The sequence below is a fragment of the Chenopodium quinoa genome, unplaced genomic scaffold (genome assembly GCF_001683475.1).
Source record: "Chenopodium quinoa cultivar QQ74 unplaced genomic scaffold, ASM168347v1, whole genome shotgun sequence".
Classification (NCBI taxonomy): domain Eukaryota; kingdom Viridiplantae; phylum Streptophyta; class Magnoliopsida; order Caryophyllales; family Amaranthaceae; genus Chenopodium; species Chenopodium quinoa.
In genome coordinates, this window is record NW_018742359.1 from 1,242,257 (window position 1) to 1,314,345 (window position 72,089).

Below are 72,089 nucleotides of genomic sequence, written 5' to 3' on the forward strand. Positions count from 1 at the left end.
AATTTCTCCACTAAGGGATACCTCAACTCGGCATTTTTCAGTACATGACTGACAAAGTAGACCGGGAGCTGACAACCGTCTCTTTCAGCAAGAAGAACTGCGCTTAACGCATGATCAGAGACGGCCAGGTACATGTAAAGTACTTCTTTGGGTAAAGGACTGACCAGCCTCGGCAAGGAATGCAAGTGAACTTTCAATTTCTGGAAGGCCGCCTCAGCATCCGGCCCCCATTCAAACCTTGCCTTCTTCTTAATTGCCTGGAAAAAGTATAGGCATTTGTCGCCTGATCGGCTTAGAAATCTTCCCAAGGCCGCCAGACAACCTGTTAACTTCTGAACCTCTCGGATGGTACGAGGCGACTGCATGTCGATGATCTCCTGCACCTTCTCAGGGTTCGCCTCTATTCCTCTCTGATTGATAAGGAATCCGAGAAATTTCCCAGACTCAACTCTAAAGACACATTTCTTGGGATTGAGCATGACATGGTGCCGCCTGAGTGTGGCGAAAGTTTCTCGGAGGTCCGACATATGATCTTTTTGAAGTTTAGACTTGACAATCATATCATCAATATATGCCTCGACATTTCTCCCAATCTGATCAAAGAACACAGTGTTTATCATTCGCTGGAAAGTGGCCGGGGCATTCTTAAGACCAAACGGCATGACCGTGTGACAGTATAACCCTTGATTAGTGACGAAGGCCGTCTTCTCCTGATCTTTCTTCCATAAAGGAATTTGATGGAAACCAGAGTAAGCGTCCATAAAGCTCATCAAAGCATGGCCGGCTGTTGAGTCGACCAGGTTATCAATTTTAGGCAGAGGGTAACTGTCTTTGGGGCACGCCTTGTTTAAGTCTGTGTAGTCTACACACATTCGCCAGGTGTCATTCGGCTTTTTAACAAGCACCACATTTGCAACCCAGTCTGGGAAGTAACATTGCCGGATGAACCCTACATCAAGTAATTTTTTAACTTCGGCGGCTGCCGCCTGACTTCTTTCTTCGCCATAGTTCCGCTTCTTCTACCTTACCGGCTTCTTTTTCGGATCCACGGCCAGTTTATGTACCGCCAGATCAGGACTGATGCTTGGCATTTCATGGACTTCGAATGCAAAGATGTCCTTGTATTCTTTCAATAGTTTGTGAAAGTCGTCACCCAGGACCCTTAGAGCAGTCGTCCCAACTTTGACTGTTCTGTCAGGACGCGAGTCGTCTAAGATCAGGTCCGTATGCTCACCAGCCGGCTGAGGGCGAAATTCATCCGACCGCTCCTCTGCCAATGATTGCTATTTTCTGTCTTTTCTTGCGGCCCCCGTCTGGGATGCCTTTCTCTTCTTGCCGCCTGCTTCTTGAACAGGCGCCTTCTCCTTGACATTGTCAAGGTCTATTTTTCCACCACTCGACCCAGTGGCCATAACAGTGGGCTTGACATCCGAGAGATAGCACTCTCGGGCCATCCTCTGATCTACCCTTAGGGACCCGACTGTTCCATTATCCCTCTCAAACTTGAGCAACATAAGAGATGGTATTATAACAGCCTTGAAATTATTCACGGTTGGTCGTCCCAGAATCATGTTGTAGGCCGAGAGTTCTTCTACTACCAGGAACCGGACTACCATGTGTCGTCCTTCCCCTTTTTCACCCAGGCGGATGGGTAAATCCACTCGTCCCACTTGGTGGACGACTCCTCCTCCAAACCCTACTAAAGGGTGGGATGCCGGATGTATGCAATCAGTCTGATATTTTAGTTTTGACAGACATTTGCTACTGATGAGATCTGAGGAGCTTCCGCTATCTATGAGGATTCAGCCAACTCTCTGGTTGGCCACTTTACATTCACTAACGATAGGGTTGTCATGCGGCCCTCTTACCCCTCCTAGATCTTCTTCAGTGATGACAATCTCAGGAAATGAATATTAGGAGGGCCGTTCTTGGTGAACGAAATTTACATCTAGCCGTCTGATATTGTCTTTGTTGCCCCTAATAGTGGGGCTGCCTCCTGAGAAGCCGCCTGCAATGGTGTAGACGACTGCATCATCTGTATCGGAGCTTTCGGCCTGTTGATTCTTTTTGACCGACTGTTTTTTCGAGGAAGTGTTCCCCGTAGATTTCTTGACATAACTGTCAAGATCACCTTGCTCAGCCAGGCGGTCCAGATATCGCATGAGACTGATGCACTCATTGGTGTGATGACCAACATCTTCATGATAATCACAGAATTTTTCTTGGTTCAGGTTGTTTGCAGAACCCTTCATGGGGATCGACTTCTCAATTGAGATCCGTCCCTTGATTTCCTTTAGGATAAATTGGCTATCCTTGTTGAACGCATACTTTGGGGAGTATGGTTTGAATTCTTTTTTCTTCTTCTAGGCCGGCTGTTTAGAGGAATCAGCCGCCCAGACCTCTTTTCTCTTCTCATCTTTGTTTGACGGCAGTTTCTTTCGTCCTTCTCTTTTGTCGGACCTTTTCCCGTCTGACTGTTTTACCGTACTACAAAGATCAGTCGCCTGTATATAGGCTTCCGCTTCAATCAAGGCCTCTTGAAGAGTCGTCACCCTCTTTCGGACCAAACCAAATTTGAAGGTCGACCCGTCTTTGAGACCTCTAAAAAAGTCAGTATAGGCTACTTCATTCGGTAACCCTTGAATCTATATTCTCATCAGGTTAAACCGCCTGATGTAAGAACGAAGCCCCTCCTTCTCACCCTGCTGAATCGTTCCTAAATCAAGGGTCGTCTTCTTCGCAAGGATGTTCATGGCCAAGTTGGAGGTGAATAAGTAAGCAAGCGTCCTGAAGTTATTTACACAACCAGTCGGCAGGTTGCCGAACCATTGTTGTGCGATTCCTTTGAGAGTCGCTGGGAAACACTTGCACCAAGTGGGATCATCCAACCCTTGAAGGTACATCAGGTTGGTGAATGCCATCAGATGGTCTTCTGGGTTAGTAGTGCCATCATAGGCGCCTACTAATACATTTTTTCACTTTGGCCGGCTGAGCGGCTTCAGTAATTTCCTTGGAGAAGGCCGACGGCTGTTCGCCAAGTCTAAGCAACCGTAGCTGCCAGTCCATAGGTTGGACATTTTTTGCTGCATGTCCACCAAACGGAGGTGGCTGCAAAAAATACTGTTGTTGCGGTACAAACGGTAAGTTTGGTACCGCCTGGTCGCTATGAAAGCCGGACTGACGGGAGGTGCCGCCTGACTGACTCTCATGATACGATTGAGTATGCCTCATCAAGGTATTTCGCAGACTGTCTTGGAAGTTTGAAGTAGAGGCCGACTCTGACAATCGGTCACTCTTCTTCTGCTCTAGCAGTAGCCGAACATCTGTGTATGTTTTCCTCGACCCGTCCGCCTGAATATGACGAACATGTTTCCTCTTTCCTGGAGTAGGAAAACGGTATTTTGTGAAATCAAGGGCAGGCGGCTCCCACTTCCTAGATTTAGGATGAGGGGTCGCCTCTCGCCCTTGAACTGGCTTCCTCTTCCGTGAAGTGGAGGGTTTCTTAGCCGACTGCTCCTTGTCCAGAGCAGGCGGCTTCTTGTTGATCAACTCTTGAATTTCTCCCTTGAAGTCCCTCATGAAGGTCATGAGTTCGTTCCTTGTGATGGGAGCAGACCCATCAGTCGGCTGCTGCCGAACAGGCGGTGCGCCTGCTGGCTCACTTCCAGTTTGAAGATGTTCCCGTTCCCTCCTTTCGGTATGACGGGTACGTCGGGCCCTTAGGGTCCCGTCTGAAGCTGTGTGAGCTTCAACTTCAAATTCATTCTCAGTATCGTGGTCCGTCTGAACTAGAGGGTCGTCCAGGGGACGTCTCTCTTCAGGAGCCGGTACGAACGTGGATGCCATCTCAGACGGCGCCAAAATGTTTCGGGGTTTTCTGATGTCCTGCGGGAGAGTTACAATTCCGAGACTGGAACCGGACGCCTGTACCTGCAAAACAAACGGATGCTCCGGATGATTGGAGATCCGCCTCCGATGGTCAAGTTAGTACTTGATTAAGGAGTAATTAATGCGGAAATTAAAGTGATTGGGTCTCTCTAGGTGAGAGTGTTTAATGGGTGTAATCTGCATCATCCCCCTTAATGAGGATTAAGGGAGGTATTTATAACCTCGGGAAACGTGCCAATCCTAGGTTTAGGTTAACCTTGGGCTGATTGGGCTTCCCTCGGAAGTTGGGCCTAGGTGACCGACTTCTCCATTAGGCATTGAGTATGCTACGTGTCATGACATAATAGGTCCAGGGTGGACGAATAAGCGTGCGCCACGTGGCAAGCCCTGAGAGGTCCAACTGGGGGACACTTGGCAGGACCTGATTGGCCCACGTGGCGCATTCCTATTGGTGGGAGCAAAATCCCCTAATCACATAAGTCATAAAGGCCATCAGTAACAATTCTCCTCAAAGGGCTAGTCATGCCGAGCGCATCGCGCGCTTGAATCCCTAGTAAATACTAAAAGTTGTATAATTCTCATTTTATTACCACAATAAAAAAAAATTAAAAAAAAAATCAAAAAAAAAGGAAAGGAATTTTTGTGAAGAACTACCTTATACATTTTAGTTTTTGTGAAAAACTACCTTATTAAAAAAATGTTGTAAGAAACTACCTTATAAAACTTAGATGTTGTAAGAAATCATTATAAAACACTAAATGTAGTAAGAAGTTTCGTTTTGCCAGATTATTACATTGAATAAGGGATGTTTAATGCAATTTTCAATAATTTTTTCTCCTTTTCCCACCCAATTTCTCCATAGCCCCCGTATGACCCCTAATTCTCCTTCTCTTTCAGTGTTAAATCAAGCACATGGTAGCAACTTACAACATTTTGTTTTTATAAAGTAGATTCTTACAACAATTTTTTTATAAAGTAGTTTTTCACAAAATTTAAAGTATATAAGGTTGTTTTTCACAAAAAATATCCTAAAAAAATAAAAATAAAACGTAGCTTCTATCTCTCTTCTGATTATTTCTCCGTCTAAGCTCGTCAATGGCTTCTTTTCTTCCTGTCCATGATTTTTTGCTCCATAAACTTAAAATATAACAATAGGACCTTATAAGGAATTTAAAAAATCGTCTAAATTGAATTGATTTACCAAAGAACACTGCAAATTTATTTTCAATCACTAAACTGAAAAATATACATATATATACAGAGAAATAAAAGGAACACAAACGTACTACACGAGTTACGCCCAAAAAGGACATATAATATGCAGTTATGCACTAGATACACCCCTAAACACCAGTGTCAAATCGTAAAACGCTTATAGCACAAAGGGACAGATTAAACTAGCGTCCATACATAATTACATATGGATCAAATACGAAGTTATGACAATTAAGAAGTACATTCATTCTGGGATGCGACAGTAAAGAGAATAGCCATTAACGACGACAAGGAGCACGAGCACCACGGCAGCAAACAATGAAACAAAAATGGAGCCTCCAATGTGGCGGCAAAATTTGCCATAGAAGTTGCATATTTTCATCCATTTTACATGGGTGTTTCCCTTTAGACCAATGTATCCAACTCCACCAGCTGCACCTGTTGCTGCAGCTACTATTCCCAGTATCAACTGTAAGTCATTTTACAAAATGTTGTCAGCTATTTGATTAATTTCTCTGGTATACAATCAAAGATATATTAATTGCAATATTCTTCATTGACTAATCTAACAATCAAAATGATGTATTTATTTAAAAATAGAGAATGCATCTCAAAATTATCCCAGTTATGAAATTGTATTACGTAAAATATCATGAGATTCTATTATAAAAAAAATACAAGTATACATTATTATGTACACCGGTTTATCGGTGATTTTGTCATGTATCATAAGCTAATTCCGAAATACAAAAAATGATAAATGCATATTTGTAGCCCTTAAGGCTACATATATAACATTACCCTATGTTAAAAAAAGGCTTTCTTGTGAAACTACCTTATATATACTTCAAATTTTGTAAAAAACTACCTTATAAATTTTTTTTTATAAGAAACTACCTTATAAAAACTAAATGTTGTAAGTAGCTACCAAGTGCTTGATTTAACAATGAAAGATAATGAGTATTAGGGGTTATATGGGGGCTACGGAGAAATTTGGGTGGGAAAAGGAGAAAAAATGTTTATAAATGGGTCATTAAATGTCCCTTAATCAATGAAATAATCCGGATAAAAGTAGTTTCTTACAACATTTAGTGTTTTATAAGTTAGTTTCTTACAACATCTAAGTTTTATAAGATAGTTTTTTATAACATTTTTTTAAGGAAATTTTATATTTTAACACATAAAAAAAAAAAGACTGAAAACGAATTTAAAAAAAAAAAATAAATAAAAAAAAATATTTTAACACAAATTTTTTTTAAAAAAAATTGATTTTACCACGACTTAATTGATTTTGTCCAAGAATCCGTTAAGTAGGGCCATTACGCCATGTGTCGCTTTGTTATTAGCCAAAAAATGAAAAAATATTAAAAAAAAAACAAAAATATAAAAATATTTTTAAAAAATCTAAAACTACCCAGCCACCCCAGCTCCACCACCGCCCCTACCATTGCCACCTTGTTCTCCGCCTCTGCCAAGCGCAGTAGCTGCCCCCGCCCCACCGCCGACACATTCCCTCCCCCAGCCTAAACCTGACCCACCTAAACCCTCCCCCTCCCTTTCCCCCATCCCTAGACCGCCCCAAAACCACCAAATTGCAGTCGTCCTTCCCCAAAAACGGCTACGAATTCGGCCATTAATAGCCGAAATCAGCCGGTTAAGGCCACTCAGCCCCAAAATCGGCCGATTTCAGCCATCAGTGGTCGAATTCGTCGCCGTTTTTAGGGAAGGAGGGTTGCGGTTTGGGCGTTTGGCGGTGTTAGGGGCGGTTTAGGGCTGGGGAAAGGGAGGGGGAGGGTTCAGGTGGATCGGGTAAATAGAGGGAGAGTGGATGCGCCGGCAGCCACACTAGGTGAGGGTGGAGAAGAAAGTGGCGGCCATTCTTTTTTTTTTTCTTTTTCTTTTTTTTTAAACCACTAAAATGGTGAAGCGTGTTATTATGGACCCTACTTAACGGATTTTTTGGACGGAAGTGTTAAGTGGTGGTAAAATCCAAATTTATAAAAATTAGGTGGTGTTAAAATTTTTTTTATTTTTATTTTTTTTATTTTTTTTATGTTAAAAACCATTTTCAGCCTTTTTTTTGGTGTTAAAATACAAAATTTTTAAAAATTAGTTTACCCTACAATTTTTAATGATTTGAATAATAGGATAACCATCCAATGGAACTTGCATGTCCCTTTTTGTTTGTTTACTCTCAAGTTTTTTTTTTTTTTTTTTTTTTTTTTTTTTTTTTCATTACTTGTTTCTTGGCCGCAGCAATCTGTACTCTCTGTAGTTACCAAAGTGAATTTATACGAACTAGCTAAGTTCGTTAAATTGAATTGTGTTATATGCACCAAAACATTACATTGAAAAATATATTCCAAAAATGAAAATATCAGATTAAAGCATACCACATCATGAACGAGTAAAATCCAGAACAACTTAGGAGGGATGCTGGACTTCCTGAAGAAGGACAACGATGCAATTGCTGTGATGATGCTGTACAGACCAGCAACCGATAATGCTACCACAAAATATCTGTAAACATATTAATTGTTAGAAGTTGAATTTTTTAATGAATATTATACTACTTCCGTTTTAAATTATTTACAACGATTTGATACAAAGTGTGAATAAAATATGTTTAATCTATCGTTGCAAATAATTTGAAACGGATTAGAAGTAATATTGAAAAACGTGGTTATTATTGTAGTACCTTTCTTTTTCAAATTTATTGAATTAGGTTTCTTTTGTATTTTTTTTTAAATGCAAATACTATTTTTTTATTTTATACGGAGTATATAAAAATTGAAAAGTTATTGCAACTCTAACATATGCTAATATAGATAAAGTAGTAAGTGAAGGGTGAGTTATTTATTTATTTATTTTTTTAGGTAGGAGTGAAAAATTTATTTAGAAACATTAGTATTATTATATGTTCATAGCTTTATGTGGATCATAGGTAAGGAGTGAAAAAAGTGAAATTAATCTTTACCATAAAAGAAATAAATCAAAAAGAGATACGGAGCACGGGAGCAGACAAATAAAATATCTAAACATAAAATAGGAAGATTAAAAATAAAAATAAAAATATTTCCCAGGGATTAGACCCGATTCTGTTATAATTACAACGTATTATACTTTAAGGAGTTTATTTTAAAGCTTTCCCCCTTCAATTTTTTTAACTCCTAAATAATTACACCTATCCACACATCTATACTATTATTAATAACATGAACTTTTTTGTATTCTTATGCCATTTGTCATATTCTTATTGGTTAACAATTTTTAAGAATCTTTTACATTTAATTATCTCTTTTTTTTATGAAGGGTTGTGATAATATGTCATTTTTATTATTTTTTAGTTTTATAATTTTAATATTTAAATGATTTATTTTGCTTTTTTATTTAATTTTTTCCATGAAGGGTTGCATTAGTTTTATTTTTTTAATCAAAATCCCATGTTCGGTAACTATTTAATTTATAATGCATTTTACCTTCACTTATATTACGTCAATTTTCTTTGAAAGATATAAATAAAGTATTAGTTTAAATTATTAATAATTTGAAAAAGAATACCCTAATTTATAATAAGTATTTTAGCAAACAAAATTAAAATAAAATTATAATATTATTACTCATATGATTCAATAAAAAGTTCAACCCGTGCATTGAACGGGATAAATACTAATTTTCTTAAATTTATTCACCTTTTTTTTAAACCATCGTTTTTACATTCACTCTCTTTTAATTTATTATACTCCGTACTTTATTTGACATGTACTAAACTTTCAATTTTTATTTGTCAAAATCTTGCATCGCACGAGACTAATCTAGTAAAAAATATGACAAAGTCTTGCATAAATTAGTGTAATAATATTATATTTTTATGTATTTTTTTTTATTTTTCACTTATTATTATTATTATTATTATTATTATTTATTTTTCTTCTATTTTTAACCCCTTAACGAATTATGTATTGTATTTCAAAAAAAAAATAAAAAAAATACATGTTTCATACTTTTCACGATGAAAACAAAACTTAATCCTTTTGTTTTGTTTTACTCGAGATCATTAACTTGTCTTTTTCGGTTAGATCTTAAAATAAATGTAGTCTATATAGAGAACTGATAAATTTCATTTCATAGAGATCTTTATATTTCCTCCGTTCTTTTAATATCGCATCACTTGCATGTTAGAAAAGTTTCACAAATATTGCATCATTTCCATTTTAGGACAAAAAATATCTATGTTCACACTGCAAATACCCAACATTTTCTTACTTTTTATTTTATCTTTACATTACATGGACAATTTTATATTTTTACATTTCTCTCTCTTATTTTTTTCCACTACCAAATTTTACCTCCAAAACCCCTATGATGCAATAAAACAAGAACGGAGGAAGTTTTAAAAATCTAAATGACAATATCTTTTTTAAACAGTGGTAGAACTTTTTTTAATATTTTTAATTTGGTGATGTTGTGATGTACATGAAAACATGGTGTTTCACGTGAGAACATAATTCATGAACCTATTAATGAAGAGTCCAACAACTGGACAAAGCTTAAATAACAATAATTGCCAACTTGTAAGTAAAAAACAATGTCTCCTCTATCTTCAATTTTATTACAAAAACGTTAAAAACTGCTCGAGAGAACACTGGCCTAATTATAGCTTACCTTTCTTTAAACAATTTTGTATCGTATGTTTGATTAGCTCGACAAGGCCAATTACATGCTCTAGGAACTTTGTTTTGTATCTTTTCTTCTAAGGCGACTGGAAAAAGATTTAGAATAGAAGATTCCCAAATTACAGACAAAAATTTGTTTCTAATGGTGTTCTGAATTTTCTACACTAGCTTTCCAAAGAAAGGCAAGTTAATGATGTCGAAACAAGAATGGTGTCGAGTAAAACAACAACAAAAGGATTAAGTTTTGTTTTCATCGTGAAAAGTATGAAACATGTATTTTTTTTTAAATATAATACATAATCCATTAAGGAGTTAAAAATAGAATAATAATAATAATAATAATAATAATAATAATAATAATAATAATAATAATAATAATAATAATAATAATAAGTGAAAAATAAAAAAATACATAAAAATATAATATTAATTACACTAATTTATGCAGGACTTTGTCATATTTTTTACTAGATTAGTCTCGTGCGATGCAAGATTTAACAAATAAAAATTGGTATATTGTCACAGTTGCGAAGTTGTTCGACTAAGTTTAAATATTAACCTATATACTAAAATTTCAAATTACAAAGAAAAATAATGAAATTACATATATGCATTTAAAAAAAAGGGTAGTAATTGAAGTATTAATAACAAAAATAGAAAAATGAATTGAAATATCTAACCAAGATTTTATCATAAAACAAAAATATAAATAAAAATAAAAAATTGATGACATCATATATATTTTTTCGTAGGAAAAATTTTCTATGACAACTTGACATGTGTACACTTAGAAGAATAGATGATATAAGCGGTTGTTATTTTAATAATATTACAACTTGCTTTTTTTGGGATTTGACTTCGTGATTTGACCTTGGTGAGATATCGTGATATTATCAACTTAAATATGAACGAAAACTGTACTTGTATTTTTTAATGGTGGTTTTTTTTTTTTTTTTTTTTTTTTTTTTTTTTTTTTGGTGAATGTATTTTTGAATGGGTGAGGACTGAGGAGGGGGAAATGATTAGACAACCTTGAGTGGGTGCATTGACAAGGACAACTATTTTGTTGGGTGCAATAATATGTGACATAAATTATTATACTTGTACAAAGGACATACTGCTATTATAATAACTTTAATTATTATATCTGTTTTTTTATTATTTGTAATAAAAAAATATTTTATATTTCACAAATAATACTTGTTTAATGCAAATAGCAAGAACGAAGATAGTATATATTCTATTGATATTAATTATTTATATAAAGGAAATGTTACAACAACTTTAACTATATACTACATCTAACAACTTAATAAGTAGTTCATGTCATGCCTTACAACCCAACTATGTAATACTTTCGATTTAATTTATTTGCAGCGAGATTATATTTATCAACATCTAGGTAAAATTTGTTTGTGAGGATAAATTGAGAGAGAAAAAGAAAGTTGTATGTGATGAGGAGAGAGATAAAAAGAAATCACATGTGAAAAAAAAAGAAAATATTTGTGGTAAATAATTTGTAACATCCATTTATAGCATAGTAAATGCTGCAAATAAATTAAAATTAAGGTAGTAGTTTATTTGTAAAGCTGAGTGCACCCGCTTAAGTTTACGATTTTCTATAAATTTGTGTCCAATAAGCCATATATAGTTGGTTTTGTCATTTAGGTCAATTTTTTCTTTTTTGATCTATTTCTTATATTTGATTTATTTCTACATTAACTGTGAGTTCATTGTTAGATATAGTCGTACAAAGCTAGTTTACCAATATAAACCGTGATTGTCTAACAAAAAAGTCAAGGATACATTGGCGGAGCCACATTAGAACAAGGGGGGACAGTTGTCCCCCCATTTTCGAAAAAAAAGTTTTTTTTTTTTAAAAAAAAAATCAAGAAAATACAGTAAAAGGCTATAAATATCATATACTTACAGTAAATATCACAATATTGAATATGGTTTGGTGGTTGAGTCCTTAGTAAGGCTGTGCCTTGGTCTTAGGTTCGATTCCCCACTCTACTATTTTTCAGCTTTTTTGTTTTTTTTTTCCCCTACTTGTTTTTTGATTACTCTAATTTTCAATAGTCTTTTTAATTTTATTTTTCATTTCCTATTTCTTGTTTTAGGATTTTTAATTTTATTATGTGCTTAAACTCTATTTTTTTACATTTCTAATAAATAGATTACTATTAATTAATTGTTTGTAACTGTGTTTTAACTTTTATTAATACATACGAAATACATATGTAATAATATGATTGATTTGAGAAAGTTGAGTTTATTTTTTCGAATGTAACTCAAACCCAGACCCTTCATATCTACCATCAATTTGTTCTAACGATAATTATTTGACTTTATGATAAGGTAATTAATTCGTATATATCAATTATGTGATTACATAACGGGATTTACAAACATAAATTTATTCATTTTTGTTGGATAATTTTCTTAATATACAATAAAACTTTTTTATTCCTCTTTTGCCATATAGAAATAATTGGCATATGTGATTTCAAATAAATATTAAACAATTTAGGTGATCAATTTTTTTCTTGAGATTTTTGCCGAAACTTTAACCTCCAAAATTTGTCCCCCCGAATTATAAATCCTGGCTCCGCCACTGCAAGGATAGACCCAAAATTTAAAAAGCAATGAGAGCTACTAGTATATGTTTGCACTATACGTGATGTACCGTGCATGACATGGTTTTTCCAAACACTAAGTGCAAACATATACTAAGAAAATTTAACAAACTCTAAACTCCATAAAACTGCTTTGAACTTAAAGAGCTTACATGAAGGCAGGAGAATGCTCAAATTTCGCCGGAGCGCGGATGGGGCCACGAGGTGTAAGAACAGTCGCCGTTTGCTTACTAGTGACCATCACTACAATCGCCACAATTGACGCAGCCAACAACAAAACCCTTAGAATTACATCAATTCCACGACATTTTTTATCCATCGTCGTCGCCACTGCAGTCGGAGGAGCTTCGGGTGGTGGCACTGTTCCCTTTTCTGTCTCCATCTATATATGTATGACACTATCTTTTGGTATTATGGCTAGTTTTAGTGGTATATTTGGTGAACTATAAGGGTGATTATTGTACGAATATATAGAGAAAGGATGATGGATAGAGTGAGGAAGTTGAGAAAATGATGGGTGTGGAAAAATATTTCAAATTAATGTGGATAAAATTTAATAATTTTTTGGTTAGAATTGTCCACACGTTAAGTAACTGAATTCATAGGTTGGTTTGAAAATTCTAATTTTATTTCTTATTGTTTATGTATAAACTCAACTACCAATTCCTCTAAATGTATGAACATTAAGTTGCTTACAATTGTGGATGTTTTGACTTGGAATTTCTTACGGATATGTTTTGGATAAGGATTAAGTTCAGTTTATATACTCTATGAAATTAACTTCTATTTATTAGTTCAAAAAAGTTAGTTGCATTGATGCAATAGAGCGTGAAAGTCAAGTAAGCGCGACACATAAGATAATGCACCGTTTATATTTTCAGAGTATAACTCAAATTCTTGCTCGCATATTATTGGGAAATTCCTTGTTCTAAGAGTGATAAGTTTACAAAATTTATCAAGTGCTATTTTTGAACTAGCTAGTAAGAACTCATCTGTCACATCTCACAGCATACTCTAGCTGTATGCTTCCGTTTTTACCGTTTTTATTAAGTTGAACATTTTAATTTTTTTCATCTTTTCCACTTTGACTAATGTTAGTGATAAATAAAAAAAAATATAGTGTGGTGGGTACTTAATTGCGGAAATCATCTCAGTAATTAATTAATAGCTTATTAATACTCAATTGTTATATTTTTTACTTTTTAATAAGTAAAGATATTATTAGTCAAAATTTTTCATTACCATACATGTAAGAAAAACGTCTCACTTATAAAATAGAGGGAGTACTAGGTTACTAATTATTTGGTACCAAACTAAAGCTTACATGATACTCCCCCCCCCCTTTTTTATTTTTTTTTCCAGTTACATTTATGGGGAGTTGTAGGATAGTTTATTTGCTCTAATATTATATTGTGCGAGTGAGGGATAACTATAGCATTGAATTACTAGAGAGTAGTTTATTTTTATTTTATTTTATTTTTTTAATTTAAAAAAAAATTAAAATCATTTAACTAGGACTATGAAAGAAAGAAAAAAGATAAAATATTTTGGCTGGGGTTTTAGAAATGAGAGAGAAATAATAAAATATATTATAAAGTTACCAAAAGAAGTGATAATTTTTTTTTTCTTTTTTTTTTTTTACAAAAAAAAAAAAAACCACCTGAAAGGTAAGTGATAAACTAAAAATAAATAAAAAATTTCTATTAGTACTCAAGTCGGGTCAATATGGGTTCGCTTATATTCGTGTCATCGAAATTGTCAAGTGAGGTCAAGTATAAATTTGAGACTTCAGGTCAAGTTAAGTTTAGTTCAGGTCAGTTCATTTATTTTGAGTCTGGCTGTTATTTGGGTCATCAAAACTTCGAGACAGTTCAAACTAGATTGAGACTTTGGGTTAAGCTCAAGGCCATCACACTTACACATTATTACAAAACAATAGATATAAAAATTCGAGTTGATTTGGTTTTAGGCTACTTTCGATTCGAGTTTGTTTCGGTCACTTTGGGGCTAGTTCGGTTGAAATTGAGTCATGTCTTTATAGGTGTTGAGAAATTGTTGGGTAAGATCGAGTTGGGTCACTTCATTCTATTAGTGGGTCAAAAGCAGATAAACTCTACTTCGAGCCTGTCGACTTTTGAGTCGGGTTATTGTTTCGGATGCAGACGATAAGTGACATTATTCAGTTTCCAATAATTTTTCTCGTTTTAACCATTACCCAACAACACATGACATTTTATTCTCTTTATTAGTCTTGTAATATAAATAGTCCTTGAGGGTTAGAATACCAAAATTTCTCTTAATCACTCAATCAATTAGATTAGGCCTCTCTCTTTTATTTTCTGTTTCTGATTATGGATTAGGAATTAGTTTATGGTTTTTAGAGAGAGAAAATGAGGAAAATCACATCAAAGACTAAGCCAAGCTTGAACCGCGCGCGATTGGAAAGATTAGCCGCAATCTGAGCATGAAGTATCACCCACCAAGATTGGAGTTTTTGGATGATTGTTTGGTGACAAAATGAAATGACAAAAGATTCATCAGTGAGAATTTCTCACCTTCTCTCCTCTATATTATTGCTTAATTTATTGCTCTATTTTACTTGTTTTTTCTTAGCTTATACTATAATTTTGCTTGTTAATTGTTTTGCTAATTAGTTGTAAATCCTGGTTTAAATCTTGATAGTTCGTTAATCTTGCTTAGTTTTACTATGTTTATGATTATAAGTTTTTCTTTGATTATCATGTTTAATCTTCCATTTTTAGGCTAGGTTGTAAATAGGGGAGGAGGAGAAGATTATAGCATAGTGATGATTTATTTCAAATGTTGATGATTGATTTTTTTTATTATTTATGCCATGTGTTGTTGGGTAATGGGTTTAATTTCTTGAATTTTTTCTAGCTAATTAAACTTAAGTTGCGTATTGCTTCTAAGCTATGCTAGTTGTACGAGAGTGAACTAATTTAGAGCGTAATTTAGCCAACACCTAGCTCGATTAATTGCGCGGGAGTAAAATATTTGGGTTGAGAATTTGCATGTCTTTGTCTGCAGAAGTGACTTGGTTATGCTAGTTTCCCTTGGTGTGCTCATCATGTAAGTCGTTGTAGTTTAAGTGATTGAATTGCATGCTATGCTTGGATCTCTCAATTCCCCTAGTGCTTTCATTTCTTGTTTATTCCTCTTTTCAATTAGTTTATTTGTGCAATTTAATTTTATTATTATATATTTAATCAAAAAATACCAAAAATATCACCCTTAACTAGATTGTAATTGCGAATTTATTTGGATTTCTTGCTCGCTTTTCTGTGGAAGAATGACCTTACTTATTGCCATTATGCTCGATTTTTAGTAGGTAGGTTATTTGATAGGAAAATTTAACTAACAACGTATCTTACGTTTTAACACCAGATCAGGTCACTAATTGAATAATCGGGTATGGGTCTGCTTTGCAAGGTTTAGTCTCCATGAGCCAAGTTTGATGTTATCATACAAAAAGGACAATAACAATCAAAGAAACAATACATATCTATATTTTTTTTCTTTTGACAACAAAATTAAAACTAAAAGAAGACAACTACAAATTAGTAAGGCTAACTAACTTTGTTCGACATTCATTAGCCAAGACATGAGCCTTACGAACTTGCTCCCTAGTGACTTTCCAAACTACACATGTTGTAAAGGAAGACCCCGATCTAATATCTTGAGCAATCTGGTAATAAAATATAATCCTTTTGTCATTGAAGCACATTGACCACTCCAATTGAGTTAGTATAAAATATAATCCTTTGATACTCTTTCTACTTTGCCCACCTGATACCTCTTAAACAAGCTAGAAGCTCTGCTTGGAGGGCTGAAGAAGCCTTAAAAAATTCCCTACCCCCATCCTCTTGATCCGTGCCACTAATCATGAAAGCCCATCCTATTCCTGCGTTACCTATTTGTTTGTGCCAAGATCCATCGCACAAAATGATCACTTCTGGTTGTCGCCCCAAAGGCCAAATGGTATCAATTCTCTAAGCTCCCAAGGTGGCTCTAGCAAACCCCGGAGGGGAGTCATTACTCACTTCCCTAAACTGAAATGTGCCTAGGCTCTTTTCATCTGGTTTCAAGAAAGTATGTAATTCCTTCGTACTAGTGTCCAAGTGTCTAAAAAAGTCATCAACATAGCTCGTGTTAGTTCTAAAGACCATTTCATTTCTTGTAATCCACAACACACACAAAAATGTGAATTCTCTCACTTTGGATACCATCTGTTTAAGGGTATTTTTACCCCCTTTTATAGACAAATGAGAGGCCGACAAGTGGCCCAATTATAAGCCGACATGTGGCATCCTGCTTAGTTAATAAAGACCAATATGAGCATGACATGTGGCCTAAAGAGAGATATCAGATAATGAAGGGCTCAAAGCCTATTAAAGGATACATGCCTATCATAAAGGAAACCCTAATACACGTGTCAACCACGTATAGGGTAGCCGATCTTCCTAGATTATGAAACCCTAGGAGCATGATCTCCCACTTCCCTATAAATACCCCATAAATCCATGATGGGAAAAAAAAACACAATTCCCAAAGGCACTCTGGCCAAAAATATGCTCTCATTTCTCTTTACTTTCTCTCTTTAAAATTCCGTTGCCGGTCACTAATTAACTTGATCGTCGGAGGCGGATCTCCGGTAATCGGAGATTTGTTGTTTTGCAGGTGTCCAGGCCTTACGGGTGTTGCATTTCGCATCTGTCTCCCAAGGGAATTTTATACCCCCCTTTCAGGTTATTCCAAAAATCCTAGAAACATTTGGCACCGTCTGTGGGGAGACACGTCTGGAATGGCACTTAGCCATATCCAAACACCAAATCATGAAGTAGAGCTCTTTTTTACTTATGAAACCCAATGTGGGGGCAAAGTTGTAATTATCCCAGATGGGGTACTTTTGAGCAATTTCCCTAAAAAACTGCATCTTATGGACCCTCAGTCGGTCTTATAACGTCTGGGGTATCTTTGAGCAGTTTTCAAAACGGCACTCTATAGATACCGTCTGGGGTATCTTTGAGCCATCTTCATAAACTGCTTTCTATAGATATCTCCTGAGGTATCTTTCAGCAATTTTCTTTCAAAATGCATTACCGTCTGTTTTCTCTATAACTTTCTAAACAACCACAGCCGGACCCTTCCGTCTGTGGTATCTTTGAGTGATTTTCTTTGCAAACGTCTGACTGTTTTGTTTTGTATTTCAGCTTTCAAAACATACACAACTGGACTCTTCCGCTTGTGGCATCTGCAAGCCACATTTTGAGATAACGGTCAAGTCTTCTACAAACTTCTTCACAACTTCAAGGTACCGTCTCTGCCCTTTGCAACTTTTTGAGTTTTTCCCGGTTGTCTAGGTTAGAGAATAATGAACTATCCCAACACACACACGGCACAACCTAGGGCAGATGTTAACCGTTCACCGGATACGGCTGAGTCTATGATTGGGGATGCCGTCTGGGGGTGTTTGGACCATCCTTATTCTTCTACGAATCCGACCGTCTCTGTTCATGTGCAGGACAGAATGGCTCGGACAAGAAAAACGGTTGTTGACCCCGAGTACCAATTAGATGATTCAGCTGGAACTCCGGTTGAGGATGCTCATTTTGACCAACTAGGCGTACCTAGCACGCCCGGAGATTAGATACTAGAAGAGTCCGGGAGCTCGGGCGGTGAGGAAAATATCTAGCAATCCGACTCAACTGAGTCTACAATGACGCCGGATGCCCCTCAAGAGGATGAGGACGCCTATAACTGGCCATCAGCAAATAATCTAACAGAGGCGCACATGAGCGCCCGGGATGTTGTGACCTTGAATGTAACCCTCCCGGCTTTTTTGGAGAAGCGTCTGGTGGGCGCCGGATAGGAGGTAATTGTGCCTCCAGCTGAAGCTGCCGTCGTCTGGGATGACGACTTAGATCACACCGATAATTACTTCGGCTGCTATGAGGCGGCATTCAAAACCGGCCTCCGATTCCCACTTCACAACACAATCAAGGCCATTTTAAAAGGTTACGGCCTTGGCGTCTGGTAGCTCACACCTAACTCTTGGGTGAATATTTTGGGATACATTGCCGTCTGCAAAATGCAGGACGTGACGCCTAGCTAGGAGGCGTTTGCACACATGCACTACCTGAGCCGTGCCCTAGGCGGATGGAATGCGTGGTACACACTGACCACGCATCCGGAGTATATGATGACTTTGGAGAAGCCATCAAAATGGACCAGTTGGAAGAGCAAATTCTATATGGTCTCTTCTCCTTCTCCGGCTGTGAACCACCGGCTGCGCCGGTACAATAAGAACCCGGCTCTATTGGGAAAGAAATGCGCCCTCCCCAAGATACCAGCGAGGTCTTGGGATGCCATCATGGATCCAGGGCTTTTTAAGAAAACTACAATGCCACTGGATGATGGGACACAAGTTATTGTTCCCAAGTTCTAGGTCCCTCATCCGGACTGGTTTAAAGACGAGGCGTTCCTTTCCGCCTGCGGTCTTAGCACCTTTTAGAGCAAACGTAGGTTTATTGCTTAACTGGCGTATTATGCCGCCTGTATGGTGTTTGAATGCTCTAACATTTTTTCTTTCTTTATTATTTTGCATATAAAGGACTTGAGATGACTCCTCTGGAAAAAACGCCGGCTAAGTCAGCCGCCGAGATACGGAAGGAGCAACTTGAGAAGAAAAAGGCCCAACTTACGCCCAAAGGCGATGGGGTAAGCACCGGCTAATCTTTTTTACCGCCTGTATGCCTTTCAACCCATCTTAGTTCAGACTAGTTATTTTGCTTTGTTTTGCAATCAGGGAGCCAAAACGTCCCTCGGTCTCTAAGGAACATGCTAAAGAGACCAAGAGAGGAGCCTGCCCAACCATAGTCACAGAGCCGGAGGGTTCCTCCTGCCCCTGTTACTGCCTCAGCCGGAAACAACCGACTTCTGAGAGGCCTACGTCGGCAGGCAAAAGTTTGCGCGATCTGGGCTTAAGCTCAGGGCCGACTAAGGCTGGATCTAGGGAAGCTGAGGTTCCCTCTAACCGGGTGCTTACTGTTGCACCCGACTTAAATATGGCAAGGGGTGGTCTCACCGCTCAGCCTGAAAACTAAGAGACGGATTTCACTTTTGACCCCCCCCCCGACCGCTTGGGCCTGTTTGAGTCAAGTCCCAAGCTTCTCAGTCAGGGGATTCTTCCGGCAGCCGGTTGAATATTGTAGGGTTTCTTAAGACCCACTCTACGCGGAAGTAAACCCACCAAGACCCGCCCTGATAACTAAAGTAATTAAAGCATGCAAAATATAATTAATACATAATTAAGAGAAAAGGGAGAAAGAGTTATACCCTAGACGCGTGCTTCGCTCACTAAAAGAGCTCTTACTTGAACCCAGCAATCGCAAGGTCTCCGACGGCTCGTACCCACGAACCCCGACCCGAGCGATCCATGTCCCGAAGGTTAGTCGGGACCCAATCAAATAAATAGGGAGTTTTACGAACTTCAGGCTATCTCAAATATTGGAGATACCTTTTAAGTTCTACTCAAGTTGTGTATTCTCAAAATCCCAACCAAGGGGTATTTATAGAGAATGGGGACTTGAATCCTATTTCATGATCATTGTGGGATCATGTGCAAATGCAGTAATTTATTTAATTCTAAAATAAATTATTAAGCAAATGCAATCATATAGCAACAAGTGGCAAGAGGGGAGAATGGGTTAGGTGAGGACCATATCCCATGGGGGGACCATTGCCTTGCTCCCCAAGGGAAGCCTTGTGGCCTTGGTCCTCATTTCTCCTAAACCACCACTCACAAAGGGCAGCTGGGCTGGCAGCCAGCTAGCACGCCAGCACACTAGCCAGCTTGAGGTGCCTGCACGTAGTGGCCCCATCACGCCCAGCATATGCGTGCTGCGTGCTGCTGGGTTGCTGGGCGCTGCTAGCGTAGTGCTGCTGCCTAGCCAACGCACACACACACGCACAACCTTGCTGGCTGATGCGTAGTGCTGGCCCCGATTTATCGCACCTGTGCATAGCCAGCATGCGTACTGCTAGCGAGCCACGCATGATGGGCACTACCTTGCTAGCCACACGCACAAGCACGCTATTTCTTGGAGCGGCGCTAGCGATGCACACGCACATGGTGATGCTGCCTAGTGCTGTGCTATGTGATGTGATGGTACGATGAGCGATGCTATGCCTTGCCTAGCGACAACGCCTAGCATGCAAGCAAGGCCTAGCCTTGCGATGCTTGGGTACATGGCTTGCTAGCATATGCGCAAGCACCTAGCACGCCTAGCATGCTAAGCTTGCAATGAACTAGCCTAGCCTAGCACTCACATGGCTAGGCCAATGTGATGCTACGGCTATGATCATACTTGTTGCTTGTGATTTTGCGACGCTCGGTTTCGACTCCCTAGGCTCGATGTCCGACTTCTGTGTTCATAAAACTCCGACGACTCATCGAATCCTTCGGATTGATTCGTCGTCTCGGATCGGTTGTTCGATTCGGTTCGACCCAAAGAGTTCAGTTAAGATTAAGCTGTAATATTAATTGTACCTTAATATTACGGATCGGAAGCAGCCTCCACCTAGGCATTCCGATCACTTGAACTTACTGAAGAATTAGCTTTGTAATAAGTCTGAACCCTCTATCAGAATAATACACTTGTAGGAAGGACACCATTCCTTTCAATCTCCCACTTGTCATTCCGGACAAGTGTGCATACAGTGTCTTACATTAAAACGTCTAGTTTAATTAAAACACATGTGCAGGGAATTTCAAAGCCAATCTCCAACGTGCTTGATTCCCATTGCCTTAATGTGTTTATTGTGCTTCACTTGAGGCAGAGGTTTAGTCAAAGGATCGACCACATTATCATCCGTGCCGATCTTGCAAATTCTGATTTCACCTTCGGATTTCCATTCCCTTATCATGTGAAATCGCCATTGGACATGTTTGACCTTCTGGTGCTCTCTTGGCTCTCTAGCCTAAGCGATAGCTCCATTGTTGTCACAGTAGAGATCTATCGAACCCTTGATGGAGGTTACAAAACCAAGTTCACTGATGAACTTGCGAATCCAAACAGCCTCCTTAGCAGCTTCTGAAGCAGCCAAGTATTCGGCTTTAGTTGTAGAGTCTGCAGTTGTGCTCTACTTGGCTCTCTTCCAGCTAAATGCTCCTCCATTTAGGAAAAATATGTACCCTGACTGTGACTTGAAGTCGTCTCTGTTAGTCTGGAAGCTAGCGTCGGTGTAACTTTCAACAATCAAATCTTTGTAGCCACCATAGACTAGGAATTTATCCTTGTTCCTTTTTAGGTACTTCAGGATATTCTTGGCCACAGTCCAATGCGCCTCTCTTGGGTTTGATTGGTATCTGCTCGTAGCGCTTAAAGCATACGATACATCTGGCCTGGTACATATCATGTCATACATGATCGACCCAATTAGCGAAGCATATGGAATCTGATCCATTCTCTCTCGCTCAACAGGTGTTTGTGGACACTGTTTCTTGCTGAGAGTCATGCCATGAGACATGGGTAGGTGCCCTCTTTTAGCATTCTCCATGTTGAATCGTGCCAGTACTTTTTCAATGTAAGTACTCTGGATTAATCCATCATCCTCTTAGATTTATCCCTGTAGATCTTGATGCCCAATATGTACTGTGCCTCACCTAAGTCCTTCATTGAAAAGCACTTTCCCAACCAGCCCTTTACGGACTCTAGTAGTTTTGTGCTCTTTCCAATGAGTAGTATGTCATCGACATATAGGACTAGGAATGCGATGTCACTCCCACTGACCTTCTTGTAGACAAAAGACTCATCTGGATTCTTGATAAAACTAAACTTGTTGTTGGCTTCATCAAATCGCAGATTCCAACTTCTGCTTGCCTGCTTTAGTCCATAAATGGACTTCTTAAGCTTGCATACCTTTCGGCGTTGCTTGGATAACCAAAACCTTCTGGCTGTGTCATATACACAGTTTCTTCCAAAATCCCATTCAGGAAGGCGGTTTTGACATCCATCTGCGATATTTCATAATCGTAATATGCAGCAATCGCTAGGATAATCCGACAAACTTTAGCATTGCAACTGGTGAAAAGGTTTCATCATAGTCAATCCCGTGGATTTGTGTATAACCTTTTGCCACCAGCTAGCCTTGTATATTGATACATGTCCATCTTTGTATGTCTTCAATTTGAAGATCCATTTGCAGCCGATGGGTGTGTAACCCTCGGTAAAATTCACCAAGTCCCAGACTTGATTTTCAGACATGGAATCATCTCGGATTTCATGGCCTCTTGCCATTTAGAAGAGTCGGGGCTTGTCATAGCTTGTTTGTATGTCGCTGGCTCATCACCATCCATAACTAGGATGTTCCGATCATCGGTTATGACAATAGCAAGGTATCTGTCTGGTTGAGATCTTGGCCGTTGCGACCTACGAAGGGTAATGGGTTAAGCATTTACATTGTCTGTTTGATTCTGACCAATCTTCTCAGCGGCTTCCAAAGCACTTAGATTGTCAGTTTTATCAGGTTGACATTGTTGCTCGTCCTCTCGAACTTCGTCGAGTTCGATTTTCCTCCCACTTGTCATTTTTGGAAAGGTGTTCCTTCTCCAAAAAGACACCATCACGAGCAACAAACACTTTGTTCTCGGATTTATTGTAAAAGTAATACCCTTTGGTTTCTTTTGGGTATCCCACAAAGAAACACTTGTCTGATTTTGGGTGAAGTTTGTCCGAAATTAATCGTTTGACATATGCTTTGCATCCCCAAATCTTGAGAAAAGACAACCTAGGAAGTTTCTTAGTCCATAATTCATATGGAGTCTTTTCAACAGCTTTTGACGGAGCTCGGTTCAGTGTAAGTGCCGCGGTTTGTAGCGCATGTCCCTAGAAAGAGATAGGAAGTTCACTAAGACCCATCATTGATCAAACCATGTCTAACAAGGTTCGATTCCTCCGTTCGGACACTCCGTTCCATTGAGGAGTTCTGGGAGGTGTTAGCTCTGAAAGAATACCATTTTCTTTCAAGTGATCGTCGAATTCATGGCTCAAATATTCGCCACCTCGATCCGATCGAAGTGCTTTAATTTTCATGCCAAGTTGATTCTCAACTTCTCTCTGAAATTCTTTGAATTTCTCAAAATATTCAGATTTATTCGACATTAGGTAGACATAGCCATATCTACTAAAATCGTCGGTGAAAGTGATGAAATATCGGTAACCTTGTCTTGCGGGTGTACTCATTGGTCCACATACATCCATGTGTATTAGACTTAATAAGTCACTTGCCTTTTCTCCCAACTTGGAGAACGGCTGTTTTATCATCTTGCCTAATAGACATCATTCACAATTTTCAAACGACTCCAAGTCCAATGAATCAAGAACACCTCTTTATAGAAGTTTCTTGATGCGTTTGACGTTAATATGGCCAAGACGACAATGCCACAAGTAGGTTTGATTCGACTCGATGGTCTTAGCCCTTTTGGCAGTATCATTAATGTTATAAACTTATTTTTCAAGAGAAAGCACATAAAGACCATTTTCTGAATATGCCTTACCATATAAAACATTATCGAAATAAAATGAACAACTATTGTTCTTAATTCGAAATTCAAAACCTTTGGCGTCAACGCCGAAATTGAAATAATGTTTTTGGTAACACTAGGAACATGATAACAATTGTTAAGTTCTAAAATAAGCCCAGAGGGAAAAGACAAACTGAGAGTTCCAACGGAGACTGCAGACATCCTTGCTCCATTGCCGACCCGAAGCTCGACCTCTCTTTTCTCTAGCCTCTTATTTATCCTTAGTCCCTGAGCATTGGAACAAAGGTGTGAGCCATATCCGGTATCTAATACCCATGATGTTTTGCTAGAAAAGTTTAAGTCTATAACAAAAATACCTGATGAAGAAGAAACGTCCCCGTTCTTCTTATCTTCCTTGAACTTGAGGCAATCCCGTTTCCAATGTCCCTTCTTCTTGCAGTAGAAACATTCGGAGTCGGATTTGGAAGAAGCTACCTTCTTGTCCTTGCTGTTTTTGGCAGTGCTTGACTTAGGCGGAAAATTCTTCCTTTTTCCTTTAAAGCTTTTCTTCTTGCCCGGACGCTTGAATGGCTTGCCCTTCCTCACCATGAGCATGTCATGCTTGCCCTCATCCTTGAGGGTTTGCTCAGCTTGGTTCAACATACCATGAAGCTCGATGAGGGTTTTCTCCATGCTATGCATATTATAGTTCATCTTGAACTGATCATAGCCTTTGTGAAGCGAGTGGAGAATGATGTCAATTGCCATCTCGGTTGAATACCCAGCATCAAGCCTTTCCATGCTCTCAAATAATCCAATCATTTTGAGGACATGCAGGCTGACTGGCTCTCCTTTCTTGAGCTTACTCTCAAGGATCTGCCAGTGGGTTTTGAACCTTTCAGTTCGGGCCTAGTCTTGGAATATATTCTACAACTCAGAAATGATCTCAAAAGTCGTCTCCTTTTCAAAGAAAGTCTTTTGAAGTTCTGGAGACATAGTGGCCAGCATGATACATTTGACATCCCGATTGGAATTTTGCCATCTGTTAAGGGCAGCCCAAGTAACCTCCTCATTGGCATTGTTGGGCATTTCCTCATCAAGGACGTATTCCTTTTGCTCTTGCATAAGTACAATGCTTTGATTTCATTGCCAATCAAGAAAATTGGTTGTTGTTTGAGTTACTTGCAGACATTGTTCTACAATTGAAAGAATTTGAAATGAAAAACCATTCATACAATCAATAAGTTTGAAATTTAAAAGCGTTTATGCAAATTTTTAATCTTATTGAGCATTTTATCCACTCATTAATAATTTTGTCCCTTTTAGGCGAGAATAAAATGATTCCGAGATCCTAAAGATCAAGAAATGATTAAGCATGCTTTGACTTGTCTTAACATTAAATATCTTAAGGTAAGCAACCCAATTGCTAATAGCTCTAAGCTACTCTCAGTTTGATAAAATGTTGCATCTATTGCATTCTTGACATTTTATCTCTTTTGCCACGACTTCTAAGGACTCCTTACTGATATTGTTGAGCGTAACCAAGACCAATTCGTATACCTAGTATACCTTACGTTCCTAGGGAACTAGTGATGCCTCGCTTTGGCGTAGCCCATCACGTGCGCACATTAGTTCGGTAAGTGTTGTTCTTGGAATGACAAATTTTAGCTCAATATTTTTAAGGACCTAGGGTTTCTATGTTGGTTGATTTAAGTGAACTTAAATAATCATCACAACATATCGAAATCCTAAACATGCATCTATGATTCACAATATACATATATGAACATAACAACAATATATATAAGACATAAATTTGATGCATTTGGCAACTAGCATGACCCTTGAAATCTTCAAATCTTCAAGGGTCTTCATCTTGGCTCGTCTTCATCGAAACGCCGTCTTGAGACATCTTTGCCAAAATAAAATTACTAGCTATTACGACTAAGATTAATCTAAAGTACAAAATACTTAACGGTACGCAGGCCGTATTTAGAATTACAAAAATACGTAAAGGCACGCAATCCGTATTTTCTATCCTAGTCGGGTCCCACTATTGCCATTTTCTCAAAACCTGTTTTGAAACAATCTTTCGTTCACCCATTAACTATTTGTGAATAGCCCATGCATTTTACGAGATAAAACAAGTAAACACGCAAAACTAGTAACTAACTTAGGTGGTTAATCCGATTAACGCGCCTAATTAAAACTAGTCAAAGTTGTTTAATAAATTGTGTATTACTAAGGTGCAGTTTGTTCACATAATTAGCTAAGCTCCCACTAAATTCCGCATCCAACTTAATTAATGCAATTAATTAAGCCGGTTAACCCAAATTTGTCAAAATCAAAAATTTTGCAAAAGCCGGAAAAATCGAGGTCCAACCTCGTTAAAATAATTGCGTAAATATTTTAAAACGGCAAAATTTTCACATAACACATAGCCCGAAATTAAGCAAAAAACAGCCCACTCGTATCCTTGTGGGTTACGCACCATGGCTGCTAGGCAGCCCATGGGGTGTGCTTGGTGCGTGGTGCTAGCATGCAGCGCCTAGTGAGGCATGCTACGCTGCTAGCACCAGCAGCCTGCCTTGCATGCTGGCGCCTGCCACCAAGTGGCGGGCTGGCTAGGGCTTGCTGCCATGCTGCCCAGCAGCATACCCAAGCGCTCCTACAGCCTTGGCCTACTGCCCACGCATCAGCGCCCCTGCATCCCTCGCCACACAGCAGCGCAACATCAAGGCACAGCCCTGTGCGCACCATTGGTAGCCACTGCGGGCTGCGTGGGCAGCCCGGCTAGCCTTGGTGGCGCTTAGGATTTTTGCCTCGATTTGCGTGCATTTTTCTCGGGATTTTAATCCCAATATACTTGTGACGTAAAATTAATCTAAATTTATTTTAGAATTAAGTTAAGGCAAAATGAAAATAAAATAAGTCCAACTTAATTAAATTTAATTTTAATGGTGCACAAGCCTAAATTTCCAAAATTACCTTGGAATATTTTAGGTCTTTCTTGATGCTTAAAATTGAAAAGGCTATGTCCATAATTAATTTAACCAATATGCATATTAATAATGGATTTTGACAAATAGGAAGTTGGAAAAATAAACTAATCATCCAATGAAAAGTTTTCAAACTTTTATACTTGTGTAAAATAACAAAATTACATCTTCCAATATGAAGATTAATAAAAAAAAAATCACAAGCATTTGAACTTTAAGGATTTTAATCAACCAAATATGAAAAATCCAAAATTAGTTCAACATGGAATTTAGAGTCAAGATTCCAACCATTTAAACATTTAAAGATTGGATCTTTAACATGCTAGGAACTTTTACATTACACATTCACAATAAAAATTCACTTGTTAATGCAATTTATTTGCATAATTGTGAAAAACAAGTTTATGTGAAAAAGAACATATCAACTTAAGCACATATTATAACTCCATAATCATGCATAAAGGAAATTTAAATTGCAGTAGATTAGGGAAGCAATAATGCATTTAATCTACCCTTCACATGCTTGCATTAATAAAGGTATAAAAGATTTAAAAATTTCGTTGAAAACGAAAAGACCCACAAAAAATAGGTTTCTGGTTCGAATTTGGCTTCTGGACAGTGTTCGAAGAGGGTTCAAACTGATTTAGAACGTCGATTCCACCCAAAAAACACTATTTTTGAGCCAAAATCCGAGTTCCCAGACCAAAAACCGAAAAATACGAGATTAAAACTATTTTAAAAAGTAATTCTAATCTAATTAGAAAAGCAAAACCAGAATTTAATAAATAATTGCAATAATTAAAAGGAGCGCGGCTCCGATACCGTTGTAGAGTTTCGTAGAGACCCACTCTACGCGGAAGGAAACCCACCAAGAGCCGCCCCGATAACCAAAGCAATTAAAGCATGCAAAACATAATTAATACATAATTAAGAGAAAAGGGAGAAAGAGTTATACCCTAGACGCGTGCTTCGCTCAACTAAAGAGCTCTTACTTGAACCCCGCAATCGCAAGGTCTCCGACGGCTCGTACCCACGAACCCCGACCCGAGCGATCCAAGTCCCGAAGGTTAGTCGGGACCCGATCAAATAAAAAGGGAGTTTTACGAACTTAAGGCTTTCTCAACTATTGGAGATAACTTTTGAGTTCTACTCAAGGTGTGTATTCTCAATATCCCTACCAAGGGGTATTTATAGAGAATGGGGACTTGAATTTCATTTCATGATCAATGTGGGATCATGTGCAAATGCACTAATTTATTTAATTCTAAAACAAATTATTAAGCAAATGAAATCACATAGCAACAAGGTGCAAGAGGAGAGAATGGGTTAGGTGAGGACCATATCCCATGGGGGGACCATTGCCATGCTCCCCAAGGGAAGCCTTGTGGCCTTGGTCCACACCTCTCCTAAACCGCCACTCACAAAGGGAAGCTGGGCTGGCAACCAGCTAGCACGCCAACACACCAGCCAGCACGCACTAGCCCCAGCACGCCTAGCATATGCGTGCTGCGTGCTGCTGGGTTGCTGGGCGCTGGGCGCTGCTAGCGTAGTGATGCTGCCTAGCCAACGCGCACACACACGCACAACCTTGCTGGCTGATGCGTAGTGCTGACCCTGGTTTCTGGCACCTGCGCATAACCAGCATGCGTGCTGCTAGCGAGCCACGCATGCTGGGCACTGCCTTACTAGCCACACGCACAAGCACGCTATTACTTGGTGCGGCGCTAGCGATGCACACACACATGGCGATGCTGCCTAGTGCTGTGCTATGTGCTGCGATGGTGCGATGAGCGATGCTAGGCCTTGCCTAGCGCCAGCGCCTAGCATGCAAGCAAGGCCTAGCCTTGCGATGCTTGGGCACATGGCTTGCTAGCATATGCGCAAGCACCTAGGATGCCTAGCATGCTAAGCTTGCGATGAACTAGCCTAGCCTAGCACTCACATGGCAAGGCCAATGTGATGCTACGGTTATGATCATACTTGTTGCTTGTGATTTTGCGACGCTCGGTTTCGACGCCCTGGGCTCGATATCCGAAGTCGGTGTTCGTAAAACTCCGACGACTCATCGAATCCTTCGGATTGATTCGTCGTCTCGGATCGGTTGTTCGATTGGGTTCGACTTGAAGGGTTCAGTTAAGATTAAGCTGTAATATTAATTGTACCTTAATATTACTGATCGGAAGCGGCCTCCACCTAGGCATTCCGATCACTAGACCTTACTGAAGAATTAGCTATGTAATAATTATGAACCCTTTATCAGAATAATACACTTGTTAGAAGGACACCATTCCTTTCAAATATAGGAGCTGCTTATGCCCAACACTTAACCAATATATCTCATGATGCAGATATTGCTTTTCGTTGGCCGGATATGCAAAGCTATGCCAAGAGAATGCGAAGGACCCTCACCCGGTCTGAGAAAGAGGCGGTACCGGGTATCAACCAGGTCAACATTGACCGCATAACCTCACTGCTGGCTGAGGTAATATACCGGTTGGGGTACTTTTGGGTAATTTTGCAGATATACCGGATGAGGTACTTTTGGGCAATTTTGCTAATTACCGGTTGTGATATAACTGAACTAATTTCTTTTCCGATTGACTTTGCAGGTAATGTTGAGGGTAGATGGGTTGAAAGCCCCCTTGTGGAAGAGGCAAGAGGAGGTAAGGGATGCCCAAAGACGGGCAGCCGAATTAATTGATGTCTGTCAATATAACTCCCTTATGCTTGAAGCAGCATGTTTGAGCCAAAGCAGCTACTTGGCCACGACAACAAAGCAACTTGTTTGAGTAAAATCGCAAAGAATGCTTCTGAAAGTATAGCTGGTCGGATCTTTCTCTACATGGCATGCTTGGTTGAGCAACCAAGCAATCTGGCCGAGCTGGGTGTATGTTGACCGAGTAGCCCCTGGCCTGGCCGAGCAGCATTTCCGCACAAGCATAAGAACTCCACCAAGGTAACCAAACTATTGTCCGAGCAAAGCTGTTCGAGTTGCCATCATGCAAAGCTTCATGTTTTGAATTTGGTACGGCCAAGGCAGGCTGGCCGAGTGAAAATGCAAATATGCCCCTTCTAGCATAGCTGGTCGGCAGCCAACATGGCCGAGCATCAAACTGACTGGACGAGTTACCCTTCAAAGATGCACCAGGTTCTTACTTTTAGGTGTCCAACAACCTGTCCAAGGGAAATAGAAAGCTCGCCCTCGCAAACATACTTGGTCGGCCATGGATGGGTGTCCGACCTGTCTTCGAGCAAAGAGCCACCGAATGACTTTTAGGCGGACACAAGCCTGGTCGAGCTATCCATAAGGCTGAGTAACATGAGGCCGAGTAAAATAGGGGAACATCGCCTGGTGGAAGAATTGAATATTACAAAAAAAATATTTTCGGATAGGGAAATGAGCTAACGAGTCCAACTCTCTACTATGCAATGAACAATAATCTTTTTTAGCCATCTGAGTTCGTTTAAGGCTCGCAAAAGGCACTTAAACGTTTTTTGAGTCAAATAAAATGACAAAAATCATGAGCGATAAGGCCGAATGGTGGTGATACTGTGAGACGACATCATTATTATAATTCTGAATATTGATTAAAAAAAAAAGAAAAAGAAAAAGAAAAAGATAGAAGGCTTGTCCGAGTTGCCTGGCCGAGTGAAATGTGAAAGCTCAAAGCCTCTTCTAGCTGCCTGGCCGAGTGAAATTTGAAAGCTCGCTTTCACAAGCAAAGATGGTCGGGAATGGCTAGGTGTCCAAGCTGCTATTTAGCAACGGACCTCCTAATCAAATTCAGGCGGACATGTACTAAGTTGGCTAATATGCCGAATGAAGTTGGGTGTCCGAGCTGCTGTTGAGCAAAGGACATCCTAATCACTTCGAGGCGTACATGTAATGACTTGGCTAATTTGCCGAATGAAGTTGGGTGTCCGAGCTTCTATTCAGCAAAGGACCTCCTAATAACTTTCAGGCGGACAGGCGGACAAGAGATGACTCAGCTAATGCACCGAATGAAATTAAATATAGATTGCTCATTGCATCCCAAGAAGGCAGCGCAAAAATGCTGAAGAAAAACCAACATGTACAAGTAAGCATGGTTGGTCGGCAAAAGCAACCGGGGTAGGTGGGCCGAGCTGCTATTGAGTAAAGGACCACCTTCTCATTTCTAGACGGCCTTTGTCTTGCCGAGCAAGGTGGCCGAGCTGCTATTCAGCAAAGGACCATCTTCTCGATTCTAGGTGGCCTTTGCAAAAGAAGTTAGTCAGCACAAACAATTCGGCACCAAGGTAGACCAGCAAGCTATTGGTCCCCTCGCCGAATATGGATATGAAGCCGAGCTGGCCATACAAATGAAGCTAGCTTTGAAAAAATAGGCGGCATGAATAATAATATTGTCGAGCATATTGCATAACCACTGCCAAGTGGGCAAGAGCTAAGGTCGACCAACACCTTGTCCGAGCAGACGTTGCGTGTCATCTCCCAAATATGGGCATGCAAGACAACTCTATGTCAACAGCATAACTACTAAGTAAGATAGCCGAGCTTCCCTTGAGTGAAGCATTTTGAGGCCTCACAACCATGAATTTTGTTATACAACACTTGATGGCCAATATTCGGCATACTTGGGAGAGATTAATGGCATGGCTTGCCCTCGTATGCATAGCTGATCAGTGGAGGCCGAGCTGCCCTCTAGCAGTGGATCACCTTCCAACTTTCATTCGGCATACTTGCCGAGTAAAGTGGTTAAGCAAGTCTGTAAAGGCCGAGCTACCCTCAAGCAAAGGAACACCTCTTTGATTTTATTCAGCATGATTGGCTTAATGAAATTAACCGAGTTTGCTTATATGCAATTATCCACTCGGCAACTCTGAAAAAGTATATGGCACGAACAGCCTTGCAGACGACCTTCTTCAAAAAACTAAGTGGCATTCATAGCTTCATATGTTAAAGTGTCGACTATGATTATTTGCTCGACATTTAAGAGTCGACTATAAAGTCAAAGCATTCAAGATAGCCTTTGTCCAAGTAGAACTGTCGTAGATGGTGTAATGACGATAAATGATGGGCAAGAGAGCCTTTTGCGAGGAAAAGGGCTAAGTGACAGCCAACCATGTTTCTTTCATGTTGATTGGCAACCGATTGTTAAACAACGAGGCGTACTGGCCGAGCTGACAAATGAAAGCGCTAACTCTTGTACAAAGGAAAAGGGGCAACAAAAGAGTCAATACAGACTTAGTATGCTCTACCCGATTGAGAACAGTACCGAGTAGCTAGCTAACTCATTGCTGACCAAGAGGAATCAAGGCCAAGAAAGCTCATGCATAGCAATGTGATGATAAAACTACTACGAGTATATACCAAAATCAATGGCCTAGCCAAATCATGCAATCAGTCGTATGCCGGCATGCAATATATGAAGTTAGGCCTCTTGAGTGTCGTCTAGCAACAAAGTGAAACCGAGCACTAAGATCAAGCCTATCCAAAATTAATCAAACGGCCGTAAGCCCAACCATGGATAGGGGCTAGTACTCAAAAGATAACAAAGCTTAGTGCACAACAAAGCAAGTGATCGAGATAGCCGACGCATGACCCAAAAGGCCTAGCTTGAGCAAATAATCTTCCTTTTGGAAGATAAGTTAGAAGAGTTAAAGTACCGACCAGCTAATGAGCAAACAACCTTCCTTTAGGAAAATAAGCGGCACTTGTGAGAAGCCAAGTGGACGAGGACCATTAGGCCTCGACTTATTACTAAAGACTGCAAAACGACAACAAATTTTGAAAGCTTAGTGCAAGAGTTACAATTAGGCCGAGTAGGCCCTCTATGATTTCAAGATGCCTACTAAGTGTCCGACCATCTACGCAAGCATTCATTGCTCACAAGATAGCTTCAAGGTCGGGTATCGTTGCAATATAATCAAGTTAATGATCAAAGACAGAAGAAAGCCTGTCAAAGATAAGATAGAGCAGCTTCTTCTAGTAATTGAACGACCAGATAACTAAACCAAATGCTCGCCGGCATATTTTATTCAAGTCTTTAAAAGACAAGCCACCCCATTGGGGCAATAAGGAAAGAATAAGGTCCCTGCGTTCCCTATTGAGTAGCCACTTCATAAAATTAAGGACGAAGGTTTCTTAGTATAAGGCTACGACCCAATAAATGTAAAACATATTAATACCTTCGGATAAGCCTCCTTCAATAGGGCAATATATAGATCTTTATATGGTCCAAGTTTATATTGAATGGCTCCTTCATCCGAACAAGTACGAAAAACTCTAGAAGAGCATGAGTTGTTCATGCAGCAGCCTTCCAAGTCTGAGTAAGACTTGTCATAAAAAGGAGAAAAATGGCACATATGTGAAAGGAATGGTGTCCTTCCAACAAGTGTATTATTCCGATAGAGGGTTCAGAATTATGAGAAAGCTAATTCTTTAGTGAGGTCAAGTGATCAGAATGTCTAGGTGGAGGCCGCTCCGATCAGTAATATTAATGTATAATTAATGTTACAGCTTAATCTTGAATAAACCCTTCGGGTCACACCCTAATCGAATAACCGATCCGAGAAGACGAATCAATCCGAAGGATTAGATGAGTCATTAGAGTATTACGAACAAAGACGTCGGATGTCGAGCTTTGAACGTCAACGAGACGAGAAATCAAACAAGCGACAAGTACGAGCTAAGCCATAGCCTCGCGTTGGCCTAACCATGCGAGTGATAGGCTAGCCTACACCACGCACAATGCCGAGCTTGCTAGAAGCGCATGCTAGCCAGGTGGTGTGGCATGGCAGCATTGCTGGCGCGCTAGGCGTGCTAGCATGCTAGTGCCTCGGATATAGGAGCCCTGTCGCAAGCATCGTAAGGCCAGCAGCACGCAAGTGCTTGCTTGGCCTTGATACCTTAAGCATCGTAGGCAGCATGCCTAGTATGCATGCGCTGTGGCTATACGTGCTTGCTAGCACAGCAGCACCGACCACACGCAGTTGGGCCTCGCACAAGCACACCCCACATTACACAGCACCAGCCCGCATGCGTGGCCTGCTTATTGCACGCATGCGGGTGCAAGCTGGCTGGGCTGTGCGTGCTAGCGTAGCAACACCAAGCAGCAGCATCGCAGCAATGCATGCGCTGGCTGGTTGTGTGCTGGCTGGCTGGGCTACCCATCCTTGGTGCTAGGCGCCAGCTGGCAGCCTTGGCAGCCAAGGTAGGATGCTAGCTAGCCAAGTGGGGTGGTTAAGGTTGGTCAAGGGAGGGGACCATTTTCTTGGTGTTTGTCTTGAGGAGAAAGGTGTTTTGGTCCCCCCCTTTGGTGGTCCTCACCAACCTTCTCCCTCCATGTGACACTTGGAGCTTGTTGATTGCCTTGCATTTTATTTTATTTTTGATTAAAATAAAATTGAGGAAAAATGCAAACCTCCCACATTGATGGGAGAAGGGAGATCAAGTCTCCTTTCTCTATAAATACCCAAGTTTTGGGTATGGGAAAAATCACTTGAGTTGAACTCAACAAGGCATCTCATCATTAGTGAGAAAACCTTTAAGTTCGTAGTACTCTAGTTTTATTTGGTAAAGTCCCGACTAACTTACGGGATTAAGACCGCCTGGGTCGGGTAGAGGGTGCGAGCCGTAAGAGACCTTTGCACTTGTGAGGTTTTAAGTTTTCAAGTAAGAGTTCGTGAATCGAGCGAAGCACGCTTCGAGGGTAAGAATGTCTTTTCTCCTTCTCTCCTTATGTTGTTATGTGATTGCATGTTTAGTCGCTTTAATTAGTGGGCGGGTCTTGAGCGGGTTTCTCTTCCGCGTAGTGTCGGACACTACGAAACTCAACAGCGGTATCGGAGCTGCGCTCATTTTAGTTATTGTAACTGATAATTAATTGAGGTGATTTATAACGGATTTAAATTCTGGTTGTGCTTTTTAATTAGATTAGAATCTCGTTTTAATTAGTTTTAATCTCGCATTTTACTAATTTTGGCCAATGAACCCAGATTTCGACTCTAAAATAGTTAGTTTTGGGTGGAATCGATGTTCTAAATCATTTTTTACCCTCTTTGAGAACTGTCCAGAAGCTAAAATCCACCCAAAAACATGTTTTTCGAGGGGTTTTTCGTTTTTGACGATAAATTTTAAATCTTTAAACCTTGATTAATTAAGGCATGTTAATGGTAGATTAAATGTATGGTTGTATCACTAATCTACTGCAATTATAAACCTTATTAAGCATGTTTATGAAGTCATAATTGGTGTTTAATTTGGTGAGTTCATTTTTCACATAAACTTGAAATTTCACAATTTTGCAAATTAATTGCTTCAAGTGTAAGTGTTTATGGTGAATGTGTAATTTTGAAGTCCCTTAAAATGTCAAAGATCCAATCTTTAATTGTTTATTTGGTTGGAACTTTGCTAGCTAAATTCCATGTTTAAACTAATTTTTGGATTTAATCATTTTTGAGTTGATTAAAGTCTTAAAAGTTCAAAACTTGTGATTGAAATTTAATTAATCTTCATATTGAAGATGAAAATTTTCAAATATACACACTTAGTGTTGGAAATTTTTCATTAGATGAATGGGTTTATTTTTCCAACCTCTTTAATTTTGTCAAATCTCATTATTAATTTATGTATGGTTAAATTAATTATGAGTATAGCCCTTCAATTTTGTAACATCAAGATGAAAATAAATTGATTTAAAGAATGGTTCTTGAATAATTTAGGCTTGTGCACTACTAAAGTTGAATTTAATTAAATTGGACTTGGTTTATTTTCACTTTTTCTCTAAATGGTTCTAAAATAAATTTAGAATTAATTATTAACACACATAAATCGGGAACTAAAATCTCGAGATAAGTGCATGCAAATCAAGGCAAAACCTCCCAAAATGCACCCTTAGGCTAGCCGAGCTGCTCAAGCAGCCCACATGTGGTTGCCAAGGTGCGTGGTGGGGCTGTCTTGCCTCGTAGATGCGCTAGTGTGTGGTGTGTGTGAGAGTGTGATGCACACTTGGTGCTATGGGCTGTGTGAGAGTGCTGCAGGTTGTGCGGCACTAGGGGCAGCAAGCCAGCCATGCTAGCAGGCCACCTGCAAGCTGCCAGCGCCATGCAAGCATGCGTAGCATGCTGCGAGGCTGCTGGTTGCAGCTCTAGTGGGGCGCGCTGCTGGCTGGGCACGCCAGCACCCTAGGCAAGCAAGCCACAACCCTAGGTGCCTAGAAAGTCTAGCCCCGTGGCTTTGATGGTAGGCCCTTGGGCATGTGGTGGGCTATCATTTTGCGTAATTGGGCCGTTTTAATTATTTATTTAATTATTCTAACGAGGCTAGGCCTCGGTTCCTCCGGCACTTGCAAAATATGGGTTAACCGACTTGATTAATTGGATTAATAAAGTTGGATGCGGAATTCAGTGGGAGCTTCGTTGATTTCTTGAACTAATTGCGTCTTAATCACATAAAATGTTAAACAACTTTACTAGTTTTAATTCGGCGCGGTAAACAGCTTAACCACCTAAGTTAGTTACTAGTTTGCGCGTGTTATATATGCATTGTTACTTGTTTTTCCGTTGTAAAATGCATGGGCCATTCACAAATAGTGAATGGATGAATGGAATGTATATTGTTTCACAGGTTTTGTGAAAATGGCAACTAGTGGGGCCCGACTAGGATAGTAAATACGAACTGCGATCCGTTATGTGTTTTTGTAAATCTAAATACGGTCTGCGTGCGTACCTTTGCGTATTTTTGTACCTTAATATTTAGATTAATCCTAGTCGTAATAACTAGTAATTGCATATTTGGCGGAGATGTCTCACGATGGCGTTTCTAAGAAGACAAGCCAAGAGGATGCATCGAAGACCCAAGGAGACATGAAGACTCAGGGGTCATGCTAGTTGCCAAATGCATCTTTTACTTTTGTTCTATATATATATAATTGTGTTTATATATGATTGAATGGTATGATAAATGCATGTTAGGGATTTCAAATGTTGCAATGATTAATTGAGTTCACTTAAATCAACCAACATAGAAACCCTAGGTCCTTATAATATTGAGCCAAATTTGCCATTTCAAGAACAACCTGATTAGGGGATTTTCCCCCAGCCAATCATCGTCAGACAAGTGGACCATTCAGGCCCTGCCATGTGTCCGCCACATGGACTAGTTGGAGTCTGCCACGTGTCAAGCGTTGATCAGTCCACCTAGGACCAGTTGTGCCACGCCACGTGGCCTTCCAATTGCCAACAGGCAAAAAAGGCCACCCAGGCCCAATTTCCAGGGGAAGCCCAATCAGCCCTAGGTTGACCTAAACCTAGGATTGACACGCTTCCCAAGACTATAAACAAGTTTATTAATCCTCATTAAAGGGGGTTGAGAAATAATTACTCTCACCTAGAGAAACCTAAACACACTGATCACTCTTCCCCTTGAGGAACCAGATCTCCCACCTTTACTTTTCCGCACTTATTTACTCCTCAAACAAGTACTAACTTGATCGTCGAAGGCGGAGCTCCCACCTCCCGGAGTCTCCGTTGTTTTGCAAGTACAGGCGCAAGGATACCAGTCCCGGAATTGTAACTCTCCCGCAGGACATCAGAAAACTCCGAACCATTTTGGCGCCGTCTGTGGGGAGAGTACTTTCGAGATGGCATCACAGTCTGTACCGAATCAAAGCGAGAAGCGTCCTATAGACGACCCTCAGGTCCACACTGACCAAGATACGGATAATGAGGTCGAGCTCGAGACTCACACAACCTCAGACGGGACCTTAATGAAAGGAATGGTGTCCTTCCAACAAGTGTATTATTCCGATAGAGGGTTCAGAATTATCGGAAAGCTAATTCTTCAGTAAGGTCAAGTGATCGGAATATCTAGGTGGAGGCCGCTTCAGTAATATTAATGTACAATTAATATTACAGCTTAATCTTGACTGAACCCTTCGGGTCGAACCCAATCGAACAACCGATCCGAGACGACGAATCAATCCGAAGGATTTGATGAGTCGTCGGATTTTTACGAACAAAGACGTCGAATATCGAGCTTAGAGCGTCGAGATCGAACGTCGCAAGTCGAGTCGAATTTGGAATTTCACGAGACGTGAAAAAAATCAACAAGCAACAAGTTCGAGCGTAGCCGTAGCATCACATTGGCCTAGCCAAGTGGACGTTAGGCTAGCTCGAGCTAGCATGCAATATGCGTGCTAGGTGCACCATGTGTGTGCTAGGTGCATGCTAGGTGCATCTTGCGTGCTAGGCGCACAACACAGCATTGCAAAGCTGGGAGCTTGTGTGTGTGTGTGTGCATCGCTAGCTCTAAACGCATGGCAGCACCATCGCAGCACCATGCGTGCTTGCGTGCGTGCATACGCATAGCACAACACTATCGCATGGCTAGGCCAGTGCGTGTGTGCGTGCATGCCATCGCAGTAGCAGCACGCTGTGCTTGCTTGCTTGTGTGCGTGGCTTCGCATGGTAGCACCAAGCAGCAAGCAGTGAGCAGCAGCTAGGAGCCTCGCATAGGCAGCAGGCAGCGAGCAGCGAGGGCCTCGCCCAGCGCCCAGCAGCCAACATCATGCGTGGCTCGCTAGCAGCACGCATGTGCTAGCTGTGCTGGCTGGTGCGCGTGATGCGTGCTAGCTGTGCATGCTGGCAGCCAGCTCCTCTCTTTGCTTGGTGGCGGGTTGTGAGAGGTGGGGACCAATGCTTGGAGCAAAGCCTTGGGGAGTAAGGCAATGGTCCCCCTCCATTGGTGGTCCTCACCTAACCTCTCCTCACCATGTGACACTTGCTGATTATCAATTGCTTGTCATTTTATGATTGAAATGCAAATTCTCCTACATTGGTGGGAGAATGGAAATCAAGTAGCATTCCCTTATAAATACCCAAGTGTTGGGCATATGGGAAGATACTTGAGTAGAACTTAATGAGGCATCTCCCATTAGGTGAGAAAACCTCTAAGTTCGTAAAACTCCAGTTTTTATTTGGTCGGGTCCCGACTAACCTTCGGGACTTGGACCGTTCGGGTCGGGTTCGTGGGTACGAGCCGTTAGAGGCGGTCACGATTGTGACGCTCGAGCTTTCGAAGTAAGAGCTCGATTTGCGAGCGAAGCACGCATCGAGGGTAAGAATGTCTTTTCTCCTTCTCTCTTTATGTTGTTAATTATGTGATTAAGTATTTGGTTTCTTTAATTAGTGAGCGGGTCTTGGGTGGGTTTCCCTTCCGCATAGCGTTGGACACTACGAAACCCAACAGTGGTATCGGAGCCGCGCTCACTTTAATTTTTGTGACTAATAATTAATTAAGGTGATTTAAAATGGATTAAAATCTCAGGTTATGCTTTCTAATTAGATTAGAAGCTTTTTTTTAATTATTTTTAGTCTCGTATTTTTATAATTTTGGCTGATGAACCCAGATTTCGATTAAAAAACACTGATTTTTGGGTGGAATCAACGTTCAAAATCGTTTCTGACCCTTGTAGGATTGTCCAGAAGCCAAAATCCACCCAGAAATATGTTTTTCGAGGGGTTTTTCGTTTTTGACGAAATTTTTTAAATATTTTAACCTTGATTAATTATTGCACGATGAAGGTAGATTAAATGTATGGTTGCATCCCTAATCTAATGCAATTATAAACCTCATTAAGCATGTTTATGAAGTCATAATTGGTGCTTAATTTGGTGTGTTCACTTTTCACATAAACTTGTATTTTTCACATTATTGCAAATAAATTGGTTTGAGTGTGAATGTTTATGGTGAACTTGCAATTTTGAGGCCCCTAAAAATTTCAAAGATCCAATGTTTAATTGTTTATTTGGTTGGAACTTTTATTGCTATATTCCATGTTGAATTAAATTTTGGATTTAATCAATTTTGTGTTGATTAAAGTCCTTAGTTCAAAACTTGTGATTGTATTTTGATTAATCTTCATATTGGAAGATGTAATTTTTCAATTTTACACAAGTTATTGTTGGAAATTTTTTTTCATTGGATGAAAGAGTTTAATTTTCCAAACCCCTTAATTTTGTCAAATCTCATTATTAATTTACATTTGAATAAATTAATTATGAGTGTAGCCCTTCAATTTTGAAGCATCAAGATAGACGTAAATTAATTTAAAGAATGGTTCTTGAATAATTTAGGCTTGTGCACTATTTAAATTGAATTTAATTAAGTTGGACTTGTTTTAATTTCATTTTTCCCTAAATTGATTCTAAAATTAATGTAGAATAAATTTTATGTCACACGAATATCGGGAATAAAATCCCAAAATAATAGCACGCAAATCGAGGTAAAATCACCCAAATGCCACCAAGGCTAGACGAGCTGCTCACGCAACCCACATGTGGCTGCCTTGGCCGCATGGTGGTGCTCCCAACTCGAAGCGTTGTGGCTGTGTGGCAAGGGTAGTAGTGCGCAAGGGTATGCTTGTGGCTTGTGGTGCGTGGCTGCTAGGATGCTCGCATAGCTGCTGGGCAGCAAGGCAAGGAGCCCCAAGCAAGCCCAGCCACACCAGCCTGCACGCATGCTAGCATGTGCAGCATGCTGCAATGCGTGCTTGTGCTGGCAAGCGCAACAGTGCCTTGCTGGGCATGCTGCTAGCGCCCAAGCAGCCCCAGCCGTAGCCATGGTGCCTAGCAAGCCTAACCCATGGATAGGATGCTAGGCACTTGGTTAAGAGTAGGCTGATTTTATCAATGCATGGGCTATGCGATTTGCAAAATTTTGCCGTCTTAATTTCATTTGATTATTTTAACGAGGCTAGGACTCGATTTTTTCCGGCTCTTGCAAAATTTTAATTTTGACAAAATTTGGGTTAAACAGCTTAATTAATTGGATTAATTAAGTTGGATGCGAAATTTAGTGGGAGCTTCGTTAATTGCATGATATAATTGCGTCTTAATCACATAAAATGTTTAACTACTTTGACTAGTTTTAATTAGGCGCGTTAATCGGGTTAACCACCTAAGTTAGTTACTAGTTTATGCGTGTTGTGTCTTGTTACTTGTTTTTCGTTGTAAAATGCATGGGCCATTCACATATAGTGAATGGATGAATGGAAGATATATTGTTTCACAGGTTTCGTGAAAATGACAACTAGTGGGGCCCGATTAGGATAGTAAATACGGACTGCGATCCGTTATTTATTTTTGTAAATCTAAATACAGTCTGCGTAACGTTGCGTATTTTTGTACCTTAATATTTAGATCGATCCTAGTCGTAGTATCTAGTAATCTTATTTTGGCAAAGATGTCTCAAGACGGCGTTTTGATGAAGACGAGCCAAGATAAAGGCCCTTGAAGATTTGAAGATTTCAAGGGGTCATGCTAGTTGCCAAATGCATCTATCTTGTGCTTTATATATATATTGTTATGCTTATGTATATATATATATTTGAATGCTAGATGCATGTTTAGGATTTCAAATGTTGCGATGATTAATTAAGTTCACTTAAATCAACCAACATAGAAACCCTAGGTCCCTTAAAATATTGAGCTAAAATTTGTCGTTCCAATAACAACACTTACCGAACTAATGCGCGTATGTGATGGGCTACACCGAAGCGAGGCATCACTACTTCCCTAGGAACGTAAGGTATACTAGGTATACAAGTTGTCTTGGTTAAGCTCAACGATATCAGTAAGGAGTCCTTAGATGTCGTGGCAATGGAGATAAAATGTCAAGGAAGCATTAGATGCGACGTTTTATCGAACCAAGAGTAGCTTGGAGCTATTAGCAATTGGATTGCTTACCTTAAAATATTAAGTGTTAAGACAAGCCAAAGCATGCTTAATCAATTTCTGATTTTTGGGATCCTGGAATCGTCTTATTCTCGCCTAAAAAAGGACAATTTTTCAATGCGTGGATAAGACGCATAATAAGATCGAAAATTTACATGTATGCTTTGAATTTCAAACTTATTATGATCTTGATAAATGGTTAAACTTTGCACTTATATATTAGTAGAATTCTTAATCAAATTATATTGTTTCCATTGATTGGTAAAAGAAATCTTTCGAGAATGGTTCTTGAAGAAAGAAAAGGGCACTTCTAAGATACAACTTCTCATAAACGACTAAAGTCCGAAAGGACGGTTGGATATCATGTTTTCAAAATACTAGGTAGTTTTGACAAACATGAAATATTGAGTTGAAAAAACTCAAAAATTGTCAATAGTTGACAAACCAACATATCTTTTCACTTCATACGCTTATGAGTAGGACTCATTGATGAAGTAATTCAGGTACAAATTAGTTGAAAAGATATAACTTTGATTTGCGGCGCATTAGATGCTTAATTATGCCTAACAAAGTATAAAAGTCGAGGAACTTAAAGAAATGATTCTTAAAGTTATGAGATGATGTACTATAAGATATATAGGAAACAAGGAACAAAGAAAAGAATGAGATTCCTTTTCTACCCTTGAGTTCATGTTATTATGGCCAACTTAGCAACTCGTTATCTTCACAAGTATTGGATACCACTTGAGTGTTCCACTTCGAGAGTGACCTCAAACCGTTGAAGACAAGCTAAGTTATTGACTTACAAGCTTAGAATGAAGCAAGTAATGCTACATCAGTTGTAAGGTCACTTGTTTTGTTTAATGTCCTTTTAAGCCAAGGCTGGAACAAATAATGGTTATTGTGTTCCATAATCAGCAAACGATCCGTTTACACACGGAAAGACTCACATTCAAAAGTAAAAGCAATAGTTCCTAGGTTTACTTGAATGGCACGGTCGCATAAGCCATGAGTCAAGAATGCTTGATTATAAACAAACATTTCCCAACCATGAAACTCACAAAGTTCAAGTCATGGACATGATTTGTGTTCCAAACCCTTTAGCAATGTCACTAACAACAAGAACGTACTCAAGGCTCTATTAGATAGAATCTTGATAGATGATTGATTCAGAATCGTTCTAAGACAAGAGAGTCTTACTTGTTGAAATAGACAAACAAAGGAGCTATTGTGCTTGGTGTAGACAATTAACTCTGAAAGCTAAAAGGAATTCATTACTTCAATGTCTCACAAGAATTAGCAAGAAAATGGCTATATTCATCAAGTGTGAGCAAACTGGACCTCGAGTAGCTCAAATGTTCAGTGAAGTATAAAATCAACTTGGCAAGATATCAAAACATCTAGATTAGATCAAGTGATGTTTGCTTGAGCCAAGTGTGATCATATCAAACTTATGAAATTGAAATTTCATAAAGAGCTCCAAAAGAACATAGTGTGTCTTGACAGAGAACTCGATTCCATTTGGAAGTGACTTGAATGATGATGGATCACATTCCTTCCTATAAAGTTCTTAAAGATTGGCACAAATGACTAATGTTACACTAAACAAAAGTGTCGAAGCTAAGAAAGGACACCATATTTAGTTATGGATAGAAATAGTTTCTAGCGTCTTTTCAAGTATATGTATAGGGATCTTAGCTAAGTGGGAGTTCATTAACTCAGTGGGAGCTAAGTGGCTCAATAAGGTCTAAGATAGCTCGAGAAGGAGCTAGCTGGTTGTTTCACAACGAACTTTTACCCGAAGACAATATACATGTCTCTTTGTAAGTATTCAAGTGAGACTACGGGCATTACCTCCACAACCTAAATGAGAACTTAGTATTTGTTGCTCTAAATGGTGTCTTTCTGGAAAGTAACGCCTTTCCAAAATGAGAAGTGGGAGGAAAATCGAACTCGACGAAGTTCGAGAGGACGAGCAACCGTGTCAACCTGATAAAACTGACAATCAAAATGCTTTAGAAGCAGCTGATAAGATTGGTCAGAATCAAACAGACAATGTAAATGCTCAACCTATTACCCTGTATAGGTATAGAATTCACCAAAGGCTTGGATTGAATCCTATAAATAAACCTAAAACTTACAAGCATACTATTCACCATTGGATGGTGAGGGAATAGTGTCTTGTAGCTACGACAAATCCAAATTCCGAACAATGGTTAGAGGCCATAAAATCCGAAATAGACTCCATGTTTGTAAATCATGTTTGGATCTTGATTCATTTGCGTGAAGGGTGACAGTCCCATCAATCGCAAATAAGTTTTCAAAGAGAAAACTGACAAATATGGAAATGCATAAGCATACAAAGCTAGATTGGTTGAAAAGGATACAATTAATTCACGGCGTTGATTTTAATAAAAACCTATTCACCAATCGAAACGCTAAAGTCTTTTCGTGATTGTTCTAGCAAAATTACGCATATGAAATATGGCAAAATACGAAACCGCCTTCCTAAAATTGGAATTTTGGAAGATATTATTGAAATAGTCTAAGGGTTTTGTAATTCTAAATAAATGCTAAATAAATGCTCAAGAAATCCATTGCGGGATTAAATGAAGCATTGCATGTAGGAATTGGAACATGCATTCTCCTAAAGTCAATAAAAGGTTTAGCTAATGGAGAATCATAAAAATTCTTATAAACAAGAAGTTCAGTGGGAGCAAAGGTCAATCATGTATGGTCCAACAAGAAGTTTGTGAACTCTATTGTGAAATGACTTTCAAATACTAAATGCTTAGGTTTGAAAGGATTTTCGACAATGGACCAAGCAAAAGGCGATACTTAGTACATAGTGGGAATTAAGATCTATTGGATAGACTTAATGAAATGTTTAAACGAGTAGAGGAATTTACCGTGTTAAACATGAAGGACTTGAAAAGGCTTTCAACCCATATGTATAAAACTAAGTAAATGTTTGAACTAAGTATAAGCTGGGCAAATACTAAGTCAAACAAGAAAGGCTCTAGTAGAGACTTTCAACCGTATCACATAGCAAACAGTTTAGCAAGACTCAGTGAAGCTGGGTGAGCTAAAAGGTCACATGAATGGAACATATTGGGAATAATTCTGCGATTAAAACCATCATGTATGCTATGATATGGAGTCGTCACTCTACTTACATGCTTAGAGCATGAGAAGCATAAAATACCAATCTAAATCTAAGTGATGAATCGTTAGATTATGGTCAAGAAAATCCAAAGTACTTTGATAAGTAAAAGAGGATAAGTTATTGACGCATAGAAACAATTGTAATTTGAGAAATGATGTTGCAAGCACATCCTTAGCAAGGATTAGATCCTTAATAAGGAAGCCGTTTATAAGCACGAGCTAGAATGCGTCGTGGCTTGAGAATGGTAACATGGATGCGGATCCATGTATAATGTGCGGAAATTTAAGGTAAATTTCCATAATCACAAGTGATTAGGGTCTCCCAAATCATTGTGAGTCATTCGGAATAAAATCCGAGCAAAGCAACATCAGAATGTTAACTAAAATATATGTTGAGAATATTGTTGCCTGGAAGGCAATAATAAGAAAGTGTTCAATGGAAAGTTCGTTGTCGAACGTTAGTTGTAGGTTGTCATGTTGAAAGATCTCAAATCTTGAAAATGAGTGGGAGCCATCACATGGACAATAAATCCTATATCATAGATAATTCATAACACTCTCAGATTCTATCATCTTATTATGAAAGTGTTCATTAATGAAGATGTTGAGATTTGCGATGTAAATTGTAACTAAACCCATGAAAAAGGTGAATAACAACATTCACAATTGCATGAAAGAAATCAAGCATAATAAATATGGGTGTGATTTTGATAAATGTTCAATGAAGAGTATTACTCTTGAAACATTTGAAGAAAACCATTTATCATAAGATGAAACGTTTAAGAGTTTCATGGTGGAATTAAAATTTTACTAATAAAATTCCACAAACTATTTAATTGTGGTTTAGAATTAAATAATGAGTCCATTCGATTTATAAGAATATTCTAAACAGGGTATCAAGACCATGTCTTGGATAAAGAAACACCTGTTAAGTGAACATTGAATATTAAAATAAAAAATTATCCCTAATCGAGGTCATTTAACTGATGGACGATTAATGACCACCAGAAATTAGTGTGTAGTATGATTTACAGCACCGTTTCTTATGCTGCAAGGACATAGTAGTCATGAATCATTTACACAGGTGCCAGTTTGGAACTGCACCGGATCGACCTATGAGAGTACTTTAAGAGGTTTAAAATCGTCATAAGTACATTTCTCATTATAACTATCAGAACCTCTTTCCTCGACCATGAGTATCGGGAAGTTCTCTTGTTTGAGTACTAGTCGTTTTGATGTTGTCAAACGTCTACCGTAATTGGGGATTATAACGGAAACACTCAGGCGACTAGGTCCTATAAGTAAGGGAAGCTTACGGTACAAGACTGGGAATGTCCCCCTATTAACAGTAGGGAATGTGTCTTTGTTGTTTATAAGGCCGCTCGAAGAGCGAGACTGTGAAAATGCATGGTCGTGCTCAGATGGATTTTAGAAATCATCTGCTTATTGACAGTCGAACCCGGAGATCGAGAAACACTTGTGAACGTAATAAGGATGACGATGAATCTTACCTTTTCTTCACGAAGAGACATTAGGCGACATAGAAAATGGGCTATACACTGTATGCACACTTGTCCGGAAGGACAAGTGGGAGATTGAAAGGAATGGTGTCCTTCCAAAAAGTGATTATTCCGATAGAGGGTTCAGAATTATCGAAAAGCTAATTCTTTAGTAAGGTCAAGTGATCGGAATGTCTAGGTGGAGGTCGCTTCCGATCAATAATATTAATGTACAATTAATATTACAGCTTAACCTTGACTGAACCCTTCGGGTCGAACCCAATCGAACAACAGATCCAAGACGACGAATCAATCTGAAGGATTTGATGAGTCGTCGGAGTTTTACGAACAAAGACGTCGGATATCGAGCTTAGAGCGTCGAGATCGAGCGTCGCAAGTGAAAGGAATGGTGTCCTTCCAACAAGTATATTATTCCGGTAGAGGGTTCAGAATTATTACAGAGCTAATTCTTCAGTAAGGTCAAGTGATCGGAATGCCTAGGTGGAGGCCACTTTCGATCACTAATATCGAGGTACAATTGATATTACAGCTTAATCTTAACTAAACCCTTCGGGTCGAACCCAATCGAATCTCCGATCCGAGACGTCGAATTAATCCGAAAGGATTTAATAAGTCGACAGAGTTTTACGAATACAGAGCGTCGGAAATCGAGGCTAGGCTAGCTCATATTAGTCACTAGGCGCGCCATGGCAGCCCTAGCATGATGGCTAGGCACCATGGCTGGCTATCGCTAGCACCAGGCGCGCCAGCACAGCCCTAACACCATGCCTACGCGCTGTCGCAGCCTTAGCATGATGCTAGGCGCCATCGCAAGCCAGCAAGCCCATCGCAGGCCTATGCGCATCACTAGGCGCACCATGCGTGGCCTAGGATGGCTGGGCGCCATCGTAGCCCAGGCAGCATCACTAGGCGCACCATGCGTGCCCTAGGATGGCCTGGTGACATAGCAGCCCTAGCATAGTGCTGGGCGCATGGCAGGGCCACACGCACCAAGCACAACTAGTGCTAGGCACTGGCGCATGCGTGGTGCGTGGTGCCTGGGCGAGGCATATGCACGCATGATGCACAGTGCCGAGCTGATGCGTGTGGCTATGCGAGAGTGTGTGCGAGGGGCTGGCAGGCTAGCAAGCAACGTCAAGCCAAGCATGCGTGGCTTGCTAGCAGCACGCATGCTAGGCACTGTGTGCGAGAGAGATGCGTGGTGCGCATGGTGTGGGAGTGCGGTGCGTGGCAAGAGGCCAGCATGCGTGGCTCGCTAGCAGCACGCATGCTGGGGCCATGCGAGCAGCGACGATGCGAGGGATGCTGGCAGCAGCGCCAGCACGCACCAGCCAGCACCACCGTCAGCACGCACCAGCGAGCATCAACGATGCTGCTGGGCTTGTGCTAGCATGCTGGGCTAGCTGGCACAGCCAGCTGGCACGATAGCTGGCAGCTGGGCAGCAGGCTAGGGTGAGGCGGTTTATGAGGACAGTGGGGACCAAGGCTTTGGGAAAGCCTTGGGGAGCAAGGCATTGGTCCCCCCACCTCTCCACGGTCCTCACCTAACACTCTCTCCCTCCTTGACACTTGTCGAATTGTGATTGCATTTGTTTATTGATTTATTTTAGAAATAAATTAATTGACAAACAAAACATTCTCCCACATTGGTTGGTGAATGAGAATCAAGGGATCATTTCCCTATAAATACCAAGCTTGGTATTGGGAATTGAGACAACCTTGAGTGAAATTAAAAAGGCAACTCTAGAAAAGAGTAAACCTTTGATTCGTAAAACTCATAGTTATTTTGTCCAGGTATAGACTAACCTTCAAGACTTAGGACGCTCGGGTCGGGTCGAGGGTACGATCCGTCAGAGATCTCGTCTTTTCGGGATTTTGAAGTAAGAGCTCCTTGGGAGCGAAGCACGCATCAAAGGTATAATTCTTGTCCTTAATCTCTTTTGATTAAGTTTATTATGCTTGTTTAATTGCTTTAATTAAGGGGCGGGTCTTGGTGGGTTTCCTTCCGCGTAGTGTCGGGTCACTACGAAACCCTACATCAAGTCGATTCAAATTTGGAATTTGACGAGACGGGAAAAAATTCAACAAGCAACAAGTTCGAGCGTAGCCGTAGAATCACATTGGCCTAGCCAAGTGGACGTTAGGCTAGCTCGAGCTAGCATGCACTATGCGTGCTAGGTGCACCATGTGTGTGCTAGGCGCACCGTGCATGCTAGGCGCATCTTGTGTGCTAGGCGCATAACACACCATTGGAAAGCTGGGAGCTTGCGTGTGTGTGTGCATCGCTAGCTCTAGGTACATGGCAGCACCATCATAGCAACATGCGTGCTTGCGTGCGTGCATACGCATAACACAACACTATCGCATGGCTAGGCCAGTGCGTGTGTGCGTGTGCGTGCGTGGCATCGCAGCAGCAGCACGCTGTGCTTGCTTGCTTGTGTGCGTGCCTTCGCATGGCAGCACCAAGCAGCAAGCAGTGAGCAGTAGCTAGGAGCCTCGCACAGGTAGGAGGCAGCTAGCAGCGAGGGCCTCGCCCAGCGCCCAACAGCCAGCATCATGCGTGGCTCGCTAGCAGCACATGTGCTAGCTGTGCTGGCTGGTGCGCATGATGCGTGCTAGCTGTGCATGCTGGCCAGCAAGGCTGGCAGTCAGCTCCTCCCTTTTCTTGTTGGGGGTTTGAGAGGTGGGGACCAATGCTTGGAGAAAAGCCTCGGGGAGTAAGGCAATGGTCCCCCTCCATTGGTGGTCCTCACCTAACCTCTCCTCACCATGTGACACTTGTTGATTATCTATTGCTTGTCATTTTATGATTGAAATGCAAATTCTCCCACACTGGTGGGAGAATGGAAAATCAAGTAGTATTCCCTTATAAATACCCAAGTATTGGGCATATGGGAAGATACTTGAGTAGAACTCAATAAGGCATCTTCCATTAGGTGAGAAAACCTCTAAGTTCGTAAAACTCCAGTTTTTATTTGGTCGGGTCCCGACTAAACTTCGGGACATGGGCCGTTCGGGTCAGGTTCATGGGTACGAGCCGTTGGAGGCGGTCACGATTGTGACGCTCGAGCTTTCGAAGTAAGAGCTCGATTTGCGAGCGAAGCACACGTTGAGGGTAAGAATGCCTTTTCTCCTTCTCTCTTTATGTTGTTAATTATGTGATTAAGTATTTAGTTGCTTTAATTAGTGAGCGGGTTTCCCTTCCGCGTAGCGTTGGACGCTACGAAACCCAACACTTAAGGGCCCGACGAACTCGTCCTTCCGAAAGGAAGGAACCACAGGATTGCCCGAATGGATCTAGTAAACCAGCCGACCAATCGCTTAATCATCAACAGGCGGGCGAGGGATCTGCCCCCATCACTAGAAGCGAACTCATGACCTTCATGAATAGCTTCAAAGGGGAGATCCTTGATCTTATCAGTAAAAGGACGCATGTTCCACCAAAGGAACAACCGGCCAGAAGACCCTCCCAGTCTGGGAAGAAGAAGCCTATAATGGATCGGGAGGCGACTCCTTACCCTAAGAATAGGGAGTGGGAGCCGCCAGTGATCGATCTAACTAAGTACCACTTCCCCTCTTCAGGGAAGAGAAAGCCCATCCGTCATGTTCAGTCGGACGGATCTAAGAAAACTTGTTCTGATGCTCTAATGTTGCTAGAGCAGAAGAAGAATGACCGACTATCAGAGTCGGCCTCTACGTCTGATTTTCAAGACAATTTACACAATACCTCCTTGAGGTATTTGAACTCAAATTATGAGAGCCAGACAGACGGTACCTCCCATCGGTCCGGCTCCTAGAAAAACCAGGCGACCCCGTATGTGCCACCCCAACCATACGTGCCGCAACCACAATATTTCATGCAACCTACTCTATTAGGAGGACAGGCGGCAAGAAACGTCCAGCCTTTGGACTGGCAACTTAGGTTGCTTAGATTAGGAGAACAACCTCTCCAAGGAAATTATTGAGGCCGCTCAGCCGGCCAAAGTGAAGAATGTGTTGGTAGGAGCCTATGATGGCACTACAAAGTTATGTATCTTCAAGGGTTTGATGACCCCACATGGTGTAAGTGCTTCCCAGCCACGTTGAAGGGTATGGCTCAACAATGGTTCGGCAACTTGCCGACTGGCTACGTAAACAATTTCATGACCCTCGCCTACTTATTTACCTCCACTTTTTCGATGAAAATACCTGCTAAGAAGACGACCCTTGACTTGGGGACCATACAGTAGGGAGAGAAGGAGGGACTCCGTTCTTACATCAGGCGGTTTAACATGATGAGGATTCAGATACAAGGGCTGCCGGATAAGGTAGCCTATACTGATTTTTTCAGAGGACTTAAGGACGGGTCGAACTTCAAATTTGACCTTGTCAGAAAGAGGGTGACCAAGAGGTCCGACAAAAGAGAAAGTTGACAAAAGCAGTCGGCAAATAAAGAAGAGAAAAAGGGAAAAGAAATATGGGTGGCCGACTCCTCTGAACAGCCGTCCTTGAAAAACAAGAAAGAATATAAACCATACTCTCCCAAGTATGAGTTCAACAAGGATATCCACGCTATCCTCAGTGAAATCAAGGGCCGGATCACAATTGAGAAGCCGGCCGCCATGAAAGGTTCGGTTAGCAACCGGAACCAAAGCAAATTATGCCACTTCCATGAAGACATTGGTCACGAAACCTATGAGTGTATAAGCCTCAAGCGCTTTCTGGACCGCCTGGTAGAAAAGGGCGATCTTGACTCCTATGTCAAGAAGTCCAAGGGGAATGCTCCTCCCAAATAGAATTAGGCGGCCAAGAAGAAGCACCGGTCGGCTGAAAGTTCTGACACTGACGACGCCGTCGTCTACAATACAGCAGGCGGCTTCGCAGGAGGCGGCCCCACTATCAGGGGCAACAATGACAATATCAGGCGGTTAGATGTTAATTCCGTCAACCAAGGACGGACCTCCAAGAGTTCATTCCCAGAAATTGTCATCACAGAGGAAGACTTGGGAGGCGTTAGGGGGCCACATGATGACCCCATAGTAATTGAATGCAAAGTGGCCAACTAGAGAGTTGGCCGGATCCTCATAGACATCGGCAGTTCCTCTGATCTAATCAGCAACAGGTGCATGGCAAAACTTAGGTACAAACCTGATTGCATACATCCGGTATCTTACCCGTTAGTAGGGTTTGGAGGAAGCGTCGTACACCCAGTGGGACGGGTGGATCTACCCATCCGTCTGGCTGATAAAGGGGAGGGCCGTCACATGGTTGTTCGGTTCTTAGTTGTTGAAGAACTCTCGGCCTATAACATATCTTAGGGCGACCTACCCTGCACAATTCCAAAGCTGTCATCATTCCATCTCTCATGCTGCTCAAGTTCGAGAAGGATGATGGAACAGTCGGCTCTCTAAGGGGAGACCAGAAAATGGCACGAGAGTGTTATCTTTCGGACATTAAACCCACTGTGGCGACTGCTGGCCAAAGTGAAGAGAAAACTGACCTTAAAGAAATCAAGGAAGATGCACCTGCCCAACAAGCCGGCGGCAAGAAAAGAAAAGCCGCCCAATTGGGGGGTTGAAAGAAAAGAAAAGCAATAGCAATCACTGGCCAAGGAGCAGTTCGACGAGTTCCGCCCTCAGCCGGCTGGTGAACATGTGGACCTCGTCTTGGACGACTTACGTCCTGACCGAACAGTTAAGGTTGGGACGACTGCTCTTACGGCACTTGGTGATGATTTTCACCAACTCTTGAAGGAATTCAAGGATATTTTTGCATTTAAAGTACATGAGATGCCAGGTATAAGTCCAGACTTGGCAGTGCATAAGTTAGCTATGGATCCGAAAAAGAAGCTGGTCAGGCAAAAGAAGCGGAACCACGGCGAAGAAAGAAGTAAGGCGGCCGCCGCCGAAGTTAAAAAACTACTTGATGCAGGGTTCATTCCGCAGTGTTATTTCCCAAAATGGGTTGCAAACGTTGTACTTGTGAAAAAGCCGAATGGTACCTGGCGCATGTGTGTGGACTACACAGACTTGAATAAGGCGTGCCCCATAGATAGTTATCCATTGCCCAAGATCGACAGTCTAGTCGACTCTACAGCCGACCACGCCTTAATGAGTTTCATGGACGCCTACTTTGATTTCCATCAGATTCCCCTGTGGAAGAAGGACCAAGAGAAGACGACCTTTGTCACAGATCAGGGCCTATATTGTTACACGGTCATGCCATTTGGTCTAAAGAACGCCCTGGTTACCTTCCAGAAAATGATAAACACGGTCTTCTTTGACCAAATTGGGAGGAACGTCGAGGTGTACATAGATGATATGATTGTGAAGTCTAAGCTCAAGACGGACCATTTGGCCGACCTCCGAGAAACATTCACCACACTCAGGCGGCACCAAGTCATGCTCAATCCCAAGAAGTGTGTTTTTGGAGTTGAGTCTAGGAAGTTCCTCGGATTTCTTATCAATCAAAGGGGCATAGAGGCTAACCCCGAAAAAGTGCAGGCGGTCATAGACATGCAGTCGCCCCGTACTGTCCGAGAGGTCCAGAAATTAACAGGTTGTCTAGCGGCCGTGGGGAGATTTCTAAATCGGGTAGGTGATAAATGCCTTTACTTCTTTCGGGCAATTAAAAAGAAGGCTATGTTTGAATGGGGGCCGGATGCTGAGGCGACCTTCCAAAAGCTTAAAGCACACTTGCACTCTTTACCAAGGCTCGTAAGCCCTTTGCCCAAAGAAGTGCTCTATATGTATCTAGCAGTGTCTGACCATGCTCTAAGTGCCGTCCTCTTTGCTGAGAGGGACGACTGCCAGCTCCCGGTCTATTTTGTCAGTCACGTGTTGAAGACTGCCGAGTTGAGGTACCCCCTAGTGGAAAAATTGGCCTTGCCGTCTTCATGGCAGTTAGAAAATTGAAGCCTTATTTCTTGGCACATTCGGTCGTGGTATACACAGACCAACCAATCAAGCGGCCACTGAAAACCATGGAGTCGTCCAGCCGAATGATCAAATGGGCAATAGAAATTCAGAGCCTTGAAATTACATTCGAGCCAAGAAAAGCAGTGAAGGGACAAGCATTTGCTCATTTTATAGTAGAGATGACTCGGCCCTCTGATTCTCGAATTTCAGACCAAGTCTGGAAGGTTTATGTGGACGGAAGCTCCACTTCGAATGGTTATGGTGTAGGTGTCATATGTCAGTCACCAGAAGGCGTCAGGTACGAGTATGCTCTACGTTTTAACTTCCAAGCCTGGAACAACGAGGCAGAATATGAAGCTTTATTGGCCGGTATCCGCATGTGCAAGGCGGCTGGGGCAGGAAAAATAGACGCCTGCTCTGACTCACAGTTAATAGTAAGCCAGTACAACGGCGAATATGAAGCAACCCAGCCGGCCATGATTAAATATTTGCAGGCGGTACGTAAGGCGGTTGGGTCACTTGAGGAGTTTCATTTAACTCAAGTACCCAGGTCCAAGAACAACCAGGCGGATGCCCACTCTAAACTGGCATTTTTGGCCTCTTGTGACACTCCAAGGACCGTCTTCTGGGAAGTTATAGAAAAGAGAAGTGTTTAGGGTAAAAATACCCTAAGACACGTGGCCCAATTAAGGCCTGCCACGTGTCAAGCTTGCAACGGTCAGCAAAGGCCTAATCTCTTTGCAACACGTGTCATTGTACCCTAATTGAGGTACAGTTCTCCCTACTATAAATAGTAAGGGCAGACCTCATTAATGGGGATTGAATCATTTTCCCACAAACCAACAAAACACAAATCCCCTTGCAAACGCTCTCAAATCGAGAAGCATTTATTGTCTTATTTCCCCATTCACAAAGAGACTAACTTAATCTTCGGAGGCGGAACACCCCAGCCCAAGCCGGATTATTCCGTTATTTGTGCAGGTACCAGAAAAGGAAGGAGCATACTAGGAAATTGTAACCCTCCCAAAGGACACATAAAAAACCCCCAAACATCTAGAGCCGTCTGTGGGGAGGGTACTTTCTAGATGACTTCAGAACCGGTACAGCCGGGTAAAAGTGGTCAACCTGCCGGTGAGGTTGAGGTCCACTCGGACCAAGACACAGCCGACAATCCTGAGATTGAAACTTACACAGCAGCCGATGGTTCCTTCAGAACCAAGCATACTCGTTCCAAAGACAAGAGGGAACGGGCAGAGCAGCAGGCATACCCAAATCATCCTAACAGGGGACCGCTTGGGTTGACTCCTGCTTCAGAGGGAGCCACCCTAGTCTCCAGAGATAAACTCATGAATATGATGATGAGCTTCAAAGGAGAGATCAAAGGCCTTCTGGACAATACAACCGGCCCCTGTAAGGGTCAGGCGGAAGAAAGGAGTCTCGGTAAAAAGACTGCCAAAACAGTGAAGGGTAGAGCGTATACCCCGCATCCGAAGTCAAATATGCCGGCTAGGCCCTTTGATTTCTCAAAGATACACACTCCCATAGATGGAGTCAGAAAGCCCGTCCGGCACATTCAGCCGGATGGAACAAAGAAAGTCTATTCTGATGCCCGGACGCTCATCCAAGATAAAAAGACTCAGCGATCCGAGTCGGCATCAACATCGACCTTTCGAGACAACTTCAATGCCACATCAGGAAGGCACTCGAGAACAAGCAATGATAGCCGGACGAGCGAGGTTTCCGCTCGATCCGGCCCTCATATGATCCAACCGGCATTGCATGGAAAACCATAAACGCCCTTTGGATCCCCCTATGCACAGGCGGGTCTTTTCGGGGGGCAGCATCAGCCGCCTGTCCAGCCTATGGACTGGCAGCTCCGGCTGCTCAACCTTGGGGAACAGCCAACGGCGTTTTACAGGGAATCACCAAGATGACCCAGCCGGCTAAAATTAAAAACGTGTTGGTAGGCGCTTACGACGGTACCACCAACCCGGAAGATCGCCTCATGGCATACACCAACCTGATGTATTTGCAGGGTTTGGATGACGCCTCATGGTGCCGGTGCTTCCCGGCAACGTTGAAAGGGATTGCTCAACGTTGGTTTGGTAACCTCCCAGCCGGATGCATCAATAATTTCAGGACCTTGGCCTACTGGTTTACGTCCAACTTTTCTATGAACATCCCTGCCAAGAAAACAGGCCTTGATCTAGGGAAAATGCAGCAGGGAGACAAAGAGGGGCTCCGGTCATATGTCAGGCGGTTTAACCTGATGAGGACCCAAATCCATGGATTGTCTGATGACGTTGCCTATATTGATTTCTTCAAAGGCTTAAAAGACGGATCAACTTTTAAGTTTGACTTGGTTAGGAAGAGGGTCTCTACTCTTCACGAGGCGCTCATGAAGGCGGAGGCCTACATTCAGGCAATGGAATTGTGTGATGTGAAACTTCCAACGGATTACAAAAGATCCGATAAAAAAGAGAATCGACCTACCTAGTCGGCCAAAAAGGAAGACAAGAGAAAGGGGGTATGGGCGGCAGACTCATCCGGACAACCTTTCCAGAAAAGAAAGAGGTCGGATCCGTATGTGCCAAGTATGAATTCAACAAGGATTGTGCCTCCATTCTCAACGAAGTAAAGAGTAAATATTGCCTTTTCCATGAGGAAATTGGCCATGACACTGAGGGGTGCTTTAGCCTCAGGCGGCTCTTTAACCGGCTGGCTGACGAAGGAGCTCTCAAATCATACCTATCCAAATCGAAGGGTGCTCCCAAGCAAGTAAAAGGACCACCCCCAAAGACGCCGGCTACTCAATCGGATACGGACGAGGAAACCATCCTGACCATAGCCGGTGGATTTGGGGGAGGCGGGCCTACCATCCGGGGCACAAAAGATAACATTCGGAAACTGGTCAACTCAGTGAATGAGGGCTAGTCGTCTGAATATTCATTTCCGGAAGTTAACATCTCCGAGAAAGATAGAGGAGAGGTCAGGCGGCCTCATGATGACCCCATAGTCATCGAGTGCAAAATCGCCAATCGCCAATCTTGATTGATACCGGGAGCTCATCCGACCTCATCAGCTACCGATGCTTGGAAAAACTCAAGTATAAGCCCAGTAGCACGCATCCGGCCTCATATACTCTTGTAGGTTTTGGGGGAGGAGTAGTACATCCGGTGGGCATGATAGATCTACCCATCCGGTTCAGAGAAAAGGGGAAGGGCCGGCACATGGTTGTCAAGTTTCTTGTTGTAGGAGAACTGACTGCCTACAATTTGATTATTGGCCGCCCAACCCTTAACATCTCAAAGGCAGTCCTCATCCCATCTCTAATGTTGATCAAGTTTGAAAGGGATGATGGCACAGTCGGTTCCTTGAGTGGGGACCAAAAGATGGCGAGAGAGTGTTACCTCTAGGACATCAAACCAACGCTTGACACAGACGGTCAAGAAAAAGAAATAGTTGAACTTGACGACTGTGATCAAAGCTTACCGGCCACTAAGCCAGCCGGTAAAAAGAGGAAGGCAGACCAACTGGCGCCTGTAAAGGGGAAAAAATAGCAATCACTGTCCGGGGAGAGGCCAGACGTCCTTCGCCCCCAGCCGGCTGGAGAAATAATTGACATTGTCCTTGAAGACAGCTGGCCAGACAAAACCGTCAAGATTGGAACGGTTGCGTTTGAAAGTTTGGGATCATATTTCCTCCTTTTGCTGAAGGAGTTCAAAGATGTGTTTGCCTTTGAAGGAGAAGAGATGCCGGGTGTAAGTCCGGATCTTGCTGTTCACAAACTCGCTGTGGATCCTAAGAAGAAGCCGGTCAGGCAAAAGAAAAGGAACCATGGCGAGGAAAGGTCCCAGGTGGCAGCAACCGAGGTCAAGAAACTCTTAGATGCTGGGTTCATCCGACAATGTTACTACCCGGATTGGGTAGCCAATGTCGTCCTTGTGGAAAAGCCGAATGGAACCTGGCGGATGTGTGTAGATTACACGGACCTGAATAGGGCTTGTCCAAAAGTAGCTACCCGCTTCCAAAGATAGATCATTTGGTAGACTCTACAGCCGGCCATGCCCTGATGAGTTTCAATGGATGCCTACTCCGGCTTCCATCAGATACCCTTGTGGAAGAAAGACCAAGAGAAGACGGCTTTCGTCACAGATCAAGGGCGATACTGCTACACGGTGATGCTGTTTGGGTTTAAGAATGCGCCTGCTACTTTCCAACGAATGATGAACTCGGTCTTTTATGATCAGATTGGAAGGAACGTGGAGGCGTACATTGATGACATGATAGTCAAGTCAAAGCTGCAGGCGGATCATCTAGCCGATCTCCGAGAAACCTTCACCACCCTCAGGCGGCATAAAGTCATGTTAAACCCGAAAAAATGTGTCTTTGGAGTTGAGTCTAGGAAGTTTCTCGGATATTTGATTGATCAGAGGGGCATAGAGGCCAATCCGGACAAAGTACAGGCGGTAATTGACATGTAGTCGCCTCGTACCGCCAGGGAGGCTCAAAAGCTTACCGGTTGCCTGGCGGCATTGGGGATATTCCTCAGCCGGTCAGGTGACAAGTGCCTGTATTTCTTTCAAGCAATCAAAAAGAGGTCGAGGTTTGAATGGGGTGAAGAGGCTGAGGCGGCATTTCAATGGCTGAAGCAACACTTACATTCTTTGCCAAGATTAGTGAGTCCTCTACCCCATGAGGCTCTCTACATGTACTTGGCCGTCTCAGATCATTCCCTGAGTGCTGTCCTCCTTGCTGAAAGAGACGTCAACCAGCTTCCGGTCTACTTTATAAGCCATGTCCTCCGCAATGCCGAACTTCAATATCCCATGATTGAAAAATTCGGTCTGGCATTGTTCAAGGCAGTCAAGCGGTTGAAACCATATTTCCTGGCTCATCCGGTTACCGTCTACACTGACCAGCCGCTATTCAAGTGTGTTACCCCAGAAAGGGGAAAGGAAATACTGGAAGATCTGCACGCCGGCTTCTGTGGATCGCACATTGGCGGAAAGACCCTAGCCAAAAGAGCCAGGTGGCAAGGATACTTTTGGCCTACCCTTGAGGCGGATGCATTAGATATGGTAAAAAGATACGACAAGTGCCTGAGGTTCGGCCGGCTGATAAGGCAACCGACAACTAATTTAACAGCTATTCACAGCCCAATTCCCTTTGCAAAATGGGGCATGGACGTTTTGGGACCATACACTCCTGCCCTAGGCGGAAAAAGGTACATCTTGGTGGCTGTTGATTACTTCACCAAGTGGGTCGAGGCCGAGGCGGTTAAGGGCATCAAAACTAAGGATGTCATCTCCTTCATCTGGAGAAATGTCATCACCCGGTTTGGTGTACCAATGTCAATGGTCTTTGACAATGGCCCCCAGTTCGAAACGCCTGTCCTAAAGACTTGGTCAAGATCAAGGAATTTCCCATTACTTTGCTTCCGTCGGCCGTCCGCAAGCAAACGGTCAAGTTGAAGCTTTTAACAAGCTCATCTCAGGCGGCATAAAGAAAAAGATTGAAAAGGCAGGCGGTCTTTGGGCAGAAGAGTTGACTCACGTTCTTTGGTCTATCAGAACTATTGAGAAGTGGTCAACCGGAGAAAGTCCATTTCTTATGGCATATGGCACAGAGGTGGTGCTTCCCATTGAATTGTATGAGCCAACACTTCGAATCATGTTATATGATGAAGAGGCAAATTGGGAAGCCATGCGCCTGGCTCTGGATACTCTTGCTGAACGAAGGGGCAACGCCGCCTTGCGTCATGAAATCTACCGTCTGCGAATGACGAGGGCCTACAACAAAAGGGTGCGTAAACGCCCCCTTAAAGTTAGTGATTTTGTATTACAGAAGCTTGAAGCAACCGGTAGGGCGAACGAACAAGGGAAACTGACCCCAAACTGGGAAGGACCCTACCGGATTTTTGAAGAAGTTAGAAACGGCACATACCGCCTGGAAACCCCAGACGGAATGCGGCTGCCTCGTACCTAGAATGTAGATAACTTGAAAAAGTACTACTTCTAAGGATTTTGTAATTTTTTGTAAATAGTATTGAAATGTGAAAGCATATAATTTCCATTCATACAGTTGTATTTGCACGTGTCTAGTGCAAGATCACAGACGGAAGAACAGTGTCGAAGAGAATAGTATTCATCCGGCGACGCCCATCCAGGTGAAAGCGTCGAAGAGAATAGCTCCCTTCCGGGTGGTACATTATTCTAGCGATCCAATAACTCAAACGACATTTTCTTAAAAAAATGTACAGCCGTTCGAAATGATCCATCGTATCTAGGTTTCACCCGGCAAGGACCCAAAAGAGGTCCATCCGGCAAAATGAAACTTCTATTAAGTTATGTCAACCGGGCATTATCTAAAAACAACCCATCCGACGATTTATTGTACCAGCCGGGGCAAAAGTAGATCATTCAATGATCACCCATCCGGCTGCCATGAAACGGCTGCCTGTCTACCGTTGGAGTAAACAGTTGGCCATTTTAGGAGCATTTTATTGTACCAGCTGGGGCAGGAGTAGATCATTCAATGATCACCCATCCGGCTGACATGAAACGACTGTCTGTCTACCGTTGGAGTAAACAGTTGGCCATTTCAGGGGCATTTATTGTACCAGCCGGGGCATGAGTAGATCATTCAATGATCACCCATCCGGCTACAATGAAACGGCTGCCTGTCTACTGTTGGAGTAAACAGTTAGCCATTTCAGGGGCATAATATGGTATCGTTACTTCATCCGGCATATATAGAACGGCTGATTATGTAAACCGGATGAGTGAATATAAAAAAAAACATTCAAATAATAATAAAAAAAAAAACAAAACATTCAAACGCAAATAGTAGAAATAGCCAAACCGACTGCGTCGGTTAAATAGATTAGATATTTATAAAAATGTTAACCGGACCCCCGTCCGGGAAAGATACATCAAAAGTTACTCGGCCCACAGGCCGGAAAAGAAGATAGAAAATTGTTTATGGTTGTTACTGTTGAGTTTGCTGCTTTTGAGTTTGCTGCTGTTGAGGATCCGGCTGCTGGACTGCATCGACTGGAACATCGGCCGACTGCTCCACCACTTGCTGATCCCCCGCCTGAGCATCTTGATTAGCCCCATCCGGCTGAATCACGTTGTTGCGCTCAGCCCACTCGTCGAAGGAGGGAGGGGGGTCAGTTCCGAGCACCTTGGCCTCGTAAACTTCAGAGGCATACTGGTATCTAAGATTCCAGTATTCGTACTCGATATCCGGGTGGATCAGGCTCCAAGCGAGCTTCATCCGTTCTTCGCAGTCGGCCTCGTTTTCACCAATCAGGCGGAGTTGTTCTTGTTCCAGCTCCTTCTTATGAGCCGCCTGATTGTTAGCAAGTTCAGTCACCAGCCGACTGTTGTCCTTCCGGAGATTGGCGTTTTCCTTATCAGCATTCTCCAGGACTTTAAGGTCAGTTTGAAGATTTTTGACCTGGAGCTCAAGCTCATCAACTCTCTTCGATGCCGCCTCCCCAGCCGCAACCGCCTTCTTCAGCAGTTCCTCCTGTTGCAACTTCTGTTGTTCAGTTTCCAAGTCATATGAAATGGCATTGAATTAGCAAACGTCAATAAGCTCAGATGCGCGCTTCTGAGCGTCTCTTATCTCCTCCTGATTCTTGCGAAGAGGGACGCTAAGTCCATCAACTCTCAGCAGCGTCTGCAGCATCAGTCGGGAAAAGTGTTAGGCAAGATTAAAAGCTAAAATACATGCATCCGGAAAAAAGGGCATTGCTTAAAAATAGGCCATCCGGATTATGTACCTCAGCAAGAAGAGAAGTAATCCGGTCAAGATTGACCGTGTGCATAGCCGGCACAGCTTCTCGTTCTGACCGAGTGATGGTCCTCACCATCCTCTTCGCATATTGCTGGTAGTTTGGACGGCTGGAGATGGTATCTGCAAGCATAGAATCATCTGTAAGGTATTGGGCATATGCCTCGCCAACATCCAGGCGGTGTCTAGACGAATCCCCGGATTGGCTTGCTTGGGTTTTTACTCTCATATGCCCAAGCGGCCAGGGGGGATCGAAGACAGAAGTGTTACCTCTCTCGGACTGTGGAGTAAAAGCCCCCCCAACCGCTAATGAACCGGAGCCCGTCTGAGTACGAGCATCCGGCCTTGCCAACTCCACCACCATTTCAAAGTGGGGAGTGTACTGCAGGCTCTTCCCTCCAGTTGTTGGTCTGTCCTTGTCAAGCGATTTTTGTTTCTGACCTGCAGCCGGGGCAGGAGCCGCCACCTTAGGCACTTTGGCAGCTGGCTTGGGAATAGTCCCAGCCGGACGTTTTTGCTTACTCGCTACAGAGCGAGGTTTGACTTGGCTCCCAGCCTGAAAAAACAGTCACAATAGGATGCATCCGGTAAAAACCTTGTAACAAGGTAAAAAGTGCACCCGATAAAATAAAGGACATGGTTCAGAAAAGACTACCCCGACATTTTTGGCGGCTATCGCCGCCTTCTTCTCCTCTAGCTGTTTCTTCCTCAAGAGGATGGCAGAGGTAGCCGAAGTCTTCTCTGGCGGCACCATTCTTTCTGCTTCTTCTGCAAAACAAGAAAAGCAAACATGGTTAGAATTCAAACAAAGCATACCCATCCGGGAAAGACTTGATCAATCAGTAAACCTACCCTTGGTGAACATAGTGCTCAAGTTACAAAGAGACAAAAAACCCTCATCCTTATACCAGTCCGGATGGGGCACCCTAAATTTGACAACTACGATCTCGCTCCCGTCATCTAGTGGGGCGGTTGTCTTCAGAAAGAGACCTTTCTGCATTATTTGGTCCCATGTCTCCCCGGTACTCTAGGGAGAGCGAATTTTCTACCCATTAAGACAGGGTGCTTATTGTATCTACACAGCCGGCGGTTGAGTTGGGGGGAGGAGGAAGAGACTACATAAAATTTACTCTTCCAATTACTCCACTTGGATGGCTTGTCCAAGGTCATCATGTACTCAAGAAGCGTGGTGAGAGTGTACCACGCATTCCACCCACCCGGTGCTCTACTTAAATAATGCATGTGCGCAAACGCCTGCCAGCTTGGCTTGACACCCTGCAGTTCGCAGGCGGCAATATATCCAAGAATGTTGACCCATGAATTAGGGGTCAACTGCCATACACCTAGGTCATACCCCTTCAGTATGGCCTTTATGCAGTGATGGAGGGGGAACCGGAGGCCGGCTGTAAACGCCGCCTCATAGCAGCCGAAGAAGTTGTCAGCATGATCAAGGTCGTCGGTCCAAATGACGCTTGCCTCTACAGGCCGGACGACCACTTCCCATCCCTCTCCAACCGGCTTTTTCTGCAAAAAAGCAGGGAGTGTGGCATTCAAAGTGACCACATCCCTGGCGGACATGGTCATATCATTCGGGTCGCCCTTAGCTGGCCATTTCTAGGCGTCTTCTTCAACAGGAGCCGCCTCTTCAGAAGACTCTTCATCAGGGCCAGGGCTGGACTCCCCATTATCAGCAGACCCTTCTCCGGATCCCTCACCGGCTTCCTCACCGGTTTCTTCCTCGGATCCCTCGCCGGCTTCCTCTCCGGACTCCTCACCGTTGGAACCAGAGCTATCCAAGATACTGTCACCCGGGGTGCTAGGTGTACTTGGAGGATTTTTTGGAACTTCCTCTTCAGGACCTGCCTCAGCCAGTTCCTCGGCTTCTTCTTGATTTATGGGGTCAGCCGGGTCAACGACTGCGTCATCGGACTGGTAGTCAGGGTCGATTGCCGTCACTCTGATCCGAGCCATTCTGTCTTGCACATGAACAGAGACGGTCAGATTCGATGTAGGTGAAGGTTGTTTCAAGCACCCCCAGACGACAATCCCAGTCCTAGACTCAGCCGTTCCTGGTGACCGGCTGACCAAAGTCGTAGGTTGTGCCGTGTGTGTATCGGTGGAGTCCATGTCCTAATGTTATGCAACCGGAAATAAAAGAAAGTGACAAGTATAGGATGCAGGCGGTACCTTTGAAAATTGAGATTTGATTAAGGTGATGGCTTGAAACCTCCATAGGCGGAAGTCCCCGAATGTGTTTGAAGCTGAAATAAAGAAAAATGGATCAAATATATAAAATGGACTCATTCAAAAGACCCCCATACGGTTAAAATCCGGATGGGGTCTATTTGTATGTTTGAGAAAAAGCTACATGCTACTAAAACCACCCCCATGCGGTTATATATCGGACGGGGGTTATCTATTTGTATGTTTGAGAAAAAGCTACAGGCTGCTCAAACCACCCCCATGCGGTTATATACCGGATGGGGGTTAGCTGAATGTTGTTTGAGAAAAAGCCAAGGCTGCTCAAACCACCCCCACGCGGTTATATACCGGATGGGGGTTAGTTGAATGTTGTTTGAGAAAAAGCCCAGGCTGCTCAAACCACCCCCTGCGGTTATATACCGGATGGGGGTTATATGTGTTGTTTGAGAAAAAGCTAGAAGCTGCTCAAACCACCCCCATGCGGTTATTTACCGGATGGGGGTTATTTGAATGTTGTTTGAGGAAGCTAAAGGCTGCTTAAACCACCCCCATGCGGTTATGTACCCTATGGGGGCTATTTGAATGAGGTTTGAGAAAAAGCTAGAGGCTGCTCAAACCACCCCCATGCGGTTATATACTGGATGGGGGTTATTTGAATGTTGATCAAGTAAATGCTGCTCAAATGACCCCCACGCAGTAAAATGCCGGATGGGGGTGCATTGAACGCATCTTAAAAACTTTTTAAAAAATCCAAAGAGACAAGGATGATGACCCAACCGGCTTGAAAACCGGTTGGGGTTTTTGAAATCGGTTCTTGATAAAAACTCAGAAGTACCCCAGACGTTGTTAAGCCGGATGGGGTGTTTAGAATGCATAATGCTTTAAAGTTGAAAGCCCCTCAGACGGGCCTATGCCGGCAGAGGGAGAAGATACAACAAACGGGATATGGGCTAAGGGCCTCCCAGGCGGCATGTAGTCCGGATGGGGTGAAATGTTTGAAATCGTCAAAAGCGTAAGTAAAAAGAAAAGGGGCAACCGGTACCTTAGAGATTGAAGAAAGGGCACCCAACCGGTCGCCGGATGTGCGTAATTTGAAAGTGTCGGATGCAGTAAAACTAAGGAAATAATGCAGCCGGTAGCAGAGCGCTCTTGGAAATTTTTTGAAAAAAATATGCAAAGTGAGGAGGAGAGAGAGCATGTCTTGTATTTATAGAAGGAGCAGAAGGCGAAACGATGCCTTATGCCCTAAAAAACTTGAAATTGGAAAAAAGGAGGGAAGGAGACGAACCGTCTCCTCCCATGCGTCTAAGACTTGTCACAGGTGACACGTGGACATTCCACATCACACCTATGAGGGGCAGATGTTTAGGGTAAAAATACCCTAAGACACGTGGCCCAATTAAGGCCTGCCACGTGTCAAGCTTGCAACGGTCAGCAAAGGGCCAATCCCTTTGCAACACGTGTCATTGTACCCTAATTGAGGTACAGTTCTCCCTACTATAAATAGTAAGGGCAGACCTCATTAAGGGGGATCGAATCATTTTCCCACAAACCAACAAAACACAAATCCCCTTGTAAACGCTCTCAAATCGAGAAGCATTTATTGTCTTATTTCCCCATTCAGAAAGAGACTAACTTAATCTTCGGAGGCAGAACACCCCAGCCCCAGCCGGAGTATTCCGTTATTTGTGCAGGTACCGGCAAAGGAAGGAGCATACTAGGAAATTGTAACTCTCCCGAAGGACACATAAAAAACCCCCAAACAAGAAGCATTGAAGAAGAGCCCATTGGGATTCTAAATAGAAGTTCAACCTGGATGGACCCAATCAGGGCATATTTAATAGACGGCACCTTGCCGAGTGATCAATCCCAGGCGGCCCTGCTGAAAAAACGGGCGTCCAACTATGAGATGTGTAAAGGGGAACTTTTCAAGAAAGGGTATCTTCAGCCCCTCCTGAAATGTGTTACCCTAGAAAAAGGACGAGAGGTCTTAGAAGATCTACATTCAGGGTAATGCGCTTCTCACGTAGGCGGCAGGTCGCTTGCTCAAAGAACCAGGCGGCAAGGTTACTTCTGGCCTACATTGGAAGCTGATGCCATGGAAATGGTTAAAAAAATGTGACCATTGCCAAATGTTTGGTAAGCTAATCCATCGACCGGCCACAAACCTCACGGCCATCCATAGTCCTATACCACTCGCTAAGTGGGGCATGGATATCCTAGGTCCCTATACGCTTGCAACAGGCGGCAGGCGGTACATACTGGTTGCAGTTAACTACTTCACTAAGTGGGTGGAGGCAGAAGCTGTTAAAGGTATCAAGACGTAGGATGTGATCTTGTTCATCTAGAAAAATGTCATCACTCGGTTTGGGGTGCCCATGTCTATGGTTTTTGATATTGGTCCCTAATTTGAGACGCCTGTTCTCGAAAATTGGCTGGGAGACCAAGGCATTTCACACTGTTTTGCATCAGTCGGCCGACCACAAGCAAACGGCCAGGTAGAAGCCTTCAATAAAATCATCTCAGACGGTATTAAGAAGAAGATTGAAAGAGTAGGAGGCCTATGGGCAGACGAACTACCACATGTTCTCTAGGCCATCAGAACGACTGAAAAAAGGGGTGACTGGAGAGACTCCATTCCTCCTAACTTATGGGGCAGAAGTTGTTCTACCAATCGAACACTACGAGCCAACTCTTCGAATAATGCTGTATGACGAAGCAAATTGGGAAGACATGCGCCTAGCATTGGATTCACTCCCAGAACGAAGGGGCAACGCAGCCCTGCGCCATGAAATCTACCGCCTGAGAATGACAAGGGCATATAACAAAAGGGTACACAAGCGTCCACTCAAAGTGGGGGACTTTGTACTACGAAAGATGGAAGCAGTCGGTAGGGCTAATAAGTTAGGCAAATTAACTCCCAACTGGGAAGGACCCTACCGAATCTTTGAAGAGATTCGGGACGGCACCTATCGCCTGGAAACACCAAACGGTCAACCCTTACCTCGAACCTGGAACGTAGATAATTTAAAAAAGTATGCTTTTTGAATGATGTAATTGCCGAAAGTAGCTAATAAAACTTGCAAAATTCGCTTCATTTATATTATTAATAAACAGAGAGGCATGCCGCCTGTTCAATGGGCAGTCGGCTACTCTCTAGTTTGCACCAATCAAGGGGCATGCTGACTGGACAAACAATCGGCTACTCTCCATTTTCTTTACTTTGTATTGTTTTAGAGGGGCAAGCCGCCTATAACTTTACAGTTGGCTACTCTCCTATACTTGTTCACCATGAACTTAACAAGGCCTATGGTCGGTTGATCAGCACAGGCACCTAGCCAACTGATCCTCTCTTTTAAACTAATACGACCTGTCCCAACATCATAGCAGGCGTCCGGCGACATCCCTCCGGATGAGATTCATTGCAGAGAGCATCTCCCTTTTGGGTGGAATAATGCTCTATAAACTAAGTATACGACACCTAAACAACTGTCCCCATGGACAAACCACATAGCCGTTTCGAGACAAGGACAAATCTAACACTAACCAAAACAAGTGTTAGCAGTTGACATCCGAGTCGGATAACCGCCTGTATCACTTGGGATAAGTGCAGGGGGTCCCTCTTGAGTTAATAACCAACAAAAATTGGCGAATCATGGGGATCAGCCGGCCTCCGCTGCTTAGTAACCTCTACTACTCAAGCAAGAGAGGTGATGACTAGGTAATCTCAAAATTACTCATAGTCACTCCCACATACTTAGTGTGGATCCAAAAATCTATGATGAGTCCGCCTGGCCGAAGGCTAGCAAGGACTCTATTTCTACTTAAACAAACAGGCAGACTGATTATAAGTGGCCTGTTCCCTCTAACTTGAAAAAGTTAAACAGACCTAACGTGTTTCCTAAAATGTGTTGGAAAACCGACTTGATACGTGGCCGACTGGTTGTCAATCTGGAGCCAAGACAACAAGTCGTCCAGGGGAATAAGCAATCGGTATTTTATAAACTTTGCTTGCAAAATTCTAAAAACTGCGAAATTCTAAAAGACATGCAAGTCGAAACAGTCGGTATGGCATGCAAGCGGATATCAAGGAGCTTTTACACTTGGTAAAAATGAGCATAAATAAGATGTTAAAATCAAAGGCAACCAAAACGTAGTTGCCAGATTCATATATAAAACAGCCGGCCATAAAGACCACCAGGAAACAAACGGCACGCAGGACGGTGGAAAGTTGAAAAAATAAAGCTTTAAACATTGGGAGGGGCTTGGGTCTCAACTGCCGGCTGATCGAGCTCAATGACGGGCGCTTGATTCTTCAAAGCATCCTCTTTTGTTGACTCGTCTTCAGGGGCAAGAGCTTTAGGCGCATCCTCCTCCATGGCTAAAAGGCAACCACCTATTCTTTCTCGTTCTCTTCAGCCGCCTGCTGCATGATTCTTCTGTTGTACTCTTCAGTACAAGCGTTGAATTTCTTATCCCATGCGGCATAGCTAGCTTTTGGGAGGAGGGACTACCAGGTCATCTTCATGATATTGGCCGAGTCCTCCATCATGGCCTGGGCTAGAGCCAGCTTCTCGGTCTCGGCCTTCGCATTAAGATCTTTGGTGACGGCCTCCTCCTGCTCCTCTAGGCGCTCCTTGACTGCGTCCAAAGACTTCTGCAAACCTTCAGCCTTATGGGCAATGTTTCTGAGTGGACGCAGCTCGTCTCGAAGACTTTTAACCGTCTTCTCCAGCTCACTGTTCCTTTTTTGGCCGTCTCCAACTCAGTTCAGATTGTTGAAGTGGCAAGCGCCTGATAATAAAGAATATCAGTTGTCTATATTTCATTTTGGGCAATTTTAAACATTGCCTTATCAATGTCAGAGGCGGCCATAGCTTTAGCAGCCTTTACCTCTTTGTTTTTGGCGCTGATCAGCCTACGAAGGCCGTGTACACGCAACATAGTCTGAAAAAGGAAAACAGGCGTCAAATTTGAGAAGAGCAGGTGGCAAGCAAAGTCAATCAACATTTTTTAAAAAAAAAAAATAAAAAAAAAATAATGCTAAATCTACCTCAGAGAGGAGACCCATGATGCCGTCCAGGTCAAGGGTGCCAACTCCCTTAACCGCTTCCCTTTCCTCTAGAGGGATGGCCTTAACCATAGACTTGGCCATTTGGACCAAGTCCGGTTCTTTAGGGCCGCCTGCATTTAGAAATGAAAACATTAGAACATGAAGAGAGTATTGAAGAAAAGGTTAAGACAAGTCTAGCAGAGCCGGATTGTACCTCTTGGAGGACGATTGTCCCTAGGGACTTGTGTTTATTTACCCCCACTTTGTGGGGTGTGCGGTTGTTTGTCAGCCAAATGCTTCCTAGCGGATCCAGGCGTACTCCCAGCAGTCGCTTTCAGAACCTTTGAGTCCAGCTGTTGGGAGGAAGAGGGTTTGGACGAGCCTGTCTACAAAAGTATAAAAAGTTAAATACTGGCAGAAAGAGGATTCTAGAGAAAAAAATTTGAAAGATCATAACTCAACTTTGGCGTCTCCTTGGCAGGAGAATCAGAAGATGGCCGCTTGAGGCTCATAATAGAGGTCCGAAGAAGGGCGGCGGCCTTCTTTGATGCAGAGATTTGATCCATAGCGTCGACTGAAAGTAGGCGACAAAGAGTTAGTAAAACTTGAAAAAATAAATCAAATGATGCATATACAACATAAGAGGTCGGCTACCTCTAGAGGTCCGACTGCTCAGGCCACAGGCGCCCAAAAAGTATTCATCATACAGCCATTGAAATTTAGGGACGCAGTTCAAAGGCACCTGCTCCTGCAAACCAGTAGTAGAGTTGGCCCTAATCTCTACTTTGAAGAGCCCTCGGTCAAGGATTTCTTCCCTTGCTTGACAAGGAACAGGCGACATGCTAAGGCCGCCTGCAAGAAGAGGCGGATCCCTGTTCCACCTATTATACTGTTTGTTCAGGAGTTTATCAGGGCTGGAAACTAGGATGAAGTTATTTCTCCAATCCTTCCACTTATTCTCCTTCCCCCTAATCATCAGATAGCCTTTGTGGCTCCATATCTAGTACCAGCTGGTACCGCTTGCCTTGGGGGTTCGGCTTAAATAACTCATATGGGAGAACGCCTCAAAACTTGGCTCCACCCCATGCATTTCACATCCGGCTACATAGCCAAAGATGTTAAACAAGGAATTAGGGGCTAACTGCCATAGCCCCACGTCGTACCCATCGGGGATTTGTTGAACGGCCGGATGCCAGGGAAATCGAAGACCGACCTTAATGGCCGCCTCGTAGCAGCCAAAACAAGCGTCCCCATGACTAGACCCCGCGGGCCAGACGTTTGAATCGTCGGCATCCGGCACAAATAAATTAAAATCCGGACCCATCACATGGTTCGACAGGAAAGTCACTATTTGCTCCTTCATGGCCTTGATTCGGCCTTTTGGGGCGTGACAATAGTAAGGGGTGTTTAAATCCCTACGGGAGGAAGATGGCTCTGACCAGTCGACCCCTTTTTCGACTGAATGAGTTAGTCTTGCCTCATGTAGGCGAGAATGCCTTTCTTTCGAGCTAAGGGAGAGACGGCTTGAAGAGTTGGCTTCAGACTCACTATCATAGGAGTCCGACTCCCCTCTCCCTGAGGGGGACGACCTCCCTTCTTCAGAAGAGGCCGACTGTCGACCAGCTAAGTCAACTGTAAAATGGGAAGGGGCCACCTTGGTCCCCTCCTCGGAGCTCTTGGCAGCAGAGCCACCTCGGGTCCCGGCGGTGTCAGGCATCTGGTCCTATAGCTCACTAACTTGAACTCGGAAGGAAGAGCCATCAAAGTTTTCAATCCTCTTTGTTCTTTTGGTTCTTTCCATACTGTCTTGCATAGATACTAAGACAGTTGGATTCCGGGACTTGCGCAAAGTTTGAAGTACCGCAGGGCAGTCGGCACCCCTAGTCCTAGACTCAATCTTCCCCGGTGACCGGCTGATTGCTAACCTAGGCCGGGCCGGATGCTTTTGAGGTCTCATTTTCAAAAAGAAAGAAAAATGCAAAAGTAAAACAGAAAGGGCTAAAGGAACAGACGGTTACTTGAAACTTAAGTTCTGAAAGGGAGCTTGATCGAACAGGCGTCTAATAAAAGCAGGCGGTTGGTGAAATCAGTCGTCTAGAAAATCATAACTCAAGTTTAGGGGTCCGATAGGTCTCTTGCAAAGTTAGCAAAATGTGAACAAAAGACTTGGTCAACATACCCTTATATAGGGTAAAATGAGAATACGAAGGGTCACCTCCAAATTCAAAAAATAAGCGGGAAAAACGCTCGGCCAATCATAGGACGACACCTGTAGCAGGCTGTCGCCTTGTTACAGGCCGACACCTGTCACAGGTGACATGTGACCAGTCATGTGCCACCTGTGAGGGGCAAATGATTAGGGGATTTTCCCCCAGCCAATCATCGTCTGACACGTGGACCATTCAGGCCCTACCATGTGTCCGCCACATGGACCAGTTGGAGCCTGCCATGTGTAAAGCGTTGATCAGTCCACCCAGGACTAGTTGTGCCACGCCACGTGGCCTTCCAAATGCCAACAGGCAATAAACGGCCACCTAGGCCCAATTTCCGGGGGAAGCCCAATCAGCCCTAGGTTGACCTAAACCTAGCATTGACACGCTTCCCAAGACTATAAATACATTTATTAATCCTCATTAAAGGGGACTGAGCAATAATTACTCTACCTAGAGAAACCTAAACACACTAATCACTCTTCCCCTTGAGGAACCAGATCTCCCACCTTTACTTTTTCGCACTTATTTACTCCTCAAAAAAGTACTAACTTGATCGTCGGAGGCGGAGCTCCCACCACCCGGAGTCTCCGTTTTTTTGCAGGTACAGGTGCAAGGATGCCAGTCCCAGGATTGTATCTCTCCCGCAGGACATTAGAGAACCCCGAAACACAACCCTTATCGAACTAATGCGCATAGTGATATGCTACGCCAAAGTGAGGCATCACTAATTCCCTAGGAACGTACGGTATAATAGGTATACAAGTTGGTCTTGGTTAAGCTCAACAATATCAGTAAAGAGTCCTTAGATGTCATGGCAATGGAGATAAAATGTCATGGAAGCATTAGATGCGACGTTTTATCGAACCAAGAGTAGCGTAAAGCTATTAGCAATTGTATTGCTTACCTTAAAATATTAAGTGTTAAGACAAGCCAAAGCATGCTTAATTACTTTTTGATTTTTGGGATCTTGGAATCGTTTTATTCTCACCTAAAAGAGACTAATGTTAATGCATGGATAAAACGCTCAATAAGATTGAAAATTTGCACGTATGCTTTAAATTTCAAACTTATTGGTTTGTGAATGGTTTTTCATTTCAAATTCTTTCAATTGTAGAAACATGTCTGCAAAAAACTCAAACAACAACTCTATGTGCCCAAAACTCCCCGACAAGTTGGCTTTTAGCCTTAACTTGGTCAACTTCAAGGAATGGGGAGAGGAACTCCGGAAAACTCATCGGAATTGTTCCTTGTAGTACACTCTTGATACTCCCATTCCACGATTCTTCTCTAAGGGAATCATGAGCAATGAGGCTCATGATGCATGGTCTTCCGATTGCAAGAAAGTCTCACGACTAATGGCTAATTCCATCCCGGAAGATTGGAAAGAAAAGCACTCCTTCTATTTTCCGGACACGTTCCTCAAAGCACTTGCGGACGTTGTCAATGTGAGAGTCATAAAGAGTGACAATGGCAACTATGATGGACTCGTGTTTAATGCGACCAGGTCACTCCTGAACATGAAGATAAAGCCACCAGAAGTAGGTTGTCTTGCTAAGGAGA

General features: G+C 42.4%; 1 protein-coding gene and 1 long non-coding RNA gene across 3 annotated transcripts; one reads left to right on the forward strand and one right to left on the reverse strand.

Moving 5' to 3' along the window:
* Positions 1–5,084: 5,084 nt before the first annotated feature.
* LOC110695938 (CASP-like protein Ni6) lies at positions 5,085–12,879 on the reverse strand. Its single transcript, XM_021873178.1, has 3 exons — positions 12,571–12,879; positions 7,497–7,623; positions 5,085–5,572 (listed from the first exon to the last, which is right to left on the reverse strand). Exons 1-3 carry the CDS (start codon positions 12,798–12,800, stop codon positions 5,348–5,350), a joined length of 582 nt encoding a protein of 193 aa, XP_021728870.1. The 5' UTR covers positions 12,801–12,879; the 3' UTR covers positions 5,085–5,347.
* Positions 12,880–14,596: 1,717 nt separating this feature from the next.
* On the forward strand, positions 14,597–30,562 carry LOC110695948. 2 transcript variants are annotated; one of them, XR_002506232.1, is made up of 3 exons: positions 14,597–17,504; positions 17,650–17,750; positions 29,311–30,562. It is a non-coding gene; the product is annotated as an uncharacterized LOC110695948 (long non-coding RNA). The 2 variants fall into 2 exon arrangements; XR_002506231.1 differs by having other exon boundaries at positions 14,597–17,750.
* Positions 30,563–72,089: the final 41,527 nt, after the last annotated feature.

What these genes read in the sequence shown, in the direction of transcription:
- LOC110695938 (XM_021873178.1), bottom strand. Translation starts at nt 12,800, where the DNA reads ATGGAGACAGAAAAGGGAACAGTGCCACCACCCGAAGCTCCTCCGACT. An exon ending in GAGCATTCTCCTGCCTTCAT is followed by an intron (nt 7,624 to 12,570) that starts GTAAGCTCTTTA and finishes ATATGTTTACAG; the next exon opens with ATATTTTGTGGTAGCATTAT. An exon ending in TTTTACTCGTTCATGATGTG is followed by an intron (nt 5,573 to 7,496) that starts GTATGCTTTAAT and finishes AATGACTTACAG; the next exon opens with TTGATACTGGGAATAGTAGC.